The sequence below is a fragment of the Stomoxys calcitrans genome, chromosome 2 (genome assembly GCF_963082655.1).
Source record: "Stomoxys calcitrans chromosome 2, idStoCalc2.1, whole genome shotgun sequence".
NCBI classification, from domain to species: domain Eukaryota; kingdom Metazoa; phylum Arthropoda; class Insecta; order Diptera; family Muscidae; genus Stomoxys; species Stomoxys calcitrans.
This window is the reverse complement of record NC_081553.1, coordinates 13,180,283-13,252,371: the sequence shown is the minus strand read 5'-3', so window position 1 is coordinate 13,252,371 and position 72,089 is coordinate 13,180,283. Positions and strand designations below refer to the sequence as shown.

Below are 72,089 nucleotides of genomic sequence, written 5' to 3'. Positions count from 1 at the left end.
TAAGATTCGGCCCGGCCGAACTTAGCACGCTTTTACTTATAAAGGGTGATTTTTTTGAGGTAGGATTTTCATGCATTAGTATTTGACAGATCACGTGGGATTTCAGACATGGTGTCAAAGAGAAAGATGCTCAGTATGCTTTGACATTTCATCATGAATAGACTTACTAACGAGCAACGCTTGCAAATCATTGAATTTTATTACCAAAATCAGTGTTCGGTTCGAAATGTGTTCATTCACCGTAACGTTGCGTCCAACAGCATCTTTGAAAAAATACGGTCCAATGATTCCACCAGCGTACAAACCACACCAAACAGTGCATTTTTCGGGATGCATGGGCAGTTCTTGAACGGCTTCTGGTTGCTCTTCACTCCAAATGCGGCAATTAAGACTTTTTTACGTAGCCATTCAACCAGAAATGAGCCTCATCGCTGAACAAAATTTGTCAAAATTTGAACACATTTCGAACCGAACACTGATTTTGGTAATAAAATTCAATGATTTGCAAGCGTTGCTCGTTAGTAAGTCTATTCATGATCAAATGTCAAAGCATACTGAGCATCTTTCTCTTTGACACCATGTCTGAAATCCCACGTGATCTGTCAAATACTAATGCATGAAAATCCTAACCTCAAAAAAATCACCCTTTACTTATTTTATTTTATATTAATTTTATTTTTTTTAGCATTCACATATATTCAAGCGATGGCAACACTGTTCAGTTGTTTGCCCCAAGATGAGAGTGAAAAAAATGAGAGCGAAAGCGCTGAATAGAATTTTTAACAACATATTCAGAAGAACTGTTAATAGAGGTAGATAGCATGGTTTTTGTTGCTGTAAAAGAAGTTAAGGACAAATATGTTATGGAGGTCTTGCATTCATTGATAAACTGCTAACCCAATGACACAGACCTACTCACCAAAATCACTCACCCACACTCTCACGGATGCACACCCCCATATTAAAAAAAACAACAACCTAGGACTATGCCAATGAAAGTAGTGAGAATGCCTTAGAAAAAAAAAACAATTTGCGTATACGTTTTCCTTCTGGGAGTGTGTAATGGCCATAAGCATTACCGACGTATGGATGGATGGTCGGTTGTTTTGAATGAATGCTTGAATGGATGGATGGTTAGCTTAGTTATCAGTATTGTTTTGTGTATTTTTGTAGGATGAAACTCTCACTTTGCTTATGATGTGGCAAATAACACTTCATTCGCATACACACACACATTGGAGAATATTTCGAAAATTAAAAAAAAAACATCAGCATCAATGTCAACATCAACTTAGACTTTGCCCTCTCGAAAAAGCAAAATGAACACAAAATGGCATGACAGTCAATAAACGCAGAGACCGGAGACTATCCTTAAGGGATTAATCGTTTCGTAAAATGAATAAAACCATGCATGCCACACTTAGATTATATTTCTATTTTTTTTTGCTCCAGAACCGAATGAGCAGTAATGAAACTCTTGGATGAAGACATTTGAATTATTATTACCGTTCGTTGATGTTTTACCCATAATGTCACCCAGGGGTATAGAATTCTACACACACACCCAAACACACATTGTGTACAAATGTCATATGTAATTCTTGGTATGTGGCTTTAGAGCTGTTAGATTTTCGCTCGACAGCAGGTCGCTAAGGCTGACCCTAATACGTCTTTAGAATTACTTTTAAATTTGTTTTTTTTTTTCTTCGAAAACAATTTGGTAAGGGAATAGAATTAATTGAAGCGATTCTGTAAAACAATCTATTAGTAAGGAGTTGGTGCGGAGCAATATAAAAAGAAATTTCAATATTAAGATTTTAATTTTCAACAGAAGACTACATTACAATTAAATGTACCTTAGTTTCTATGACAGTTCAGAAGCAAACAAAATTTGACCGCCAAAGAAGGAAAATTGCTTGGAGCTGCAAATACATATTTGCCCTCAAGAACATTGCTTTAAAGAACAGGGGGCAAACTTCTCACCATATCAATAAGTCATTTCCGATTCAAGTTGAGGCTCAATGATAAGAGAGCTGCACTGCGAAAAAATGGCTGCAGTACCATTTTATACCCACCACCATAGGATGAGGCCACCGTAGCGCAGAGGTTAGCATGTCCGCCTATGGCGCTGAACGCCTGGGTTCGAATTCTGGCGAAACCATCAGAAAAAATTTTCAGCGGTGCCTTTCCGCTTCTCATATATCAATAACTTCTCATATATCAATAAGTCATTTCCGATTCAAGTTGAGGCTCAATGATAAGAGTCCTGCAGTGCGACTCCCCTTTGGGGTGAAGCTTTTACAAGGCTGCTGTACCATTTTATACTCACCACCATAGGATGAGGCCACTGTAGCGCAGAGGTTAGCATGTCCGCCTATGACGCTGAACCACTGGGTTCGAATCCTGGCGAGACCATCAGAAAAAAATTTCAGCGGTGGCTTTCTCCTCCCAGTGCTGGCAACATTTGTGAGGTAATATGCTATGTAAAACTTCTCTCCAAAGAGGTGTCGCACTGCGGCACGCCGTTCGGACTCGGCTATAAAAATAAGGCCCCCTTATCATTGAGCTCAAACTTGAATCGGACTGCACTCATTGATATGTGAGAAGTTTGCCCCTGTTCCTTAGTGGAATGTTCATGGCCAAAATTTGTAATTTGCCATTGGATGAAGGTATACTAATTTTATCTTTCCGTTTGTAACACCTCAAAATATTTGTCTAAAACCCCATAAAGTATATATTCTTGATCGTCATGACGTTCTGAGTCAATCTACCCATGTCCGTCCGTCTGTCGAAATCACGATAGCCGTCGTACATGTAGAGCTAGCCGCTTGAACTTTTGCACAGATATTCACCATTGATGTCGGTTGCTGGGTATTGAAAATGAGCCATATCGGTTCAGATTAACGATTTAACTTCTTGAGCCGCTGGAAGCCGCAATTTTTGTACGATTTGGCTAAAATTTTGCATGTAGTGTTCTGCTACGACTTTCTGTGTTCTGCTACGACTAACTGTATGAAGTAGGGTCTAAATCGGTCTATAACCTGATATAGCTCCCATACAAACCGATCTCGCGATATGACTTCTTCAGCCCTTGCAAGCTGCAATTTTTGTACGATTTTGCTGAAATGATGCATTTGGTGTTATGTTGTGACTTTTAACAGCTTCCCCAAGAACGGTCTAAATCGCTTTATAACCTGATGTAGCTCCCATATAAACCAATCTCACAATTTGACTTCTTGAGCAATTACAAGCCGCAATTTTTGTCCGATTTGGTTGAAATTTTGCATATAGTGTTCTGTTATGTTATCTATCGATTTGACTTCTTAAGCACATACATGCCGCAATTGTTGTCCGATTTGGCTAAAATTTTGCAAATGGTGTTCTGTTACGACTTCTAACAATTGTGCTAAGAACGGTCCTTACTTTACTTATCTTAATTGGCTTTGCCATAATATTTGTTCCACTAGCCGAAGTAGAATAGCGTTCCATGCGCCTCGATCTTCTGCGCTCATTCTAAAATCTCTGACACCAAGTTTCGCTGTGTCTCCCACCACTTGATCTTTCCATTGGGATTTTGGTCTTGCCGGTTTGCATTTACCACCGTGTTTGCCTTCAAAAGACTTCTCTGCTGGAGCTTCTTCATCCATTCTGACAACATGACCTAGCCAACGCAGCCGTTGTATTTTGATGCGTGTAACTATGCTATAGTCATCATACAGCTCAAACAGCTCGTGGTTCATACGTCGCCTATATTCTCCATTAACGCAATCTGGTCCATATATTTTACGAAGAAGCTTTCTCTCAAATATTCCAAGCACTGACTCATCTGCTTTCACAAGTACCCATGCTTCACTACCATATAACAGCAAGGGAAGTATCAGTGTCCTGTATCGTATAATCTTCATCTGTCGAGAGGTGGCCTTATTTCTAAACTGCTTACTTAGTCCAAAGTACCAGTTTTATTCTTCGCTTAATCTCAAAACTGGTGTCATTCGTTTCGGTTACGGCGATGCCGAGGTAGATAAAGTTACTGACTGTCTCAAAGTTGTGGTTCCCAACTTTCTCCATTTTCTTTATCTGCTCGGTTGTGGAAGGCTTTTTCGGAGTTGAAACCATCCATTTCGTCTTATCTCCATTTACTGCCAGACCCATTTTCACTGACTCTCTTTTGATTCTTTCAAAGGCAGCAGTTACTACTTCCGGTGACCGACCTATGATATCGATGTCGTCGGCATAGGCGAGTAGCAGGTGTTCTCATGTGATTAGTGTGCCATATCTATTCACATCTGCATCTCGTATAATCTTCTTAGCAGGATATTAAAGAGATCACATGATAGGCTGTCGCCTTGTCTGAAACCTCGTTTGGTATTAAATGGGTCGGAGAGATTCTTTCCTATTCTTACTGAGGAACGTATCAGCAAGTATCATCCTGCAGAATCGTATTAATTTGGCAGGGATAACAATCTCAGACATGGCTTGAAATACCTTTGAACATAAAGGTGTATCGAAGGCGGCTTTGTAGTCAACAAAGGGCTGGTAGGTGTTGATTTGTCCTTCTCGGATCTTTTCCAGGATTTGGCGCTGTGTGAAAATCTGATCTGAGGGTGGAATTACTCGATCTAAAGGCGCATTGATAGGGCACAATTATCTCATTGACTATAGGTTTCAATCTTTCACACAGTACGCTTGAGAGTATATTGTATGCGATGGGCAGGAGACTTATTCCTCTGTAGTTGGCACATTCCGTCTTGTCTCCTTTCCTGTGTACGGGACATAGTATGCTGAGGTACCAATCATCGGGTATGTGTTCTTCTAGCCAGATTGCGCAGATAAGCTGATGCCTATGCCTTATCAGCGTGTCGCCTCCGGTCTTAAATATTTCAGTGGGTAACCCGTCGGCTCCTGCTGCCTTGTTGTTCTTTAGTCGGGTCACTGCTACTTGGACCTCATTCTGACTAGGAGGTAAACATTCTATACGATCATCAGGGATTGGTTCTGCAGTATCCTTTTCGCCACCAACGTCGGTCGGGCAGTTGGGTAAAATGTTCTGTCCATATCCTCAGCATGTTATCTGTGTCAGTTACCAGATTTTCATCTTTGTCTCTGCAGGAGGATGTGCCTGCACCAAAGCCATCGGTTTGATGTTTAATTCTTTGGTAGAATTTCCGGACTTCATTCTGACTCCTGTACATCTCAATTCGCTCATACTCACGTCCTTCCAATTTATTTCTATACCCACCACCGAAAGATGGGTATAAATATCCATTTCCGACCCTATAAAGTATATATATTCTTAATCAGTGTAAAAATCTACGACCATCTAGACGTGTCCGTCTGTCTGTCTGTTGAAATCACTCTACAGTCATTTAAAATTGAGATACTGAGCTGATAGTTGCCACAGATTCTTTATTTTGTCCATAAGCAGGTTAAGTTCGAACATGGGCTACATCGGACTATATTTTAATATAGCCCCCATATAGACCGATCCGCCGATTTAGGGTCTTAGGCCCATAAAAGCTACATTTAATATCCAATTTTGCTGAATTTTTGTGTTAGGCCCTTCGACATCCCTCGTCAATTTGGCCCACATCGGTTCAGATTTGGATAAAGCTGCCATATAGACCGATCCGCCTATTTTGGGTCTTAGGGCCATAAAACCCACGTTTATATTCCGATTTTGGGAACAGAGAGTTGTGTAAGGCACTTCAACATTCTTCGTAAATTTGGCCCAGATCGGTTAAAATTTGGATATAGATGCCATATAGACCGATCCACCGATTTAGGGTATTAGGGCCATAAAAGCCACATTTATTGCCCGATTTTGCCAAAATTTGGGACAGTTAGTTGTGTTAGGTCCCTCGACATACTTCTTCAATTTCAGATCAGTTCAAATTTGGATATAGCTATCATATAGACCGATCTCTCGATTTAAGGTTTTTGGCCCATAAAAGGCGCATTTATTTTCCGATTTTGCTGAAATTTGGGACAGTGAGTTTTGTTAGGCCTTTTGACATCCTTGTTAATTTGGCCCAGATCGGTTCAGATTTGGTTACAGCTGCCATATAGACCGATCCTCCGATTTAGGGTCTAGGCCCATAAAAGCCACATTTATTGTCCGATTTTGCCAAAATTTGGTACAGTTAGTTGTGTTAGGTCCCTCGACATACTTCTTCAATTTCAGATCAGTTCAAATTTGGATATAGCTATCATATAGACCGATCTCTCGATTTAAGGTTTTTGGCCCATAAAAGGCGCATTTATTTTCCGATTTTGCTGAAATTTGGGACAGTGAGTTGTGTTAGGCTCTTCAACATCTTACTTTTGTTTTGCCCAGATCGGTCCAGATTTGGATATAGGTGCCATATAGACCGATCTCTCGATTTAGGGTCTACGGCCCATAATATTCACATTTATTGTCCATTTTTACTGAAATTCGGGACAGTGAGTTGTCTTAGGACTTTTGACATATTTCTTCAATTTGGCTCTGATCGGAACAGATTTGGATATAGCTGCGATATAGACCGATTTCTGGATTTAAGGTTTTTGGCCCATAAAATGCGCATTCATTGTCCAATGTCGCCGAAATTTGGGGCAGTGAGTTTAATTAAGCCCCTTGACATACCTCTGCAATATGGGACTGATCGGTCCAGATTTGGATATAGCTGCCACTTAGACCGATATCTCGATTTAAAGTCTTGGCCCCATAAAAAGCGCATTTATAGTCCGATTTAACTGAAATTTGACACAATGACTCATGTTAGGCTCTTCGACATCCCTGTCGCTTATGGTTCAGATCGGTTTATTTTTAGATATAGCTTCCGTACTTATTAATATTTGGTCCAAATCGGAACATATTTCGATATAACTGCTATGGGGCATAAGGTATGCATTTTTTGTCGGATTTTGACGACATGTGGTTTACATATATACCCGAGGTGGTGGGTATCCAAAGTTCGGCCCGGCCGAACTTTTTGGTTTTTTACTTGTTCTTATTGCGAAATAGACGTTTCTCCTCTCTCCTTTTTTCATGATACTGATTTTCGAAAGGAGAGTCTCAGTGAGGGATCTGGTGGTAGTGGCTCTTAATTAAATACTGAGCGCCCTTGTCATCTGAGTTATTGGCGCCTTAAAAAAACCAATGGCCAACATCAGCGTCTGTTCCCTGGTTAGGGGCGGCTGGAGGCGAGCGTCGGATCTTGGATCAAGCGGCTCGCCACAACGAGGGATATATGGGCAATCCCACAAACCCATGCGGTTGGGGCGCTGGGCCAGTAACCCGCCCCCGGAAATCTCTGAGAACTACTATGAGAAACAAAGAAATTTTGCATGTAGATTTCTATTATGACTTCCAACTGCTGCGTCAGGTACGCTCATCGGTCTATAATCTGATATAGTTCCCATATAAAAGTCTCTCCTGCTTTGACTTCTTGAATCCATACAAGCAGCAGTTTTTCTCCGATTTGGCTGAAATTTTGCATGTAGTCTTCGGTTATGACTTCCAACGGATGCGGTGTGCTGCTACGATTTTCAGCAACTCCCATATAAACTGATCCCCCGATTTGACTTCTTGAGCCCTTACAAGTCGCAATTTTTGTCCGTTTTGGCTACAATGTTGCATGTGTTGTTCTGTTGCGACTTCTAACAACTGTGCCAAATCAATCTATAACTTGATGTAGATCCCTTATAAACCGGCCTCTCGATTATCCTTGTTTGGTTCGTAGAAGCTTAAATTTTTGCTAGTTTGGTATGTAGAATAAAATAATGCCCTTTAACTAAATTTATTTTGCATAAATTTTTTGCGGAAACCCTAGCACACTTTTACTTGTTTTCAAATTGAACAGTACCCCATATATGTCGCCATCATTGGGAGGGGTTTAAAACCAAAGAAAAAAAATGGTTTAAGGGTTGACTAATCACACATTCAGCAAATTGTTTGACAAACCCTTTTGGTATTGCCTACAACTAATATGTAGGCCTTTTATTTTGTCGCTTTGTGTAACCATAGTCTTAAGGCTGGTCCTTCATCATAATATTGATACATGTTCATGTTTCATTTGGTTCTGAAATCAAAATTCACAAAATGTTTTGCCTTCATATCGAAAACGAAAAACACCATACATATGATTATTTAAACAATAATTTATTGTGTGTCTTTTGTGAAGACGGTCGAATATTATGTGACCATTTGTATTGTCCCTGTCCGGAATACTTGCAATGAATTTGTAAGAACAACATGTTAACGATAATGATCATCATAATGCTGGGAAAACAAGGAGACTAGTTTTGTCCTTTCTTAGAAAAAAAGAAGATTGTGATACAAAACGATTGAACGATACAACTACTAACGCCATTGAAAGCAGTCTATTGTTACAGATTGTTTTCTAGTCTCTCTTTGTGCTTTTTTGAGTTCTTTGAAAAAGTCCTTTTATGGCAAATTGTGAACTTGATTCCAATGTCAAAGTCTCAGTTACATCAGTCAGCCATAGTGCCTGGGTAATGCCCACGGTGGACGTTGCTACATTTCGTTCTTTTGAGTGTTGAGTCTCTTCCGTACATTTTTGCGTTAGTATTTGTTATCGCTTGTCTGCATGCGCTTGTGGATGAAATTATATCGTTGGCATTTTATTTCAATTACCATCTTTTATTTTGTCTTTTTTCTTCCAACTTTTTGCTCCCTTCTAAAAGACATGCAAAAAGTCTAGAATTTGTTTTTATCTGAGTTGTTTTAAACAAGAAGAAAGTGTTGAGTTTTACTGGATATAGTAATGGACAGATTTGGCACAAAATTTTTGGGTCAAGTTGCATTTTGTTTTTTATGAATCGTTTATCATTGCTCCTTGAAATGACAGAAACATTTGCGTGTGTTAATAACCCTGATTTACAGTTTAACAAATAAATCGGACACTGGCTACACAAAGAAATTCATAATTTCAGAGGAAAAACAAACAACGGTAGAGCATATTGAGACCTAAGCATTAAAGAAGTGCAAAATAAATTAGGAAAGGTAAAAGTCAGTCGTTGGTGCCTATGTTATGAGCCTATGTAATGAGCTTTAGCATAGCTTCACAAAAAATAGTCAAAAGTCGTTAAATCAGGCGGCCAATTGACCGGCTCGAACGAGAAATGAAATGTTCACCGAACTCGCCTCTCAATAAGTTCATACGATCTTGAATCTTGACTTATTTAGCCGCCAGAGGACTCAATTCTTATCCGATTTGGCTGAAATTCAACATGAGATTTTTCGTTATGACTTTCAACAACTGTGCTGGGTTTGGTCCAAATCGGTCCATAACCTGATATAGCTGCCATATAAGCCGATCTTGACTTCTTGAGCCGCTATAGGGCGCAATTATTAACTGATTTGGGTTAAATTTTGTACAACGGCTTCTCCCCTCAACATACGTGTCAAATATGGTCTCAATCAGTCTATAACCTTATACAGCTCCCCTCTAAAACCATCTCCCTATTTTACTTTTTGAGCCCCTAAAGGGCAAAATCCTTATTCGATTTGGCTGAAATTTTACACAACGACTTCTACTGTGGTCTCCAACATTCATTCCATTGGGGTCCGAATGGGACCACAACTTGATATAGCTTTAATAGCATAGCACTTCTTATCTTTTATCCTTTCCTTTGCTTGCCTAAAAAGAGACACCGGGAAAAGAACTCGTCAAATGCGATCCATGGTGGTGGGTTCCTAAGATTCGGTCCGGCCGCTTTTACTTGTTGCTACCTATTATCTTCATTTAAAATCTAATCGAAAGTTTTGCTGGCTAAGTGAAATGGTTTCAGTTAATGAATTTTCTGTTAAAGAGAATAATAAAAGAAGCTTCCTTAATGCAAGTATCGCACTTAGTTAAGTGAAAGAGAGTAACATTAAACATTAAATTCTCTGGAAATGATGGCAAACCTAAGGTTCGCAATATCAAATTAAAGTCTTTTGTTTTTTAGTGAACAAAAAAGGAATGTGGAAATGCTGAGACGTGTTTTAAAAGAATGCGAGCATATACTATGAAGCTAAACGCCTGGGTTGAAATCCTGTTGAGAACATTAGTCGGGCGGAGCCAACTATAAAATAACCTACACCACCGAGTCTACGTAATTCTTTAAATAAATAGCACTTATATTCAAATCTAGTCAGACTTTACTTTTGCATACCTATTGAAATATCGAATAGAACCTTCTACGATGGTACGAAAATTATGGCTTCTACAGCCTTAAAAGTTATCTGGTTCAATTTTGATGATTTTTTTTTCATGTAGTGCGAAGTCAAATAAAGGACCTCCTGAAAAATTTTCTAAGGATGGGACCAAAATTGTGGCTGCTACAGCCACAATATATGGGGCTATATTTAAATCTGGGCCGAGTTTTTTCAAAATCAACAGCGTTCTTCCGTGGACCAAAAAAGAGACTTCTATTTTGTGAAAATGGACAACAAATGCGACCTGTACCTTGAATACAAGAATATATAGACAGACAGACAGACAGACAGACGGACATAGCTGAATCGAATCAGGAAGTAAGACAGACAGACGGATATAGTTGAATCGGCTCAAGAAGTAATTCTTATCCGATCTGTATACTTATCGATGGGTTTAGCTCTTCTCCTTCTTAGCGTTGCAAACAAATGCACAAATCTATAAATCTGGCGACCTTACATGGTCCTAATGCTGGCGACCATGTAAAATCTTCTCCACAAAGAGTTGTTGCACTGCGGCACACCGTTAGGACTCGCCTATAAAAAGGAGGCCCTTATCATGGAGCTTAAACTTGACTCGGGCATCACTCAGTGATATATGAGAAGTTTGCCATTATGCCTTAAACGAATATTCATTGGCTAATTTTCATTGCGTTTTTACAACATTTTGATACCTTATGCATCATACTGATCGAATTGAAAATATAGGTCACCTCTGTGTAATTAATGCACTTCCAATGAAGTATTCTATGTAATTTTAAAATTGTGAAAGACTTTTAGTTTTCTTTACTTCCGGCGAATCAACAAAACAAAGCACAACGGCCAGACACACACACACACATATACAAACGCCTATTTGCTTTTTGACGAGTGTGTTATACGCCTTTAAAGCTATAAAGAAAAGTAGAAGATGAAAAAGAAATTGAGAGGAACTGCAAGAATTGTGTGCAACCGGAAGAACGTTTTACTCCTTGCCATTTGTGTGGTTCATGCAACATTGAGTAGTAGCACTTACATTTCATAAATTTCCACGGAACTTTACCACGAACATTGTTTTCGCTTAGAAGAGGAATGAACGGTGGTGCAAAACACGAAAAGACTAACAATGTTATCGTACATTTAGTTGCTAGCTATTTTCTTTTGTTCTCATTTCCTTGGAAACATTTTAGCAAAACAGAAATTGACATACAATGTTGTAGAACAGGAGATATGAACAGTAGCTGAACTTCGACGTGTAGTGCAAAACGCGCATGAAACCAACATACACCTTGAGTACTAGTATGTAAAGAACTTTAATTGAGTAAAGTAGAATTTTCTTTTCGCTTCGGAACTGATTGAACATGTTTGGTCAACAAGGGTATAACAAAGGATTACCAAGTAAAAGGGCGTTAAGTTTGGACATGTTATAAAGGGTGATTTTTTTGAGGTTAGGATTTTCATGCATTAGTATTTGACAGATCACGTGGGATTTCAGACATGGTGTCAAAGAGAAAGATGCTCAGTATGCTTTGACATTTCATCATGAATAGACTTACTAACGAGAAACGCTTGCAAATCATTGAATTTTATTACCAAAATCAGTGTTCGGTTCGAAATGTGTTCATTCACCGTAACGTTGCGTCCAACAGCATCTTTGAAAAAATACGGTCCAATGATTCCACCAGCGTACAAACCACACCAAACAGTGCATTTTTCGGGATGCATGGGCAGTTCTTGAACGGCTTCTGGTTGCTCTTCACTCCAAATGCGGCAATTTTGCTTATTTACGTAGCCATTCAACCAGAAATGAGCCTCATCGCTGAACAAAATTTGTCAAAATTTGAACACATTTCGAACCGAACACTGATTTTGGTAATAAAATTCAATGATTTGCAAGCGTTGCTCGTTAGTAAGTCTATTCATGATGAAATGTCAAAGCATACTGAGCATCTTTCTCTTTGACACCATGTCTGAAATCCCACGTGATCTGTCAAATACTAATGCATGAAAATCCTAACCTCAAAAAAATCACCCTTTAGTTATGAACCGTACTTGTTATGACTATTGGAAGTCAAAAAAAAACCACATTTAAAATTTTAGCTAAATAACCATGCCTTCAAGAGGATCAGGAAGTCAAATCGGGTGACCGGTTGATATGGCAGCTATATCAGGTTAAAAACGTATATCGATTATACTTGGCATGGTTGGGGGAATACATTAAACTATATGTTCAAAATTTCAGTCAAATCGGGTAGTAATCATGCCCTCTAGAGGCTCAAAAAGTCAAATCCGAAAATCAGTTTACATGGCAGCTATATCAGGTTATGAACAAACTTGGAACATATTAAGCACAGTTTTTGGATATCAAAACAAAACACTTTGTGCAAAATTCCAGCCCAATCGAATAAAAATTGCGCCCTCAACAGGCTTAAGAAGTCAAGATCCAAGAACAATTTGTATGGCAGCTATATCAGGCAATGAATCGATTTGAAGCATTCTCGGCACGGTTGAGTATTGCGCCCTCTAGAGGCTCAAGAAGTCAAGATCCGAGATAGGTTTATATGACAGCTGCACCAGGTTGTGAACCGATCTAGACCATTCTTAACTCAGCTATTAGAAGTTAGAATAGAATAGCTCATGCAAAAATTGTAATTTGTTGTAAATGCTCTAGAGCCTATTGCGCCCTCTAGAGGCTCAAGAATTCAAAATCCGAGTTAGGATTATATGGCAGATATATCAAAACATGAACCGATATGGTCGTTTTACAATCACAACAAGCCTACACTGAAAGGAAGTCCTTGTGCAAAAATTTAAAGCGCGAAGCTTTACCCTTCGATCCTTGGCGTGCTTTCGACAGACGGGCGGACATGGCTCAATCGACTCAGAATATCAAGAGGATCAACAATACATACTTTGTTGGGCCACTGAACATTATTTCGATGAGATACCAACGGAATTACGAAATAAGTATACACGCATCGTATTATGGAGGTTATAATCAAGGAAAAAGGCGTTAAGTGCGGCCGGGCCGAACTTTGGAGACCCACCACCTCGGGTATATATGTAAACCACGTTTCATCAAAACCCGGTGACAAATGCCTAACATAAGTCACTGTGTAAAATTTCAGTGAAATCGGATTATAAATGAGCCTTTTATGGGGCCAAGACTTTTAGTTGAAATATCGGAAAATATGGAAGACCATAACGCAACTCACTTTCTCAAATTTCGCAGAAATCGGACAATAAATGTGCCTTCTATGGGCCCAAAACCATATTGCAGAAGTATATCGAGGGGCTTAACTTAGTTCTTTGTCCCAAATTTCGGCGACATCGGACAATAAATGCGCATTTTATGGACCCAAAACCTTAAATAGAGAGATCGGCCTATATGGAAGCTATATACAAATCTGGACCGATCTGTGCCATATTGCAGAAGTATGGCGAGGGGCTTAACCTAACTCACTGTCCCAAATTTTGGCAAAATCGGACAATAAATGCGCCTTTTATGGGCGCAAGACCTTAAATCGAGAGATCGGTCTATATGACAGCTATATCCAAATCCGGACCGATCTGAGCCAAATTGAAGAAGGATGTCGAAGGGCCTAACACAACTCAATGTCCCAATTTTCAGCAAAATCGGATAATAAATATGGTTGTTATGGGCCTAAGGCCCTAAATCGGAGGATCGGTCTAATGACAGCTATATCCAAATCCGGACCGATCTGAGCCAAATTGAAGAAGGATGTCGAAGGGCCTAACACAACTCATTGTCAAAAATTTCAGCAAAATCGAATAATAAATGTGGCTTTTATGGGCCTAAGACCCTAAATCGGAGGATCGGTCTATGTGGCAGCTATATCCAAATCTAGACCGACCTAGGCCAAATTAAAAAAGAAGATCGAAGGGCTTAACACAACTCACTGTCCCAAGTTTCTGCAAAATCGGATAGTAAATGTGGCTTTTATGTGCCTAAGACCCGAAATCGGCGGATCGGTCTATATGACAGCTATATCCAAATCCGGACCGATCTGGGCCAAATTGAAGAAGGATGTCGTAGGGCCTAACGCAACACACTGTTCCAAATTTCAGCAAAATCGGATAATAAATGTGGCTTTTATGGGCCTAAGACCCTAAATCGGCGGATCGGTCTATATGAGGGCTATATCAAGATATAGTCCGATATAGTCCATCTTCGAACTCAACCTGCTTATGGACAGAAAACGAATCTGTGCAAAGTTTTAGATCAATATCTCTTTTTTTAAAGACTGTAGCGTGATTTCAACAGACAGACGGACGGACAGATGGACGGACAGACAGACGGACAGACAGACGGACAGACGGACGGACAAACGTACAGACGGACGGACGGACAGACAGACAGACAGACGGACGGACAAACGTACAGACGGACGGACAGGCGGATGGACATACAGACGGACAGGCAGATGGACAGGCGGACGGACAGGCGGACGGACAGACTGATGGACGGACGGACGAAAAGACGGACGAAAGGACGGACAGACGGATAGACAGACAGACGGACGGAGGATCGGACAGACAGACAAACGGACGGACATGGATTGATCATCTTAGATTTTTACAACGATCAAGAATATATATACTTTACTAGCTGACCCCGGCCCACTCCGCTGCGCCTTCTTTTACTTTATATGGAACAAAAGTTTCCTTGGAATGTTTTGTTTCGACAATTAAGGAGCATTTAGTGAAATACCATGCTACGAAAATAGTATATCGCTTTACTAAGAGTTTAACAGTATAAGTGCCTTCCTCTGGATCCCATATGATCTTAATTGGTCTACAAATTTAAGTTTGGATGTAAGGTATACTCCATTCTTAAAATACTTTATTTCAGCCCGATATTCTCATGATATCTGATTTAGGGGTGTTTTAGGGGGTGAGGTAGTTCCCCAGACACTTGGCCTTGAAAAAAATAGCCCGTCGTGCTCTTCTTTCAAATACTATTTATTTAAACCCCATATTGCCATTGGTTTAGGGGAGTTTACACGATGAGGCGTCCCCCAAACAAATGGCCCCAAAATTGGTTATCAAATTCGTTTTCTAATCTCGAATACCTTATATTAGAGCCACATATTGGCATGGTCGAAAAATGTTTACCCTTTGGTGGGTGTTTTGGGAAAGGGGTGATGCCCTAGATACATGGTCCTAAATTTGGATATCAAATACGTATTCTACTCGCAAATACCTTTATTTGAGCCCCATATTGCGATGGTCATTGCTGTATGTAAGGTTTTTTGGGAAAGGGGTAGACTCCCAGAAAATTGTTCCCGAAAGTGGGTGGGTATCAATTCTTGCTATACCCCCCCAATACCTTTCATTTAAGTTCCACATTGACATGGTCGGTAAATATGCCCAATTTAGGGGTGTTTTGGGGACTGGGGTGGTCCCCCGAACACTAAACCCGGAAAATATATCAGCAACGTGCTCTAAATTTCACATATCCATATATCATTTATTTGAACTCTATATTGCCCATGGCTTCAAAATTGGATATCAAATTCGTCTTTTTATCTCATTTAAACTCCTTATTGCAAAAGTCAGCATATATGTCCGGTTTGGGGTGTTGGCCCTAAAAACTATGAATATTTAGTTCCACTCTCTTTAAGACCAAAAATGTCTTGGTGAGCAAATACGTATTTGGGGGTTGTTATGGTGGTGGGACGTTCCCTACGCAGTTGGTCCCAAATGTTGATTTCAGATACGTGGTCTACTCCCAAATACCTTTAATTTGAGCACCATATTTCCATAGTCGGCAAACATGACCGGCTGTGTTTCGGGGGATGTGGGCCTCTCAGTGAGTTGGCCTTGAAAATATGTATCGGATTCGTGTTCTACTTTAAAAACTCATATACCTCATATTGCAATAATCGGCAAATACTTCCATAGATACTTTTCCAGAATATTGATATCGGTTCGTGCTTAACTCTCAAAGACCATTCATTTGAGCCCCATATTACTATGGGTTCAAGTTTCCCTTTCAGCTTGAAAGACCTTTACTGCAAGCTTTTTATGCACTGTCATCCATTTATTATCAAAAGAAAAGGAAAAACAATGTTTCAGTTAAAATGAACAAAAAAAGTATTTAGCATTTGTTTTTTATTTAAGCTTCCAAGTTGGCTATGGCTTCATTAATAAACGAAGTGACAGCAAAGGTACCAACATAAAGACCAGGAAAGCCAACGCGTGCACAACCAACGGCTCTTGACACAATGCCACACAATTTGCCATTGGAGACAGCAGGACCACCCCTATCACCAACGCAGTGATCTTGCAGACCGGGCTTAGAGGCACAAAACATTGTTCCGGGTAAAGGATTCAAGACACTCTTGTAATAATTTGCACAGTTGGCACGTGTTAGTATGGGTACAAATATGGTGCGAATCTCTCCTGTAGGTTTGCTAGCAAATTCACTCTTTTGACCATATCCTGAGACCTGCATTATTTGGCCGGCCTTAAGGGGAACATCATTCAACGGAATTGTGGCAATATCATCACCTTCCAATGGTGTTTCCAACAGCATAACAGCCACATCCATTTTGGGGGTCTTCTCAGTATAGGAGGAATGTCGGGAAATCTTCAGGACTTTGCTTCTTACACCCGCATCACTGAGAGTGTCGGCTCCACCAACTACTTCGATGTCTGTGGCTTTGACGCCAGAAACACAACCAGCTGATGTTAACGCTATGTTATCCTTGATCAAAGATGCGCCGCAAATAAATTTATCGCCTTTCCAAATTTGAAGTAAATATGGAGCACTGGCAATGGGAATCGTATCCCCACCAACAATTCGGGCTTGTGCAGAAACTGTTGACGATGGTAAAAATACAAGCAGAAGAGCAGCCAGAACACTACCGAGACTTTTGACGAACATCGTGGTATAGAGTTTGTATCCGCAAGACATGGAGCTAAGGTTTTTGGTCTTTTTATACTAGGGTTAGTGGGATGCGGGCACAGTGGAAGATATTGATAGAACATTGAAGTTTATATATTTCGTTGAACAAAAAACCATGACATGAGTTTGAGATATAAATAAATAGAAGCACAAACACATATTAAATATGTTTTGTAATTATAAAACCACTAACGAAAGGCAAAAGTCGGGCGGTGCCGACTTTATAATACCCTACACCTACCCTATAAGTACAAAGTAAAAGCTATATCTAATTCTGTTGAAACTTTGAAAATCCTCGGCGTATTTTTAGTTCGAGCAAAGCAAGAGTGTTCAAACTGTAATAACCAAGGTTGACAAATGACAACCTTATTATAAATTATCCAAAATCTGACGAACGTATGCTCGTACATGGGAGCTACATCTTAATCTGAGCCGATTTGGATCAAACTTCTTAGTTATTGTGGTAGGCATCGAGGAAAAGCGTTATGCACAATTTTGGCAAGATCGGTCAACAAAAGCGCTTGCAGTGGCTCTAGAAGTGAAAATCGGGCGATATACACATTTGCCAACTATGTCTAAATCTGAACCGATTTCTATGAAATTCAGCAGTAATGGCAAGAGTAATAAGAAAATCCTTCCTGCCAAATTTCGGGAGAATCGGATATTAAATGAGCACTTTATTTCAAGATTTCTCTAAATCGGACGAACATATATATGGGAGCTACATATAATTCTGAATCGATTTCGGCCAAACTCTATAGATATAGTGGCAGTCATCGAGGAATGCGTTGTACAAAATTTTGGCAAGATAAGTCAATAAATGCGATTGCAGAGGCTCTGGGAGTGAAAATCGGGTGATATACACATTTGGCAGCTATATCTAAATCTGAACCGATTTCTATGAAATTCACCAGTAATGTCGGCAGTTATGAGAAAATTCTTACTGCCAAATCAATTAGCAAAAGATAATTGTTTTGCATTATTTCTGCAAATCGAACAAACATATATATATGAGAGCTATATCCAAATCTGAACCAATTTTTTCCAATTTCATCGATGGAGTCGCTCTATCCAGCAGCTTGGTGAGAGTAAGGTCGTGGCTCTGGATTTGATAGGGTCTGGCACGGTGTACTTTTATCAAAGCTTGTCGCTCTTGGAGTCGATAAAAACTTCGTTCGATTTATGTCGAGCTTTCTCAGAGATCGCACTATACGAGTTGTTGAAGATGTGTTCTCATCAGATGAGTACACATTGACTGCAGGTGTGCCACAAGGCTCTGTCCTTTCCCCTTCTCTTTTACTTATTTTCATTGACGATCTATTGGGTCAGACTTCGAATCAATCTACTCGTTTGCCGATGACAGTAGTCTGTCTCATTCATATTCATTCGACCATAGGCCCAGTCCTCAAGAAATTGTGGACAGGAGGCGCATTATGGATGAGACGCTTTCCCAGTAGTTGTTGGCCCTTTCCGAGTGGGATAGAATGAACAGAGTAGACTTTAACGCATAGAAGACGCAGTGCTGTTTCTTGTCTCACTACCGATTCACTGACCCACAACAATCGTTGATATCTATCGACGGTATAGATATTGAATAGTCAGATGCTCTTGATGTTCTGGGCATGAAGATACAATGTGATGTCCGTTGGTCGAAACGCGTATTTGAAGTGTCGAAAGAAACATTCAAGTGTTTGGGCTTTCTTAAGCGCTGCAAGAAATATTTCACCTCTTCTGCTCACCTCTTCTGATCCTACATCAGGCCGTTTGTCCGTCCGTCCGTCTGTCTGTCGAAAGCACGCTTACTTTCGAAGGAATAAGTGCTTGAAATTGTATACAAAAATTTATTATATGAGTAGGTCAGTTGGGATTTTTAAAGGGCCAAATTGGTCCATGTTTTGATATAGCTGACAAATAAATCGATCTTCCAATTTGACTTTTTGAGCCTCAAGAGGAAAAATTTTTGGATGGAGTATTTGTTTATGGCTTCTTCTGGCATAACAAATACGGTACAAAGCGGCCCATAACTGATATGGCTCTAATGTAATTGAAAAATGCATTCAAAGAAATTGTCACTTGCAATCCATTGTAATGCCTTTGTAAATATTGGCTGGGCGAACTTAAAGCGCTTTTAGTTATTTATTCATAATTTTTAAACTTTAAATTTCCATTTCCATTTTCTCAAATATATAATAGAAACTCTGCCACTGTGTGCAAAAAACTAATTTCGCAATTTTTTAATTTTTATTAGAAGTCTTAATATCAATAGCATAATAAGTAAAATAGAAACAAACATCTGTATAAATACTAATTTAAAGATAAATGAATGCAATGTTCCGTATTGATTAGCACAAAAACACTGTCATTCTTAGAATATAGCCTAATGAGCTGATGTTGTTTAACTAAAAGACGCAACATCTTTTATTATTTTTATACCCTCCACCATAGGATAGGGGTATACTAATTCCGTCATTCTGTTTGAAACTTCTAGAAATATTCGACTAAGACCTCAATAATTGTCCGTCGTGACATTTTAAGTCGATTTAGTCATGTCCGTCTGCCCGTCCGTCCTTCTGTCCGTCTGTCTGTCTGTCAAAAGCACGCTAACTTTCATAGGAGTAAAGCCAGCGCCTTGAAATTTTGCACAAATATTTCTTACTTGTGTAAGCCGATTGGGATTGAAAATGGGCTATATCGGTCCATGTTTTGGTATGGCTGCCATGACTTCTTGAGCCACAATTCTTATCCGATTTGGCTGAAATTTTGCACGAAGTGTTTTATTATGACTTCCAACAACTGTGTCAAGTATGGTTGAAAGCAGTTCATAACCTGATGTAGCTGCCATATAAACCGATCTCGGGTCTTGACTTTTTGAGCCACTAGAGGGCACAATTCTCATCCGATTTGAAATTTTGCACGAGGTGGTTTATTACGACTTCCAATAATTGTGCCAAATACGTTTCAAATCGAACCATATCCTGATATAGCTGCCATATAAACCGATCTGTGATCTTGACCTCTTGTGCCTCAAGAATGCGTAATTATAATCCGATTTGGCTGGAATTTTGTACAACGGCTCCTCCCACGACCTCCAACATACTTGTCAAATATGGTCTGAATCGGTCTTTAGCCTGAGATTTTAGCAAAATTTGATAATAAATACGGCATTTATGGGCTTAAGACCCTTAATCGGCAGATCGGTCTATATCGCAGCTATATCCAAATATAGTCTAATCTGAACCATATTGCGGTCGAATATTAATCGGCAGATCGGTCTGTATGGCAGCCATATTTATATATGGTCCGACCCAGACCATATTCCGATCAAATGACGGGAGGCTTAAATCAGCTCACTGTTTCAAAATCGGATAATAAATGCGGCATTTGTGGGCTTAAGACTCTCAATCGGCAGAACGGTCTATATGGCACCTATATCCAAATATGGTCCGATTTGGCCCGTTCAAAACTTACCCGCGTGCAGCAAAAAGATGTATCTGTGCCAAATTTCAGCTTAATATCTCAATTTTTGAAGGCTGTAAAATGATTACAACAGACCGACAGACAGACTCACTGATATCGTTAAATCGCCTTAGAATAAAATTCTAAGACGATTCAAAATATATATACTTTGTACCGTGGGAAATGGATATTGTAAACGGAATAACTGAATGGTGGTGGTAATGAAAACAATTAGAAGAACATTATGTTCGGCCTGAGCGAATTTTATATACTTTCCACCATGGAACGCATATGGCAAACTCTTGGAATGACTTTCCCAAATATATGGAAGTTATATCAAGTCTTCAATTTTAACCAAATCGGATAGTATGCGCCCTCTAGAGACACAAGAATCAAATCTGGCGATCTGTTTATATGAGATTTATAAAGAGTTGTGCACCGTTTTGGAACATACCTCGCAAAGTTGTTGGAAGTCATAGCAAAATGCTACTCGCAAAATTTCAATCAAATCGGGTCGTAATTGTGCCTTCTAGAGCTTAAGAAGTCAAGATCCGGGATCGGTTTCTATGGCAGCCATGTCAAAACATGGACCGAAAAAGCTCATTTATAATCCCAGCCGACCTACACTAATAGGAAGTTTTTGTGCAAAATTTGAAGCGCAAAGCTTGACTCCTTCGGAAGTTAGCGTGCCTACGATAGTAAGATCAACGGACAGACGGATGATATGGCAAAATCGATTTCGATGTTTTTCGATTATAAATGAGGGCATAAAAAGAAAATATTTATCAATACCAATTATACCCACAACCAAAGGATGGGGGTATACTAATCTAGCCATTCCCTTTATAACTCCTCGAAATATTCGTCTAAGACACCACTAAGTATATATTCTTGATCTTCTTGACGTTCTGCGTCGATCGAACCATATCCGTCCGTCCGTCTCCCCGTCCGTTTGCCGAAATCCCGATAATGGTCGGACGCGTAAAGCTAGCGGTTTGAAATTTTGCACAGATACTTAGTATTAATGTAGGTCGTTGGGGATTGTAAATGGGTCATATCCGTTCAGATTTAGATATAGCTCTCATATAAACCGATCTCCCGATTTGACTTTTTGAGCCACTGGAAGCCCCAATTTTTTCCGATTTGGCTGAAATTTTGCACGTGGTGTTCCGTTTTGACTTCCAACAAGCTGTATTAAGTACGGTCTGAATCAGTTTATAGCCTGATATAGCTCTCATATAAACCGATCTCCCGAAATTTTGCATGCGGTGTTCTGTTACGACTCACAGAACTGTGTCAAATACGTCCAAATCAGTCTCATAATATAGCTACAATGTAAACTGGTCTGTCAATCATCTTTGTTCGGTTCCTAGAAGCTTTAATTTTTGCTGGTTTGACAGGAGTGAGGTATGTGGAATAAAATTATGCCATTTAACTCAAAATTGTTTGTATAAATTTTTAGTACAATAGAATCCATGGTGGTGGGTTCCCAAGATTCAACCCGGCCGAACTTGGCACGCTTTTACTTGTTATACCCTCAACCATAGGATGGGGGTGTACTAATTTCATCATTCTGTTTGTAACACCTCGAAATATGCGTCTGAGACCCCATAAAGTATATATATTCTTGATAGTTGTGTCATTTTGAGCCGATCTAGCCATGTCCGACCGTCCGCCCGTCTGTCTGTCTGTCGGAAGCACGCTAACTTTCGCAGGAGTTAAGCTAGCCGATTGAAATTTTGCACAAATACTTGCTATTAGTGTAGGTCAGTTTGGATTGTAAATGGGCCAAATCGGTTCATGTTTTGACATAGCTGCCATATAAACTGACTTCTTGACTTCTTGAGCCTCTAGAGGGCGCAATTCTCATCCGATTTGGCTGAAATTTTGCATTAGGAATTTTGTTATGACTTCCAATAACTGTGCTAAATATGGTGCAAATCGGTACATAATCTGATATAGCTGTCATAAAAGCCGATCTTGGATCTTGATTTCTTGAGCCTCAATTCTCATCCGTTTTGGCAGAAACTTTGTAAAATGGCTTCTCTCATGACCTTCAACATACGTGTATAGTACGGTCTGAATCGATCGATAACTTGATACAGCTCCCATATTAACCTATTTCCCTATTTTGCTTCTTGGCGCAATTCTACAATACGCAATTCTTATCCGAATGAACTGAAATATTACACAATAACTTCTACTATGTTCAGCATTCATTTATGGTCCGAATCGGACTATAACTTGATATAACTCCAAAAGCATAACAGTTCTTATCTAATAATTTTTGTTTGCCTAAAAAGAGATACCGCGCATAGAACTCGACAAATGCGATCCATGGGGGATGGTATATAAGATTCGGCCCGGCTGAACTTATATTCGACGATGGTATAGCAATTTTGTTATTTAATTTGCGATTTATGTATTTGGTCACAATATTATTTCATTTGTTGTTGTAGGTTGACGCATGATTAATTTCGCCAGCAGAGAACTTACCAGTATACCAAAAGAATGTCCATGTACCATGAAAATCTAAATTTCAAGAAAATCAGTTAACAAATGATTATTTGATTGCAATATTACTGCAAATCTGACGAAAACATATATATGGGAGCTATGTCGAAATCTGAACCGATTTCAAGCAAATTTTATCGACATTGTGGAAGTCGTCGAGAAAAGTGTTGTACAAAATTTTGTGAAGATTGGTCAATAAATGCGCTTGCAGTAGCTCTACGATTTCCATGAAATTCACCAGTAATATCGAGAGTCAAAAGAAAATCCTTCCTAACAAATTTCAAGAGAATCGGTTAACAAATGACCATTTTATTGCATTATTACTGCAAATCGGACAAACATATATATGGGAGCTATTGTATATCCAAATCTGAATCAATTTTTTCCAATTTCAATAGGCTTTGTCTCTAGGTCGAAAAACATGCCCATACCAAATTTGAAGACGTTCGGAAGAAAATTGCGACCTGTAGTTTGTACACAAATAAACATGGACAGACGGTCAGACAGACAGACGGACAGACACACAGACGGACATATCATAAATCGAATCAGAAAATGATTCTGTGTCGATCGGTAAACTTATCAATGGGTCTATCTCTCTTCCTTTTGGGTGTAACAAACAAGCTCCCTATGTTATAATACTCTGTACCACAGTAGTGGTGTAGGGTATAAAAATTTTGGTTTGTGGTTGAAGGTTTGTCCTCCTAATGCTGGCAACATTTGTAAGGTACTATGCCATGTCGCACTGCGGCACGCCGTTCGAACTCAGCTATAAAAAGGAGGTCCCTTATCATTGAGCTTAAAACTTGTATCGGACTGCACTCATTGATTTATGAGAAGTTTGCCCCTGTTCCTATATACATTTTGTCATTCCGCTTGTAACACATCAAAAATTCCATTTCCGACCCTACAAAGTATAAATATTCTTAATCGTCTTATAAGACGATCAAGCCATGTCCGTCCGACTGTCAGTTTTTTGTCCCATATAGACCGATTTCCCGTTGAATGATCTAAGGCCAACAAAAGCCGGAGTTATCACCCGATTTTAGGAATAGGAAAGTAAAAAAAAAAAAACAAAATTCAGAAAAATTCATTAAAACCTTTATTTGAATCAAGATTATTTCATGCAAACGTTGACCGTGACTGCGCCTCAAATGGTCCATCCGCTTAGTCCAATTTTGGCATATTTTTCAAACATTTCGACCGGTATCTCATGAATAAATACATTCAATGTTGTCATGCAATGCATTAATTGAAGCAAGCTTGTCTGTATAGACAAAGCGGTACATGGCCTATACGGCCAATGGACCGACCCCGAACGTGAAATATTGGGTTGCCCAAAAAGTAATTGCGTATTTTTCATATAGCCGGCGTTTACAAATTTTTTCACAGCTTGTGACTCTGTAATTGCATTCTTTCTTCTGTCAGTTGTCAGCTGTTACTTTTAACTTGCTTTAAAAAAAAAAGTGTAAAAAAGTATATTTGATTATAGTTCATTCTAAGTTTTATTCAAAATGCATTTACTTTCTTTTAAAAAATCCGCAATTACTTTTTGGGCAACCCATAAAATGTTCACCAAACTCGCCTCCCAATAAGTCCATTGTTACGCGTGCTTTGTGGCATGTGACACCGTCTTGTTGAAACCACATGTCATGCAAGCCAAGCTCTTGTCTTTTGGGCAAAATAAAGTTTGATGTCATCTAATTGCAACGCTCACCATTCACACTTACGTTACGACTCGCATCGTCTTTGAAGAAGTACGGTTCAATGATGCCACTAGCCCATAAACGGTACCAAATTATGACTTTTTCTGGATGCATTAATTGCTCTTGCAAAGTTTCTGGCTGATCGTCACTCCAAAATCGACAATTCTGCTAATTTACGTGACCATTGAGCCAAAAATAAGCCAAAAACAAGTAAAAAGGCGTTAAGTTCGGCCGGGCCGAATTTTGGATACCCACCACCTCGGGTATGCAAATTGCAAATTTTGCCCATGAACATTCCACTAAGGAACAGGGGCAAACTTCTCACATATCAATGAGTGCTGTCCGATTCAAGTTCAAGCTCAATGATAAGGGGCCTCCTTTTTATAGCCGAGTCCGAACGGCGTGCCGCAGTGCGACACCTCTGTGGAGAGAAGTTTTACATGGCATAGTACCTTACAAATGTTGCCAGCATTAGGATTGGAAAACCACCGCTGAAAATTTTTTTCTGATGATCTCGCCTGGTTTCGAACCCAGGCGTTCAGCGTCATAGGCGGACATGCTAACCTCTGCGCCACGGTGGCTTCCCACCACCTCGGGTATATATGTGAAATATCTTTCTTCAAAATCCAGTGAAGAATGCATACCTTATGCCCCATAGCAGCTATATAGACATATCATCCGATTTAGACCAAATGCTTATAAGTACAAGTCATTGTTCAACCGAGAGATCGGTCTATATGGCAGCTATATTCAAATCTGCACCGATCTGAGCCAACTTGAAAACAAATATCGAAGGGCCCAACACAACTCACTGTCCCAAATTTCGGCGACATCGGACAATAAATGCGCTTTTTATGGGCCCAAAACCTTAAATCGAGAGATCGGTCTATATGGCAGCTATAACCAAATCTGAACCGATCAGGGCCAAATAAAAGAAAGATGTCGAAGGGCCTAAGGCAACTTACTGTCCCAAATTTCAGCAAAATCGGATAATAAATGTGGATTTTATGGGCCTAAGACCCTAAATCTGAGGATCGGTCTATATGGCAGCTATATCCAAATCTGGACCAATCTGGGCCAAATTGAGGAAGAATGTCGAAGGGCCTAACACAATTCACTGTCCCAAATTTCAGCAAAATCGGATAATAAATGTGGCTTTTATGGGCCTAAGACCCTAAATCGGAGGATCGGTCTATATGGCAGCTATATCCAAATCTGGACCGATCTGGGCCAAATTGACGAAAGATGTCGAAGGGCCTAACACAATTGACTGTCCAAAATTTCAGCAAAATCGGATAATAAATGTGGCTTTTATGGGCCTGAGACCCTAAATCGGCGGATCGGTCTATATGGGGGCTATATCAAGATATAGTCCGATATAGCCAATCTTCGAACTTAACCTACTTATGGACAAAAAAATCTGTGCAAAATTTCAGCTCAATATCTCTATTTTTAAAGACTGTAGCGTGATTTCAACAGACAGACGGGGCACTTTATCGCCACCCCTATAGGTGATTTGACCCCTATAGGTGGGATTTGAACTCCTCTGCTATGCAGGCGATCTTATAATACTTCTAAGCGGTAAGGATCCGAACGAGCTATGCAGAAGGCCCAAAAGGGTCTTGCATGTGGCTTATAACTGGGCTACACCCAGAGGTCTGAAAGTTAACCCAGAGAAGACTGAAATATGCATGTTCACGAGGAAGACGAAGGTGGGCCAATTTAACGCACCACGTTTCCTCAATAAGACTATTTCGATATCTGACAAGGTCAAATACTTAGGAGTGATCTTGAACAGGAAACTGAATTGGAAGTGTCACATTCAGGAGCGTACTAAGAAGGCTCACAGATGTTGGGCACTATGTAGACGTGCAGTAGGCTCGAAATGGGGCCTGAATTCGAAGATAGTTCACTGGCTCTACAGGATCGTGGTTAGACCAATACTTACTTACGCCTTAGAGACTATTCTAGATATCCGACCCATTGACATACAGATTAAGTGTGATGCAGTTATTGCGGCTATGAGAACGGGTTAAGAATGGGAGCAGCACAAACCATCGCGGTATAATCGAGTCGACGATAGGAATCCTGGAAGAATGGGAAGAGGTTTCCGATCGGATACCTGAGATGAACCTTAAAGTCGAGTGCGAGGCACTGCTGCCATTGGCACAGTCTTGGATTGACGGAACCCTAGTATTGCCATCTGGAAGATCATGTTACATGGATAGATCATAGCTAGAGGAAAGAGTGGGCCTGGAGGTCTACATTGAGAACCCAGGGACTGAGATCTATTTTAGACTGCCTGACGGACCTGCAGGCAGAGATCCGGGCGATCGCAGAATGCCTGAAGTTGTGTGGTGCTAACGCGAGGTCGTCAAGCCCCGGCAGTAAAATTGCCGTAAGGGCAATAACAACCAGGACGGTAAGGTCACGAACAGTCTTGTAGTGTATGAAGGAGCCTTCTCTATGGATGGCAAAATCCGCATCGTTTGGGTGCCGGGCCATAATGGAGTAAGGGGGAATGAAAGGGCGGACGATTTGGCGGTGAAGGCCAGAGGACTTCCGTCAATAAACTTGGAAAACCCGAAGTCTTTCGGGTCGACGCAGTCCGAGTTAAGGGAGTGGGCGACGAATGTGCATGAAACACTGTGGAACAGCGAAACGGTCGGTACGGCTGCGAATATCCTATGGGGGGCTCCAGATCGTGAGAAGACGAGACTATTACTCACTTATGTAAAATCAGTACGGCAAGTGATAGTATGTCGCTAGGCTTTCGCATCTAACAGATACCGGCACTTAGATGGGGACTCAATAGCAGACATGAACCAAATTAGCGGAGTTGCATTGAAAATATTTAAGGATTTTTTAAGTAGCACGGAATTCCTAACTTAGAATTTTCTTTTTAGAGGTAACTTTATAGTTTTCAGAGCGCACAACAAGACGATTACTGGCTTAAATGTATGTTCATAGTGGCATGGGGCGGATTAATATTGCACCTTCTTTTCAACATTACCTAACCCTAAGCGTAACGTACGATCCAGGCGCCTGATTGCAGCCAATTTTAGTCCAGGATCTGCGCTAGGGTGATGATGAAATGCCTGGTCCGGTATATAGGCATTCTTTTGGTAAGTTGATAAGGTCTCTGCTGGCGAGATTAGTCATGTTTCCACCTTCTTAGCTATTGGTGAGAAGTGCAGTAGTAGAAGCATGTCTATCGAATGAAACGTTGGGTCTTATTGGTAAATTTTTCCTTATAGCTCAGTAAGAAAAAATTAACGTTTCAGGATTTTCTCTCGACTCTCGACATTTTAGACGAATTTCCTAAAAATCGTTTCAGATTTAGATATAGCTGCCATATATATATGGCCCTATTTTAACTTCCAGAGTCATATTAAGCGCATTTAGCGGATTTTCTTATGACTCAGATGTTAGTGGTGAATTTCATAGAAATCGGTTAAGATTTGGATATAGCTCCCACATATATGTTCGTCCGACTTGCAGTAATTCAGCAATAAAATGGTCGTTTGTTAACCGATTCTCTCGAAATTTGGCAGGAAGGATTTTCTTATGAATCTAGATATAAGTGGTGAATTTCATAGAAATCGGTTCAGATATAGCTCTCATATATATATATATATATCGCCCGATTTTCACACCTAGACCCACTGCAAGCGCATTTATTGACCAATCTTCCCAAAATTTTGTTCAACGCTTTCCCCGACAACTTCCACAATATCTATAAAGTTTGATCGAAATCGGTTCAGATTTAGATATAGCTCCCATCTATATGTTCGTCACATTTTGGGTAATTTTTTGCCATTTGTCATCAGTAGTTATTACAGTTTGAACATATTTGCTCGAAATGTGATACGGATTGTTTCATAACCCATCTGAAAACATACGGCGAGGTCCATCAAAACTGGTTCAGAATAAGACATAGATCCCGCTTTGTACCTATAGGGTAGGTGTAAGGTTTATTGGGTTGCCCAAAAAGTAATTGCGGATTTTTCATATAATCGGCGTTGACAAATTTTTTCACAGCTTGTGACTCTGTAATTGCATTCTTTCTTTACTTTTAGCTTGCTTTAGAAAAAAAGTATAAAAAAAAATATTTGATTAAAGTTCATTCTAAGTTTTATTAAAAATGCATTTACTTTCTTTTAAAAAATCCGAAAATACTTTTTGGGCAACCCAATAATAAAGTCGGCAGCGCCCGACTTTTACCTTTTCTTACTGGTTTTCTGATGGACTCGCCAGTATTCAAACCCAGGCGCTACGGTGGCCTCAACAAATCTATATTTCCAAAAAAAGACTTTAATTTAAGTACACAATTTTTTCTTTACTATTATTTATTTATTCTTATATATGTCCATTAAATGCTAGTTCTTCATAAGAATCTTAGATCTACTACTTCTACAACTACTGCTATGAAATGATTGTCCTATTGCCTCAATGCATTTTGAATGATTCCTCTGACAGATCTTATCGAGGTATAAATGCCAGGGAAATTTGGTTGTGCACAACCCCTTCCGAAGGACACAATGCCAGACAATTGGCCATTGGAGACAGCTGGTCCACCAGAATCCCCGGAGCAGGAATCCCTGCCTGGAGCTGATGCGCAAAACATTGTTGAAGTTAGTGCCATATATCCTCGATATTGGGCGGTACACCTACTTTTCCCTACAACGGGTACAATAACTGTGCGCAATTGAGTGGAAACACCGCTGGCATTCTCGCTTGTGCGTCCCCATCCAGAAACACGAAGCGACGTGGATGTGGTCAATCCTTGGGTATTTAAGGCTATGGGGGCAATGTTGCTTCCCGTTAGAGGTGAACGTAGTTTCAATACGGCCACATCTCTATTGAAATTATTCATGGAAAATCCTCGTGGCATTATAATTTTGGAAACCGCCCGCCTTACCCCCGTTTGGGCAAGGGTTGTTGCTCCTCCCACAACAATCAGCTGGCTGGGCCTGAGACCGACCGTGCAATGAGCCGCAGTTACCACAAATTGAGGCCTTATTAGGGAGCCTGCACAAATGTAATTGCCATCTTGACGAATTTGTACCACATACGGAATATTTGCTATGCTGGTGGCTGAACCACCGACAATACGTTTGAGGTCATCGCTGCATTTACACACAGAGTACAGTTGAAAAAGCAGCACTGAGCTTAAAAAAAATTTAAAATTTGTATTTAAAATCCACATTGTGATTGATGTGTCTCGCTAGTCTTGGAGCAAATTAATGTTTTTTTGCAATTTCACAGCATTTTATACAAAATATTCGCGCCTAAACATATTTGTTTAAGCTTTATATTTGAAACCTTGATAGAAGAACGTAAAAAAGATGTTTTTTAGCTTCAAACATTTAACTGGAGTTATACCAAGCAACTCTAAAAGATGAACAGATGGGTAAAAATAATATTTGTGGCTTTTTGAAGTTCATTAAACCTGAATTTTTTTTCTCTTATCTAAGCAAGTGTCATCATTTAATGCCTTGAAATTTAAGCTTATTATTGATATAAAATTTGTTGAAGGTTAGCATCAAATTTCTATCACATTGGAAACATTCTTTTATAAAGGTTATGTTAAAGTTTAAGTTGGACAGGGTCTTACCACACACTCAGCCAATTTTTTTTTGGCAGACACAGAAAGTTAGTTTATAGGAAATCTGTTGAAAATGGAAAACCGTAGGTTTTTTATATCCAACACCTAAGGATGGGGGTATATTCATATTGTCATTCCGTTTGCAACACGTCGAAATATCGATTTCCAACCCTATAAAATATGTATATTTATGATCGTCGTAATAATTCAAGTCGATCTAGCTATGTCCGTCCGTCTGCTGAAGTCACGCTACAGTCTTTAACAAGTAAAAGCGTGCTAAGTTCGGCCGGGCCGTATCTTATATACCCCCATCATGGATCGCATTTGTCGAGCTCTTGCCACGGTATCTCTTTTTAGGCAAACAAAGGATACAAGAAAAGAATTGCTATGTTATTGGAACTATATCAAGTTATGGTTCATTTCGGACCATAATTGAACTGAGTATTACAGTCCATAGTACAAGTCATTGTGTAAAATTTCAGCCAAATCTAGTAAGAATTGCGCACTTTAGGGGCTGAAGAAGTAAAATAGTGAGATCGGTTTATAGGGAAGCTGCATTAGGCTATAAACTGATTCATGCCATTTTCGACACGTATGTTAAAGGCCATGAGTGACGCCATTGTACAAAATTTCAGCTAAATCGGATAATAATTGCGCCTTCTAATGGCTCAAGAAGTCAAGACCCCAGATCGGTTCATATGGCAGCTATATCAGGTTATGGACCGATTTAAACCATTCTTAATACAGTTGTTGGAAGTCAGAACAAAACACCTCATGCTAAATTTCAGCCAAATCGGATAATAATTGCGTCCTTTAGTGGCTCAAGAAGTCAAGACCCCAGATCGGTTTATATGGCAGCTATATCAGGTTATGGACCGATTTGATCCATACTCAGCACAATTGTTGGAAGTCAGAACAAAACACATCATGCTAAATTTCAGCCAAATCGGATAAGAATTGTGCCCTCTAGCGGCTCAAGAAGTCGAGATACCAGATCGGTTTATATGGCAGCTGTATCAAAACGTGGACCGATATAGCCCATTTACAATCCCAACCGACCTACGCTAATAAGAAGTATTTGTGCAAAATTTCAAGCGGCTAGCTTTAGTGAAATGCGTGATGTGATGATGTTAAAGGATGTCGAGTGCGAACAACTTTACGTACAGTTAAATAGACATCAGGACAATAACAGCCAGTACGGTTAGTTCACGAACAGTGTTGGAGTGTAAGAAGTAGATGGTAGGATGCGCATTGTTTGATTACCGCGTCATAGCGGAGTAAGGAGTATTGAAAGAGCAGCCTGGTTGGCAGTGAAGGCTAGAGGAATGCCGTCAATAAATTTGGATAGCCCGAAGCCTTTTGGGTAGAAGCAGTCTAAAATAAGTGCTTGGGCCATGAACGAGAGCGAATCACTGTAGAACAGTGAAACGGTGGATAGGACGATGATGATCCATGGTGATCCAGATATTGACAAGACGAGGTAAATACTGAAGGGGAGGGGATCTGTATAGTTTTCGGTAGGGGCACATAGGACAACGAGTACACTTATGTAGAAAAGGTGCGGCAGGTGATAGCGTATGAAGAGCATGTGGGTAAGATAATGAGACCTAGGAGCAATTCCGGCTTTCACAGCTAGTAGGCAACGGCGCGTAGGTGGGGACGAAATACCCGACTTGAACCGACTTAGGGACGTGGAATCGAGAACAATTAGGGAATTTATTAGTAATACGGAATTCATTGCTTATGCTTATGCAACATTATGCTTAAAAGTCCTACATTTTGCAGAGACTTGCCTTTGAACTAATTGGGTTTAACGGAAATCTCACCTGTTTGAAAACATTTCCCTATTTAGGAAGACTCCGAATTTTGTTCGTCAATATTTTAAGAATAAAACTTAAAAAAATTTAAATCTGTCAATGTAATGCACGAATGGGAGATGGTTGATTAATAATAGCAAAACGGAATGAAAATGAAAGTTGACTGGCATTTTTTTTTTTTTTTTTAAGAAAGGTCCTTTCGAAATTAATTTTAAGGCGACCCAGGATCAACGAATTTTTGTCCTTAAAAAAACTCATTGATGTTTGGAAAAAAATTATTGATATTTTGTCTTTAAAATTTTTTGTCTTTAAAAATATAATTTGTAGGTGGGCCTGAAACAATTCTTATCATTAGAGAATTTTTCACTGATACAACTTTTCCATCATGGCCCCCCTGGCTACATCGGTGGCTAAATCGATCTACCGAGTATACTTCTTGATAGGGCGCAATTCTTATCCAATTTGGCTTATATGTTGTTAAAAAACTTCTGCTATGAATTTCAATATTCCTGAATCGGTCCATAGCCTGATATGGCTGTCATATAAACTGGTCTGCCGATTTCACTTCCTGATCCCCTATTGGACGCAATTTTTATCCGATTTGGCTGAAATTTTCCACAATGACTTTTACTTCTACTTCCAACACCCAGATCATTTACGGCCCGGATCGGTCCGTTATTTGATATACAATAGCTCCAGTAGCCTTGAAATTTTTATTCATTATCCTTTGTTTGCCAATACAGAGATACGGTTCAAAGAATTCGAGAAATGCGATCCATAGTGAAGGGTATATAAGATTCGGTCCCGAGCTTAATCAAGTTTCCGTTTCCTTTCCTTTAATCAAGTTTCTAATCATCAAGGCTACTTTGCCCTTAATTTTTTTTCTACGATATATTTCAGTGAAATCGTATTATAAATGCGCCTTTTATGGCGCCAAGACTTTAAATCGAGATATCGTTCTATATGGCAGCTATATCAAAATCTGGATCGATTTGGGCCAAGTTGAAGAAAAATGTCAAGAGCCTAACACAACTCACTGTGCCAAATTTCGGCGAAATCGGACAATAAATGTGCCTTTTATGGGCCCAAAATCTTAAATCGAGAGATCGGTCTATATATGTGAGCTATATCCAAATTAGGATCGATCTGAGCCAAATTGAAGAAGAATGTCGAAGGGCCTATCCTAACTCACTGTCCAAAATTTCGGCAACATCGGATAATAAATGCGATCTGTGCCATATTGCAGAATATAAGAGATAGATATTAGAGAGTTAAAGAAGGCGCAGTGAAGCAGGCCCCGTCCAAATAGTTTTCTATATATGCAACATTTTATTTACAATCATAGCATACATTGGCTAAAACAAGTTCAACAAATTAAAAATTACATACAAAATTTAGTAAAAAATCAGGCGTCCTTAAGCTCCCTATTTTAACCATTCTTTTAAAATAATAACTTATCTAAACAAAAAAATACTTATTTCTTATTGCCTTAAACCTCTCAGAATGATGCTTCTCGTGGATCGAGTGGAAGTGTAGATTCCCGGAAAGCGAGCACGTCCACAGCCATTTCCAAATGAAACAACGCCTACCAAACGGCCGTTTGCAACGGCGGGACCTCCGGAGTCACCAATGCAGGAATCCCTTCCAGCTTGTCCAGCACAGAACATGGATCCTGTAAGGGCAATTGTTCCACTGTATTGACGGGCACATCCCTGCTTACCTACAATTGGCACAACAACGGTACGTAAATTTCTGGCAACTCCTGTCGCGTTTTCGCTCGTTTGGCCCCATCCGGAAACTCGTACATTCAATCGCGTAGTCAATCGTTGGGTATTTAGGGGAATTGTCGCGATGTTAGAGCCAGTCATGTCGGAGGCTAATTTGATCACAGCCACATCCTTATTCAATGTGGTTTCAGTATATCCCCTTGGGCGTATAATTTTGTTAACAGCTCGCCTAACACCAGTTTGCGTGAGACTGGAGGCTCCACCGACTACGGTTAGTTGGGCGGGAGTAACTCCAACTATACAATGGGCAGCTGTCACCACAAAACGTCTTCCCACCAAAGCGCCCGCACATATATATCTGCCATTTTCACGTAGTTGAACCACATAGGGCACATTAGCTATACTCGTCGTAGTGCCACCAACAATTCGAGGTGACACTTTTCTAGCCCCTGTTTTTCTGGCTTTCGCCCTGGTCCTACAAAAGCCCACGGGAGACAATTGCAATACCAGTATTATGGCCAAAAGAAGTTTTAATTTATTGATTGTCAACATTGTGTTTAATGTTGCGTCTTTGCGTTTGAACTGAACATTTGCCATTTTTCGCACCATTATATGCAAAACGCCATATTAGTAGCGAAAGGAATATTTTCACACGTTCTCCAAACAAATATTTGAAAGCTTCGGGGGCAAACAAAAAAAAACAATTGAAGAAGACCTCGTTCTGGTTTGTTATATTGGACGGGAGTGAATTTAGAACCAAAAAATTAAGTAGATCCATTTGGTGCCACATAAGTGTATCAGAAATTTTTTTAGCCAAATCTAGAGGCTCAAAATAAAATATGGAGATCTGGTTATGTTGGAGCTTTATACGGTTATGGACATATTTGGACGTTCGAGCATGACGTTAGAGGTCATAACAAGAGTCATAGTACAATATTTTAGCAATGTAGCAATGTATTTCTGTCTTATATAGGCTCAAAAAGTAAAACTAAAAGATTGGTTTATGTGTGAACTATTTCTTTACATTGACTAAATGGGATTATTGTCGATTATAACTATTCTAAATCATGAAGATGCGTTTTTGCCAGATTTTAAGGTCAATCGGAAGTTAGCGTGCATTCGACAGATGTACCGACAAGGCTAGATCGATGTAAACCCTAAATGGATACCAAGATGAAATCCCACTGACAGACCATAAGGCATCACCTGGCCCAAAGTACTACATACGAGGTTTTTCCAATTATTTAAACGCATCGCCTTTTAATGTGGGTACCCATCACAAAAGATATATATATCGATGACTTAATATGTATAACAACTAAACAAGGCGTTAAGTTCGGCCGGGTCGAACTTTGGATACCCACCACCTCGGGTATAAACGTAAACCACCTTTCGTCATAAGCCGGTGAAAAATGCATAATGTATGCCCTCACAGCCGCTTTATTGAAATATGGTCCGATTTGGACCACATTTGACATGGATATTGAGTGGCCATTATTCAATTTTCATTTTGTAGAAGTCATTATTCAATTTTGTAAAACAAAATATTGGTCATTTTGGTACCCATATTCAAATATAGACCGATCTGAACCATATAGGATACGGATGTCGAAAAGCCTAACATAAGTCACTGTGTCAAATTTCAGCGAAAACGGATTATAAATGTGCCTTTTATGGGGCAAAGACTTTAAATCGTGAGATCGGTCTATATGGCAGCTATATACAAATCTGGACCGATCTCAACCGATCTGGGCCAAATTGAAAAAAGTTGACGAAGAGCCTAACGCAACTCACTTTCTCAAATTTCGGCGAAATCGGACAATAAATGCGCTTTTTATGGCCCCAAGGCCTTAAATCGAGAGATCGGTCTATATGGCAGTTATATCCAAGTCTGGACCGATCTGAGACAAATTAAAAAATAATCTTGAAGGGCCTAACACAACTGACTGTCCCAAATTTCGGCGTCATCGGACAATAAAAGCGCCTTTTATGACCCCAAAACCTTAGATCGAGAGATCGGCTATATGGCAGCTATATATATATATGTCGAGGTGCTTAATTTAACCCACTGTTCCCAATTTCGGCCACATCGGACAATAAATGCGCCTTTTATAGGCCCAAAACCATTAATCGAGAGATCGGTCTATATGGCAGCTGTATCCAAATCTGGACCGATCTAAGCCAAATTGATAAAGGATGTCGAAGGACCCAACGCAACACACTGTCCCAAATTTCAGCAAAATCGGATAATAAATGTGGCTTTTATGGGCCTAAGACCCTAAATCGGAGGATCGGTCTATATGGCAGCTATATCCAAATTTGGACCGATCTGGGCCAAATTGACGGAGGATTTCGAAGGACCCAACGCAACTCACTGTCCCAAATTTCAGCAAAATCGGATAATAAATGTGGCTTTTATGGGCCTAAGACCCTAAATCGGAGGATCGGTCTATATGGCAGCTATATCCAAATTTGGACCGATCTGGGCCAAATTGACGGAGGATGTCGAAGGACCCAACGCAACTCACAGTCCCAAATTTCAGCAAAATCGGATAAAAAAATGTGGCTTTTATGGGCCTAAGACCCTAAATCGGAGGATCGGTCTATAGGCAGCTATATCCAAATTTGGACCGATCTGAGCCAAATTGACGGAGGATGTCGAAGGACCCAACGCAACTTACTGTCCCAAATTTTAGCAAAATCGGATAATAAATGTGGCTTTTATGAGCCTAAGACCCTAAATCAGAGGATCGGTCTATATGGCAGCTATATCCAAATTTGGACCGATCTGTGCCAAATTGACGATGGATGTCGAGGGGCCCAACGTTACTCACTCTCCAAAATTTCAGCAAAATCGGATAATAAATGTGGCTTTTATGGGCCTAAGGGCAGCTATATCCAATTAAAGACTGTAGCGTCTATTTTTAAAGACTGTAGCGTGATTTCAACAGATAGACGGACGGACATGTCTAGATCGTCTTAGATTTTTACGCTGATCAAGCATATATATACTTTATAGGGTCGGAAATGGATATTTCGATGTGATGCAAACGGAATGACAAATTAAATATACCCCCATCCCACGGTGGTGGATATAAAAACACATATCGAATGAAGGCTATATATGAGAACTATATCTAAATCTGAGCTGATTTTGATGATATTCAGCAGACGTATTGAGATAAAAAATAGAGCATCTCTTACGAAATTTGGTAATGAGCAGTCGTAGAAGCGCTTATCGGATGAAAGATATACATGAGGGCTATATCTAAATCTGATTCGATAAGGACAACATTTAACACAGATATTGTGACATTAAATAGAACGTCTCTTGAAAAAATTGTTTGGAGATCAGAGCAAAATTGTAGCTACTATAGATATAATAGTGCATATCAGGCGAAATATTTATATGGAAGCTATATCTAAATCTGAACCGATTTTATCCAACTTTAAAGCTTTTTTGTAAATTTTCATCTAGATTATAACTTTCCCTGAATTGATTTCTATTTTGAATGCCAAATGTCCCACTGTGCATCGTTAAATCGCCTCGGAAATGGACATTTTCAAGTTTTGCAAACGAAATGACTAAATGAATATAAAAACAAAATATCCTATGATGATGGGTATACCTTGCCAGATCCTGGGATCCATTTAAGGGTTAAAATATAAAATACCGACATTATATAATGGCGACAACATTTTAAGTAAGACAGTTATACAAAATTTTCAACGCGATGCCAAAACAAAATTTGTTATTTATATATAGTTGTATTTTATCTAACAATCGAACCGGTCTAATATTTTACCAACGACGACACTTACCATCACATTTGTCCAAATGTTTGGATTAAACTCAAGTTAAACAATAACTCTATTTGGATGATGAAGGTTTAACTTAACTGAACATTTCAAAATAAATATATTCTAGGGAAATTTAATGAACATTATGCACAGCATAGCTAGGCCTTGAAATTGTTAGTGTTGACTTGTTTCACTTTTGACATTGAAATATTTGTATACAATGGAATTATATTAGTCACAGTGAATAATGAATTAAACTTATTAGGTTATTCAAATGAACATCGTGGATTTTTATAAATAAGAGCAAATTCAACGCGGATTTGAAATGGCACGTTTGCGCGTTATTTTGTCAGCATCTGAAACTCCTTTAACCAAATTTGAAGGAATAGCAATCTAAAAATATTGATCTGTCATTCTGTTCAAATGCATGAAAACTTATTTCATAGATCATAAAAAATTATGTTCTTATACGTTCAAAAGGTCCTTTGTGTGTCGCCACAGCAGTTGAATCGCCGTCAATGACAGGGAATGTGTCTGGCTTGTCTTCTGCCTACAAAGTAAGCCCTTTAAAGGCAGCTTGTAAGTGACAGATGCATGTAAACGGCTATCAACACAGGTAGATCAAATGCAAAGTTCGGACAGGTCTAATCATGGGAATCTATAACCAAAGATTTTCACAAATGGACTAAATGACACATGCGTATTTAACAAACCAAATTTCTGCCAAATCAGGAAAAAATTCAAACTTCTAGGGGCCGTCGAAGGGTAAATTGGGAGATGAGTTTATATTGAGGCTGAAACAGGTTATACAACGGCTTGGAGCATTTAAAGTTATAATGAAAACAAATAAAAAAGAATAAAGTTCGGCCGGGCCGAACTTTGAATATCCACTACCTCTGGCAAACTACCTTTACACATAATCCGGTGAAAAATGCTTTGTTTATGCACCCATAGCGGCTATGTCCAAATATGATCCGATTTGAACCAAATTCGATACGGACATTAATAACAAAAAAAATTACTGTAAAATTTTGGTCCAATATTGGTTTTTTTGGCAGCTATATCCAAATATAGACAGATCAGTACCATAAATGACAGGGATGTCGAAAAGTCTGACATAAGTCTCTGTACCAAATTTCAGCGAAATCGGAAAATATATGAGCTTTTTACAAGGCCAAGACCTTAAATTGAGAGATCGGTCTATATGGCAGCTATTTCCAAATCTGCACCTATCTGGGCCATATTGCAGAAGTATGTCGAGGGGCTTAACAAAACGCACTTTCCCAAATTTCGTCGACAATAATTGCGCCTTTTATGGGGCCAAGACTTTAAATGGAGATATCGGTCTATATGGCAGCTATATCCAAATCTGGACCGATTTGGGCCAAATTGAAGAAGGATGGCGCCATCGGACATTAAATGCGCCTTTTCAGCGAAATCGGAAAATATATGAGCTTTTTACAAGGCCAAGACCTTAAATCAAGAGATCGGTCTAATGACAGTTATATCCAAATCTAAACCGATCTGAGCCAGATTGAAGAAGGATATCGATGGGTCTAACACAACTCACTGTCCCAAATTTCGGCAACATCGGAAAATAAATGCACATTTTATGGGCTCAAAACCCTAAATCGAGAGATCGGTCTATATGACAGTTATATTCAAATCTAGACCGATCTGTGCCATATTGTAGATATATGACGAAGAGCATAATTTAACTCACTGCCCCAAATTTCGGCGACATCGCTCAGAAACTTAATTCGGCGGATCGGTCTATATGGCAGCTATATCCAAATCTGGACCGATCAGACAATAGATGCGCTTTTTATGGCGCGAAGGCCTTAAATCGAGAGATCGGTCTATATGGCAGCTATATCCAGATCTGGACCGATCTAGGCCAAATTGAGGAAGACTGTCGAGGGGCATAACGCAACTCACTGTTCGAAATTTTAGCAAAATTGGATAACAAATGTGGCTTGTATGGGTCTAAGACCTTAAATCGGCGGATCGGTCCATATGGGGGCTATATCAAGATATAGTCCGATATAGCCCATCTTCGAACTCAACCTGCTTATGGACAAAGAACGAATTTTTGCAATGTTTCAACTCAATATCTCTATTTTTAAAGACTGTAGCGTGATTTCAATAGACAGACGGACGGACATGGCTAGATCGTCTTAGATTTTTACGCTGATCAAAAATATATAGATTTTATAGGGTCGCAAATGGATATTTCGATGTGTTACAAACGGAATGACAAAATATATATATACCCGTCCTTCGGTGGTGGGTATAAAAACCGAATGTTTTAATTAAGCTTAAACATTGCCGGCCACCTCGCAACAATGAGGTATGTTGCAATTTAAAACTACACTATAACTATAAACAAGTAAAAGCGTGCTAAGTTCGGCCGGGCCGAATCTTATATACCCTCCACCATGGATCGCATTTGTCGAGTTCTTTTCCCGGCATCTCTTCTTAGGCAAAAAAGGATATAAGAGAAGATTTGCTCTACTATTAGAGCGATATGAAGATATGGTCCGGTTTGGACCACAATTAAATTATGTGTTGGAGACCTGTGTAAAATGTCAGCCAATTCGAATAAGAATTGCGCCCTTTGGGGGCTCAAGAAGTAAAATAGAGAGATCGATTTATATGGAAGCTGCAACGGGCTATAGACCGATTCAGACCATAATAAATACGTATGTTGATGAGGCAAATCGGATAATAATTGCGACCTCTAGAGGCTCAAGAAGATCCCAGATCCAGATCCCAGATCGGTTTATATGACAGCTATATCAGGTTATGAACCAATTTGAACCATACTTAGCACAGTTGTTGGATATCATGACAAAACACGTCGTGCAAAAATTCATTCAAATCGGATAAGAATAGCGACCTCTAGAGGCTCAAGAAGTCAAGACCCAAGATCGGTTTATATGACAGCTATATCAGGTTATAGACCGATTTGAACCATAATTGGCACAGTTGTTGGATATCATAACAAAACACGGCGTGCCAAAATTCATTCAAATTGGATAAGAATTGCGTCCTCTAGAGGCTCAAGAAGTCAAGACCCAAGATCAGTTTATATGACAGCTATATAAGGTTATGGACCGATTTGAACCATACTAGACACAGTTTTTGGATATCATAACAAAACACGTCGTGCAAAATTTCATTCCAATCGGATAAGAATTGTGCACTCTAAAGGCTCAAGAAGTCAAGACCCAAGATCGGTTTGTATGGCAGCTATATCAGGTTATAGACCGATTTGAACAATACTTGGCACAGTTGTTGGATATCATAACAAAACACGTCGTGCAAAATTTCATTCCAATCGGATAAGAATTGTGCACTCTAGAGGCTCAAGAAGTCAAGACCCCAGATCGGTTTGTATGGCAGCTATATCAGGTTATAGACCGATTTGAACCATACTTGATACAGTTGTTGGATATCATAAAGTAACACGTCGTGCAAAATTTCATTTCAATCGGATAAGAATTGCGCACTCTAGAGGCTCAAGAAGTCAAGACCCAAGATCGGTTTATATGGCAGCTATATCAAAACATGGACCGCTATGGCCCATTTAGAATACCAACCGACCTACACTAATAAGAAGTATTTGTGCAAAATTTCAAGCGGCTAGCTTTACTCCTTCGGAAGTTAGCGTGCTTTCGACAGACAGACGGACAGACGGACGGACGGACGGACGGACAGACGGACGGACATGGCTAGATCGACATAAAATTTCACGACGATCAAGAATATATATACTTTATGGGGTCTCAGACGAATATTTCGAGTAGTTACAATCAGAATGACGAAATTAGTATACCCCCCATCTTATGGTGGAGGGTATAAAAATAAGGTATAATCGAAAATCTATTGTGGAGTACTACTTGATCAATAAACCAAAAAATATTTTCAATTAAAAATCAATAATTTTTCCAACGAGGATCGTGATTGAAATCTAGGAAATTTTCAATTAAAAAATTAATTGATTTAATCGTTTTTTAAATGGATGAATTAAGAAATTAATTAGAAATTTCAGTAATTTTTAAAATGAATATATAGTTACCTTAAGTAAATACCTTTTTCAAAATCTGTGGTGGATATTATTATTTTCATGATTACAGCAGTTTTAATAAAAACATTTATTTGATCAATTAATTTCGTAATTGAAATCAATTTTCATTTTTTTCTGTGAACAAACTTTTCCGAGCGAATATTTGTTACTCAAAAATTTTGAGGTCTCCGGTTAGCAACGACCAAGTTTTGCACAGCAATATAGCGACTAGCAAATGTACTTTTGTTTCGCAGGTGATGTACATTTTCCACGTTCTTTCTGCCGATTGTTGTTAAGAATGAGAGAATATTTGATTTTTGTTTAGAATCTAGTACAAGCCAACCATAAACTTTATTTGAACTATTAATGATCCTGTTACGTTTGCTAGCAACGCCACGTACTATTTAACAACCGGTTGCTTTATCATATGTATCTACAACCGATCGAGGTCACTATAGAATTCACAGCAACTTCTCGCTCATTACGGATTTGGGCGAGTCAACGATTACTTGTCAATAAACAATACATAAAGATTTAATGCGAAACTTCATACTTGACATTTATCAAACATCTCTTTCGTTTTCACCCACAACTGATTAAGCTGACTTCCGCAAACTTCGAGGCCAAATACATCCTATTCTTCACCATTAAATGAGAGTTGAACTTCACAAGAGCATTGGAGGCTCTGATAAAAATGGAATGGAATGTTGATCAATCGTTCTATTCGAAAAGATAAAATAAATTAAATATCCGTAGGACAATCTTAACTCGCTGGAATATTCTCCACAACAACGTTATCAAGCTCTCTCGACGAATTTCAAAAAGAAGATCCGAAAAGCTCGAAAAAACATCTCAAACGAAATACCCAAAAATTTTCCAGAATAAAACCACAAATTCTCTAATAAAGTTGGACAAAATTAGCCAAAGTGAATTCGATTGACTTTCTAGCGATAACGTTCAAAAAGTTCAATCAAATTTACCATAAACTCGCAAATGTGTAATAGAAATAAAATTAAAGTTTTGTCCGATATATCGTACGATTTGTAATTGAATACCGAACACCGAAAACTGTCAAAAGAAAAAACTTCAACATTTTGCCATTCAATACATCGACGCTTGCACAAATCCGAGCTATCTAGTGTATGGGGTCCTTAAGAACAGTGTGATCGATTATTATCATTCAATGATCGATAGCACGACACGTTTGATGGATGAACAAAGAAACCCACCACTAATCACAAGAAAAACAAAAACAATTGTTTTTAAACATTAGCAACCACATATATGCAAACAAAGTACACATTGAAAAATGTGTAAATAGTAGGAAAATCCAAAAAACTGTGACATTAAATGGTTAGATATATTTAAGTGCTTAAGTTGAAGTGCTGTTATAGTTTTTTCTAAACTAAGCGGATAGACGGAAGAAAAGAAAGCCGCAATCAAATTGTGTTTTACCGACGGAAAATTATAGTAAATTCACATCTATGTGTACGAAAACCCATGATAACCGAAACTTATCACTTAAACACATAAATACATGAACTCCCACCGTGTTTCCACAATTTATAAATTGTGCAACAAATAGAAAACGAATGAGAGGTGGCTCGGCAATAGTTGAAAGACGAACCTCTTTTTCTTAACGATGGACGAACACGGCACTTTGCGCCTTGAAGGCGCTCAAGAAACAAAATCGGGAGATAGGAGCTGTATCAAGCTATTGATCGATTCAGACCATATTAGACACGTACGTTGAAGATCATGAGAGAAGCCGTTATACAAAATTTCTGCCAAATCGGATGAGATGCGCCCTCTAGAAGCTCAAGTAGTCAAGATCCCAGATCGGTTTATATAGCAGCTATATCAGGTTATGTACTGATTTGAGCCATACTTCGCATAGTTATTGGTAGTCATAAAAAACACCTCATGCAAAATTTCAGCCAATTATTATAATTTACACCGATTTGAATCATTGATACCAAAGCATCACGTGCAAAATTTCAGTCAAATCGGACGAGAATTGCGCCCTCTAGAGTCTCAAGAAGTCAAGACCAAAGATCGGTTTATATGGCAGCTACATCTAAACATGAACCGATTTGCGCCATACTTGGCTCAGTTACTGAAAGTCATAACAAAACACCTCATGCAAAATTTCAGCCAAATCGGAGGAGAATTGCGCGATGAATTAGCTCAAGAAGCCAAGATCTAAGATCGTTTTATATGACAGCTATACCAGCTTTTTAAACAGATTTGAATCATACTTACCACAGCAATTGGAAGTCATAACAAAACACCTCATGCAAAATTTCAGCCAAATCGGATGAGAATTGCGCCCTCTTGAGTCAAGACCCAAGATGGGTTTACATGGCAGCTATATCAAAGCATGGACCGATTTGAACCATACTTGGCGAAGTGATACCAAAACACCAGGCGCAAAATTTCAGTTAAGTCGGACGAGAATTGCGCCCTCTAGAGGCTCAAGAAGTCAAGACCCAATATCGGTTTATATGGCAGCTATATCAGGTTATGAACCGATTTGAATCATACTTGGCACACTTGTTGGATATCATAACAAAATACTTCGTGCACAATTTTATTCAAATCGGATGAGACTTACGCCCTCTAGTGGCTCAAGAAGTCGAGATTCAAGATCGGTTTATACGGCAGCTATATCAGGTTATTGACCGATTTAAACCTAATATAGCACAGTTGTTGGAAGTCATAGCGAAGCAAGTCGTGCAAGTTTCATTCCTATCGGGTAAGAATTGCGCCCTCTAGAGGCTCAAGAAGTCAAGACCCAATATCGGTTTATATGGCAGCAATATCAAAACATGGATTAATTTGGCCCATTTACAATCCCAACCGACCTACACCAATAAAAATTATTTGGGCAAAATTTCAAGCGCCTAGCTTTACTCCTTCGAAAGTTAGCGCGCTTTCGACAGTCAGACGGACGGACATGGCTAGATTGACTTAAAATGACATGACGATCAAAAATATATATACTTTATAGGGTCTCAGGCGAATATTTCGAGCTGTTACACACAGAATGACGAAATTACCATTCCCCCATCCTATGGTGGGGGGTATAAAAGTAAATTTATGTGAAGGGCATAATTTTATTATACATACCAAAAAGCAAGAAATTTAAACTTCTAGGAACCAAATAAGGATAATCGAGATACCGTTTTACATTTGAGCTATATCAGGTTATATACTGATTTTATATACGTATTTGGCACAGTTGTTGGAAGTCGTAACAGAACACCGCATGCAAAATTTCTGGAAATCGAACGAAAAAAGGTCCAAATAGTCAAATCGGGAGATCGGTTTATATGAGAGCTATAGCAGGTTATAAACCAATTTGGGCCATACTAGGCAGAGTTTTTGAAAGTCATAACAAAACACTGCATGCTCAATTTCAGTCAAATTGAACAAAAATTGCGTCTTGTAAAGGCTCAAGAAGTCAAGTCGGGAGATCGGTTTACATGGGAGCTATATCAGGTTATAGACCAAGTTATAACGTACTTGGCACAGGTGTTTATAGGCATGACGGTACACCACGTGCAAAATTTCAGCCAAATCGGGCAAAAATTGCAGATTGTAAGGGCTCTAAAGTCAGATCGGAGATCAGTTTATATGGGAATTATATCAGGTTATATACCGATTCGGACCGTACTTTTCACAGTTTTCGGAAGACATATCAGAACACTACATGCAAACTTTCAGCCAAATTGGAGTAAAATTGCTGTTTCCAGGGGCTTAGGTAGTCAAATCGGGGGATGGGTTTATATGGGAGCTATATTTAAGTCTAAAACGATATGGCCCATTTGCAATTCCCGACGACCTCCATCAATACCAGTGCAAAATTTCCAGCTACGCTTTCGACCGCTATCGTGATATCGACAGACGGACTAAGGACGCGGCTAGATCGACTCAGAGCGTCGAGACGACGATCAAGATATATACTTTATGGGGTCTTAGATAAATATTTATATGTGTTACAAACGTAATGACTAGATTAGTATACCCCATTCTATGGTGGTGAGTATAAAAATTTACAGATTTGCCCAAAACATAACATAAATTTGATAAAATTTTTCCTAAAACATTTTTTTTTTTATTTTTTCATAAGATAAACTTTTAATAAAACTTTTTATTTGTATACCCACCGCCGTAGGATGGTATATTCATTTAGTCATTCCGTTTGCAACACATCGAAATATCAATTTCCGACCCAACAAAGTATATATATTTTGGATCGTCGTAAAATTCTAAGACGATTTAACGATGTCCGTGTGTCTGTCCGTCTATCCGTCTGTCCGTCTTTTTGATGCATGCTGGTTAAGTTCTTGAACGGGCCAAATCGGACCATATTTGGATATGGCTGCTATATAGACCGATTTTCCGCCAAAGGGTCTAATGCACATAAAAACTTTATTTTTCATCCGATTTTGCTGAAACAGTGTGTAGTTTTAAGACTCCCGACAACTGACATAAATATGGTTTAGATCGGATTTTATTTAGATATAGCTACCATATAGACCGATCTCCCGATAAAGGGTCTGAAGATCATAAAAGCTTTATTTATTACCCGATTTCGCTGAAATTTGCAACTGTGGGTTATTTTAAGCCTCCCGAAATCTTATGGGAATATGGTTTAGATCGGATACTATACAATTGAAAACTTCTACGATATTGGTTATAAAAACAAAAACCTCATCACACGTTTAATTTTAATTTTAGAATAAATTATTATATTTATATATTTTTTTTTTTTGTTTGGATTTTCTTATCATAAAATCGATTGTTTTATTACTTATTGTGATAATCCTTGGTTGATAAACCTTCTCAAAGGTGTTACACGAGTATAAATACCAGGAAAATTTCTTCTGGCACAACCATTTCCGAAAGAAACAATGCCACAAACACGTCCACGTCTCACTGCGGGACCTCCCGAATCGCCAAAACAAGCATCCCTTCTCGGCTTGGACATGCAGAACATGGTTCCGGTCAGAGTAGCGACGCCACTATATTGAGAACGACATGTGGCCCTGGAAACCACTGGCACCTTAATCACACGCAATCGAGTAGAGGGAGTGATGCTGTTCTCACTAGTGACACCCCAACCAGCGACACGCATGACCATACCCTGTCGAATGTTAGCCCGGCACAAACGAATACGACGAATATTACGACCCGCCAAAGGAGCGCTGGTTCTGAGAACTGCCACATCGTTGTTCATATCGCCCAGTGAAAAGTTTCTTGGTTTGATAATTTTGCTCACCCTTCTGGTAACGCGGGTAGCGCTGTTGGTATCACCAAGTCGGCCCACTCCAGCAACTACAGTGATATCTGAAGGTCTTCGGTCATTCATTATGCAATGGGCGGCAGTTAATATGTGACGCTGCGATATAATCGTTCCGCCACAGAAGAAATTTCCATTTCGCTCCAACTGCACAATATACGGATAGTTTCTGATGACATTGACATTCCCTCCAACTATACGCGCCGCTTTCTTTTTCGATTTGTTGGCTTTACCTTTGGCACCGCTAACCAACGATAAGTGGAAAAGCAATGCAATCACCAGCAACTTTAAGGTAGACTTCGGCAGCATTTCTACAACTCTTTGCAAAAGCCAATTAAAAATACCCCGTATTTATCGAAAAAGAAGAGTGCATAAATTACCTATACCAAGATAGAATCGCATAATTCAAGAACTTTAAAAAAAGTCGACTAGGTATTGTGAAATGATTCAAAACCTACAAAACATTTGTTTAAATATGTGATTATCTGCAGGTAATTTATGTTTTCATAATAAACTGCAAATAGAGGAAATACAAAGAAAAATGTTTAATATATCTGAGTGGAATTTGGATTTTGTGCAATTTTAGATTGATTCTTCTTTCCTTTTGTCAAAATGAAAATTTTGACACAAGCATTTTAAGATTATGCATCGATTAGTGTAATTGTACCCTACACCTGTTCTGTGGTACATGGTATTGTAACTAAGTACATTTGTTTGTAACACCCAGAAGAAAAGAGTTAGATCCATTGATGAATATACGGCTATCAGTCTGTTTCAGTTAAATTTGCATAATTTTTAGTTCTGTCAATAGAATGACCAGGTTTCAAAATTAAATTTATTTTTATACCCACCACCATAGGATGGGGGAATACTAATCAAGTCATTCTGTTTGCAACACCTCAAAATATTGACCCCATAAAGTATATATATTCTGGAGCGTCCCGACATTCTTAGTCGATCTAGCCATGTCCGTACGTTTGTCGAAATCTCGATAGCGGTCGAATGCGTTAAGCTTGCCGCTTTAAATTTTGCACATATACTTTCTACTGATGTAGGTCGTTGGGGATTGCAAATGAGCCAAATCGGTTCAGATTTGGATATAGCCCCCATATAAACCGATCCCACGATTTCACTTCTTGAGCCCCTAGAAGCCTCAATTTTCATTCGATTTGGCTAAAATTTGGAACAACTAGTAAAAGCGGGCTATGTTCGGCCGGGCCGAATCTTATATACCCTCCACCATGGATCGCATTTGTCGAGTACTTGCCACGGTATCACTTTTTAGGCAAACAAAGGATACAAGAAAAGAATTGCTATGTTATTGGAACAATATCCAGTTATGGTTAATTTCGGACCATAATTGAACTGAATATTGTAGACCATAGTAGAAGTCATTGTATAAAATTTCAGAATTGCGCACTTTGGGGGCTGAAGAAGTAAAATAGGGCGATCGGTTAATAGGGGAGCTGCATTAGGCTATAAACCGATTCATGCCATATCCGCCACGTATATTAAAGGTCATGAGAGGAGCCGTTGTACAAAATTTCAGCCAAATCGGATAACACTTGCGCCCTTTAGAGGCTCAAGAAGTCAAGATCCCATACCGGTTTATATGGCAGCTATATCAGGTTATGGACCGATTTGAACCATTCTCAACACAGTTGTTGAAAGTTAAAACAAAACAGCTCATGCAAAATTTTCAGCTAAATCGGATAATAATTGCGCCCTCTAGTGGCTGAAACATACGAGTTGTTGGATATTAAAACAGAAAACGTTGTGCAAAATTTCAATCTAATCGGATAAGAATTGCGCCCTATAGAGGATCAAAAAGTCAAACCCTAGATCGGTTTATATGGCAGCTACATCAGATTATAGACCGATTTGAACTATTCTTAGGAGCTCTATCAGGTTATTGACCAATTTGAATCTAATATAGCTCAGCTGTTGGAAGTCATAGCGAAACACGTCGTGCAAAATTTCATTCCAATCGTATAAGAATTGCGCCCTTTTGGAGGCTCAAGAAGTCACGACCCAAAATCTGTTTATATGGCAGGTATATCAGGTTATGAACCGATTTGAACCATACTTGGCACAGTTGTTGGATATAATATCAGAAAATGTTGTGCAATTATTCATTCCAATCGGATAAGAATTTCGCCCTCTAGAGGCTCAAGAAATCAAGACCCAAGTTCGGTTTATATGGCAGCTTTATCAAAATATGGACACGATATGGAATCCCAACCGACCTACACTAATAAAAAGTATTTGTGCAAAATTTCAAGCGGCTGGCTTTACTCCTTCGAAAGTTAGCATGCTTTCGATAGACAGACGGACGGACGGACAGACGAACGGACGGACGGACAGACGGACGGACGGACAGACGGACGGACGGACAGACGGACGGACGGACAGACGGGCAGACGGACAGACGGACAGACGGACGGACATGGCTAGATCGACATAAAATATCATGACGATCAATAGTATATATACTTTAAGGGGTCTGAGACGAATATTTCGAGTAGTTACAAACAGAATGACGAAATTAGTATACCCCCATCCTATGGTGGAAGGTATAAAAATTAAAAGTCTGACTAGATTTCAACACAGGTTTCATGTATTAAAAGTAGTATGCATTAAGACTCGGTGATGTAGGGTGTTATATAGTCGGCTCCGCCCGACTTTTGCCTTTCCTTACTGTTTTTTTTTTAAGATTGGACCAAACTTGTGCTTCAACAGTCTTAAAGAGCCATATCGGATAAAAGATATATGTATACAGGAGCTATATCAATATCTATACCGATTTTGAAGAAATCTTGTCTACTTGTCGGGTCGTCATAATAAGCATCTCAAGCAAAAGTTAATTTTGGCAATAAAAAGGCCATATGGCATCAAAGGTATATACGAGAGCTATATCTAATTCGATTTTGATGAAATTTTCCACGCGTGTTGAAGCTGCACGCAAAATTTTGTATAGATTGGGCGAAAATTGTAGCTACGTTCGTCCTTGGACCAAAACAACAATGCGACCTATACCTTGACCACAAGAATTCATGGACAGACAGACGGACATAGCTAAATCAAACCTGGAAGTGAGTCCATGCCTGTTGGTATACTTATCAATGGATCTAATTCTTCTCCTTCTTTGCGTTGCAAACAAATGTACAAAGTTATAATACCATCTATCATAGTGGGGGTGTAGGGTATAAATACCATTAAATATTCACTTTAGAAAAACGTAGCCATACAATCATTGCAACCCGTTTCTTTGATTTGGATACCTAATAGTAAACATGTTTGAGAAATTCAAAGTGTAAGATATATGAAACCTCTCGACATTCGTGCCGAAAAAGACCTATTGCCATCCCGATTGAGCCCATAAAATGAGCACTATCCCAATTTTCGATGAACTTTGGAACCGTGAGTTTTTGTTGGCCCGTAGCCATAATAAAAATTGGCTAGAGTGAACCAGACTTGTATATTGTTGTCATTGGACCGATCTTCCATATCAAGGTCTTGAGTGATTTATTTATGAGAACATATTTAGATATAACTGCCACATAACGTCATCCATCGCCGAGTTGAACTAGTTTTTACTTGTTTAAATTTTGATGTATTTAGATATTTTCTGCTCCTTATTCTCTACTTCACATTATGGTATTGTAAATTCTGTCTATCCTACATAAAAAGTATGGTGTTCCTTACTGTGCCAAGCCCTGGTTAATAAAACTTCTCATACGCGTAACATCGGTATAGACACCGGGGTAATTTGTGCGGGCACAGCCATTTCCAAACGAAACAATACCACAGACGCGACCATTACGCACTGCTGGTCCTCCTGAGTCACCAAAACAGGAATCCTTACCTCGTTTCGCTGCACAAAACATGGTATTGGTAAGTGTGGTTACACCGTTATATTGCGAACTGCAAGTGGCCCTGGCAACCACCGGCACCTTAATAACACGCAAACGACGTGAAGGTGCTGGCCTATTTTCACTGCGAGCACCCCAGCCGCTCACTCTCATCACCATACCCTGTCTAAGGTCGGCGTTACACAAGCGGATGCGTCTAATGTTTCGTCCGACCAAGGGACGAGCCGTTCTAAGTACAGCCGCATCGTTTTCCATATTTTGCAGAGAGAAATTTCGCGGTCTTATAATTTTGCTCACTCTGCTACTTGTTCCGGCATCACCCAATCGACCGGCGCCAGCAACAACAGTGAGTGCCGAAGGTACATTGTCATTCATTACACAATGGGCGGCTGTTAATATGTGACGCTGGGATATCACTGTTCCGGCACAAATGAAGTTGCCATTGCGGTATAATTGTACTATATAGGGGAAGTTCCTCACGACGTTGGCATTACCACCAACAATGCGGGCCGCCTTCTTTTTGGCCTTATTACTTGCAGCACCCATAACACCAGGATCCAACGCAGAATGAATAACTAGTGCAACCAGTATAAAATACGCAGATGATTTTGAGAACATTTTTATTACCTCTATGCAGAAAAGTCCGTAGAGCTACTGTATTTATACAAAACACATATGATGGTCCCCCTGTCACTGAAACTTGCATATCGATCCAATACTATTCGAAATTCTTTTGTATTTCAAAAACAATTGTATAAATAGATTTAGTGCACTATAATATTTTTGAAAATAAGAGTAACACTAGCCTACAGTGAGATTTTGGTTTAAGCTAAAACACATGTATGGATGAAAAAAAAAAAACAATTAAGAGCGTGCTAAGTTCGGCCGAGCCACCATGGATCGCATTTGTCGAGTTCTATGCGCAGTATCTCTTTTTAGGCAAACAAAGAAAATTGAATAACAACTGTTATGCTATTGGAGCTATATCAAGTTATAGTCCGATTCGGACCATAAATGAATGCTGAACATTGTAGAAGTCATTGGGTAATATTTCTGTTCATTCGGATAAGAATTGCGCGTTGTAGGGGCTTAAGAAGCAAAATCCGGAAATAGGTTTATATGGGAGCAGTATCAAGCTATTGATCGATTCAGACCATATTTAACACGCATGTTGAAGGTCATGAGAGAAGCCGTTGTACAAGTTTTCTGCCAAATCGGATGAGAATTGGGCCCTCTAGAGGCTCAAGAAGTCGAGATCCCAGATCGGTTTATATGGCAGCTATATCAAGTTATGAACGAATTTGCATCATACTTAGCACATTTTTTGAAAGTCATAATAAAACACCATATGCAAAATTTCAGCCAAATCGGATGAGAATTGTGTCCTCTAGAGGCTCAAGAAGTCAAGACCAAAGATCGGTTTATATAGCTGCTATATCAAAACATGGACCGATTTGAACCACACTAAGCGCTGTTGTTGGAAGTAATACCAAAACACCACGTGCAAAGTTTCAGTCAAATCGGACGAGAATAGCGCCCTCTAGAGGCTCAAGAAGTCAAGACCCAAGATCGGTTTATATGGAAGCTATATCAAAACATTGACCGATTTGGCCCATTTACAATCCCAACCGACCTACACTAACAAAAAGTATTTATGCAAAATTTCAAGCGGCTAGCTTTACTCCTTCGTAAGTTAGCGTGCTTTCGACAGACTGACGTCGGACAGATGGACGGACACGGTATATATATTCTCAATCTTTACGATCAAGAATATATATACTTGAAGAATACATACACTCGATGCAAGAAGTCAAATCGGGAGATATGGGAGCTATATCAGGTTAAAGACCGATTTAGACCATACTTAACACAAATGTTGGAAGTCATAACAGTACACCGCATGCAAAATTTCAGCCAACTCGCACTAAAATTGCGGCTTCCAGGGGTCATATATGGAAATCGGTTTATGTGGGAGCTATATGGAAATCTGTTTATGTGGGAGCTATATCGAAATCTGAACCGATATGGCCAATTTGCAAGTCCCAACGACCTACATCGATACTAATTATCAGTGCAAAATTTCAAGCGGCTAGCTTTAAGCTTTCGACCTCCATCGTGATTTTGACAGACGGACGGACGGGCATGGCTAGATCGAGTCAGAATGAAGAGACGATCGAGAATATATACTTTATGGGGTCTTAGACGAATATTTCGAGGTGTTACAAACGTAATTACTTGATTAGTATATCCCTCATCCTATAGTGGTGGGAATAAAAACGGTGAGATCTCTTCATATGAGAGCAATATGATTGCCCAAAAAGTAATTGCGGGTTTTTCATATAGTCGACGTTGACAAATTTTTTCACAGCTTGTGACTCTGTAATTGCATTCTTTCTTCTGTCAGTTATCAGCTGTAACTTTTAGCTTGCTTTAGGAAAAAAGTTTAAAAAAAGTATATTTGATTAAAGTTTATTCTAAGTTTTATTAAAAATGCATTTACTTTCTTTTAAAAAATCCGCAATTACTTATTGGGCAACCTAATAGATGGTGTACAGAGTTGGGAAGATGAAAATAGTAATTTGTTCAGTTCAATAATTTGTTCAAATCGATTCCGAGCGTACTTAATACAAATTTTAAGAAGTCAACATGACTTGACTTGGCAGTAATACCAAAACATAACCATATTTCACTCAATCAAACATAACCTTACTCCAATCACAAATGAACCACAGTTACAGCAAACAGTTGGTCAATAGGTAGAAAAGTTTGTGGACGGACAGACATATTGCATCTAAAAAGCTTCAAAACTGTTAGAGGGTACTGTAGCCTAGTGTTGAAAATAATCCAATTTAGCAAAAAAAAATAACTTTCAGTGACCTTCTTGATTTTTGAATTGCAGATATTTTTCTTCTGGAAATAGCATTGAACATTTGTTTTCTTGAAAACCATCTGCCTAACCTTGAAAACTATGGCATTGCAGTGGGTGTTTGTAAAGCTGGTCGGTATATGTATTATAATGAAAGGTTAGTGTTTGTTGCTCATAGACTAAAACGTATATTTTGAAGGGGTTTTAGAAGCGGTGCATAGAACATCTTTAAGAAGTCAATAATTCGAATGCGGCACGCCGTTCGGACTCTGCTATAAAATGGAGGTCCGTTGACATTGAGTTTAAATTTGTAAAACCAAAAACTCTTTAACTGCAAAAGTGCTTCGATAGCCGGAACCGATTATTCGTGTACCGAATAATTATTCTCTTGAGTCTCTCCTACTAGGGAGAAAGGGTGAGTAATTTTTAGCGAAATCGGATAATTATGGTTTTTTAATGGGGCTATATCAAGATATAGTCCGATATAGCTCATTTTCGAATTTAACCTGCCAATGGGAAAAAAGAATCTGTGCAAAATTTCAGCTTTAAATCTCCATTTTTAAAAGTTGCAGTGTGATTCCAACAGGCAGACGGACGGACGGACATGGCAAGATTATGTTAGATTTTGCGACTGTCAGAAATATATATACATAACTAGCAGAACCGGGCCCGCTCCGCTGCGCCTTCTTTAACTCTCTAATATCTTTTTAGGTTGGGGACACTTCGCCCTGAATGCGGATATCGAATTCGTGCCATTGTAGCCTATGAGGCTGTACACGTTCGAATCCTGGCGATAACATCGGACAAAGCGGTGTTTATCTTCTCTTAATGTTGCCGACTTTTGCGACGTACAGTACCATGCATGGTCATTTAAAAAAATTTCCCCAAAGGTGTCGCACTGCGGGACGCCTTTCGGACTGGGCTATTAAAAAAGGTCTCTTATCATTGAGTTTAAACTTGAGTCGGAAAGCACTCACTGATGTGTGAGAATTTGCCCTTCTCGATTCCTGGTAGTAATGTTCGTCCTTAGGGTAATGTTCTCATTAGGGGAACTCAAATATGGATATCAAATTCGTGCTGCACTTCCAAATCCCTTTAATTTGAGCTCCATATTGGCATAGCCGATAAATATGAACCGTTTGGAGAGTGTTTTGGGGCTGGGGCGGCCACTGGCACTTTGCACTGAAAATAGATATCAAATTCGTTCTTTATCCTCAACGGAAATGAAGTTCAGTTTAGAGGGTGGACCCAAAACACTTGGCTCCAAAATTGGATATCAAATTAATTTTCTACTCTCAAATATCTTTCATTTAAGTCCCATATTGCCATAATAGGTCAAATAACCCATTTGACGTATCTTTAGGAGGAAAAGCGCCACCTAGACTTGAACGCAAATTTTAATGTCATATTCCAAATCTACTCCCTAATACCTTTCATTTGAGTCCCATATAGCCATGGTCGGCTAATGTTTTGTGCTATATTTGTAATCTACTGCCTAATACTTTTCATTTGAGTCCCATATTTACATGAACTTCGAATATATCTGTCAAGAGGAGTTTTGGGGTTGGTGGGGAGTCCAGCTGGGTACTTGGACCCAAATTTTTATACCATATTAGTTTTTTGGCCTCCAATACCTTTCATTTGATTCCCTTATTGTGCCCATCGGACCACTTTCGGATATGGGGGGCGTTTTTGGGGTATGGGGGAGGGTCCTCCTTCACCCAATATCTAAAAACTATATTGCCTATGTTTCCCTCCAGACAAACGTACACAATCATATAATCATAATGGGTCTTATGGCGTCTTTGAGGGGTAGTGTGATTCCCTATATTTCGACCTGATTTTGTATGCCAGATTCGTTATGTACTCCCGCATACTTTTCATTTGATATCCATATTGTCTTTATCGGTCCTCTTTTGATTTTGGGTGGTGATTTTGGGGTAACAGTTGAGGGCCCGCCCCCTTCCGTTATCAATAAATTGTAGAGCCTATTCCTATTCTTTCCAGACCATATTCGAAATCTACTCTCGAATACCCTTCATTTGAGTCCCATATTGTCATGAACGTCAAATAAACCTATTTGAAGGGGTTTTGGGGCTGGAGCGGCCCCCCATGTACTTGGACCCTACTTTTATTATGAAATTCGTACTCTACTCTAGAATACCTTTCATTTGAATCCCATATTGTTCCGATCGGTCCACTTTTATTTTAAGGTAGTACTTTTGGGGTAAGGGGGAGGGTCCGCCCCCCCTCCCGGTCAATATTGGACCATTATTGCTCATAAAATGGTCCATTGGCTTAGTCCAATTTTGGCATACACTTTCCAACATTTCGGCCGGTATCTCACGAGTAAATGCCTTAATGTTGTCTTCCATTGCGTCAATTGAAGCGGACTTGTCTGTGTAGACATGAACGTTAACATAGCCCCACAAAAAATAGTCTAAAGGCGTTAAATTAAATAAAATGTTCAACGAACTCGCCTCTCGATAAGTCCATTGTTACGCTTGCTGTGTGGTATGTGGCATCGTCTTGTTGAAACCACAAGTCATGTAAGTCAATTTCTTGCATTTCGACAAAAAAATGGATATCATCTCACGGTAGCTCACACCATTCAGAGTCACGTTACGATTCGCATCATCTCTGAAGAAGTACGGTCCAATGATGTCGCCAGCCCATTAACCGCACCAAACTGTGACTTTTTCTGGATGCATTGGTAGCTCTTGCAATGCTTCTGGCTGATCTTTACTCCAAAATCGTACCCATTGAGCCAAAAATAAGCTTCGTCGCTCAATGGGCTTCGTCGCGCGATGAACTTTCTTAACAGAACTCGAATGTGGATAATAAAATTCAGTAATTTGCAAGTGTTGTTTGCTTGTAAGACAATTTATGATAAAATTATAGACAAAACTGAAGATGTTTGACAATGAAACAACACACGAAACGTGCGTGAGCTGTTTAAACCAGTATGGCCAAAAAGATAATAGCTAAAAAATCGCACTTTACATATATGGAAAGGCACTAAAACTGCACCGAGACGGTAAAGATCAATATTGCATTCTGGTGCGGTTCCTACTCAAATCGTTTACCTTTGTCTTCGTATTCTGCCTTCAATTAAAACAAACAAATATATTTTTTAATTTCTTAAATTATTTATTTTATAGCATAGAATATTCAATAAAATTCACTTATTTCTACTGTCTCAAAGCATTCCGTATGAAACTTCTTACTGCTCCAACTTTGGTATAAACACCAGCAAAGTTTCTTCGTGCACAGCCATATCCATATGAGACGATGCCCACCAATTGTCGCCTGTATACGGCCGGACCGCCCGAATCTCCTGAGCAGGAGTCTTTTACACCTGCCTTGGCTGCACAAAACATTGTTCTCGTTATGGGGATAAAGCTTTGATACTGCTGTACACATCTGCTATGAGCAAGCACCGGCACAATCACAGATCGCAGATGTCGTGCAGGAGCATTGGCTAATTCACTTCTGAGACCCCAGCCGGAAACTTTCAAGCGCATACCCCTCCTTAATCTTCCATTGTAAAGAGGTATATAACTTATTTTGGGACCAACCATCGGTCTCCTTAGCTTGAACACAGCCACGTCATTGTTCATATTGGTCATCGAAAATGATCTGGGCCTTATGATTTTCTGTACCCTCCGGCGAACACCTCGCTGGGAGGCTGTGTTAACCCCTCCAACAATGGTCAGTCGGCCTGGGCCAACACTTACAACACAGTGAGCAGCACAAAGTACAAAATTGCGGTTCAGCAATGCCCCTCCACAAATGAAAGAGTTATCACGTAGAACTCTCACCATATATTGATTATTCCCAATAAAACTTACTTTTCCGCCCACAATACGAGTCATATTAGCCGCTGTGCCATTGGTACGAGCAAAATTTATTAGCAATAGAAACAAAGTCAAATTTAAGAAGCCCTTGATGACCATTTTGCAAAATTATTCGCTTCAGACTGAAAATTGGGACTAAATTTATATATTTTTAAAGAATTTCACCCAAGTGCTCGGTTTGTTCTGTGCGAACGCTTTGTTACTATATGAAGCTAAAGCTAAATGGGTAGCTTAAGCCGACTTGAAGTCATCTTATCACGGAATTGAAATTCAACTAAAATTTTGCACAAAGAGTTTAGCTATGACCTTCAACAGATGTGACAGGGGATATTTTGGCACGATTTTTGGCACGATACCTCACAAATGTTGCCAGCATTAGTAAGGGGAAAACCACCGCTAAATGTTTCTTTTCTGATTTTCACGCCGAGACTTGAACCCAGATATTCAGACTCATATGCCGACATGCTAACCTCTGAGACACGGTGGCCTACCCGATATAGCCGGAATTAAAGACGATCTTCAAATTTGACTAATGGGACTCTATAGGGCGCAATTATTATCCGATTTGCCAGAAATATTAAATTTTTGTAGGACTTTTAATGATCATGACATGTCTCCTTTTGTCCGAAAGATCTTATATATAAAATTCAATTTGTGTTTATTTGTTCCGTATATACTCAAAAACGGCTGAACCGATTACCTTGAAATTTTCAGACATTGTGTAGGAAGGAAACATAGGGTATATAATTTTTTGATATCGGGAGGGGGGCGGACCCTACCCCTTACCCCTAAAGTACTACCCAAAAATAAAAGTGAACCTATCGGGACAATATGGGATTCAAATGAAAGGTATTCCAGAGTAGAGTACGAATTTTATATCTAAAGTTGGGTTCAAGTACCTGGGGGGCCGCCCCAGCCCCAAAACCCCATACAAATGGGTTAATTTGATTATCATACGATATGGGACTCAAATTAAAGGTTTTCCGGAGTAGATTACGAATATTGTCAGGAGGTAGGAAAAGGCTTTATAATTTATTGATAACAGAAGGGGGCGGACTCTCCACCGTTACCCCAAAAATACCACCCAAAATCAAAAGTGAACCGATAAAGGCAATATGGGTATCAAATGAAAAGTATGGGGGAGTAGATAACGAATCTGGCCTACAAATTCATGTCGAAGATTAGGGGTCACTCAACCCCCACAAAAACGTCCGAAAAGGGCACATTAGCCAATCACGGATATATGGGACTCGGTTTGTTTGTTCCGTATAGTCTGAAAAACGACAGAATCCGATTAACTCAGCGATATAGTGTTTTGGAAATTTTCGGTAGGCAGATAGGAGGGTTCAATTGTTTTACTTGTCCATAATTGTGGAACGCTTCAAGTTACCGACAATAGAGTAGATATGAAAATTCGATTTTGAATTGTTGTGGAATTTGCGTTGCTCTGTTTTAGTCAGAATTTTAAACCGTGCATACAAATATTTCCAAATGTTTGTTATGACGTTACTCATGTCGAAATGTGATATGTGTTTTCACAGAGACATCAAATATTTGCTAAAACTGGAATATGGTTATTATGGGAATACTGCTAAGCATCCAGCTTTGAACAAATAGAATATTTGCCTATGAACACGTTTTTATAATCCACTCTATGCTATAGGGTTGCTTGTTTAAAGCTCCTAAATATAACTTGATATAGCCACCATATAGAGCGATTTGAGGATTTAAGGTTTAAGGCCCACCAAAGCCGCAATTTTATACCCACCATTATAGGATGCGGCTATACTAATCTAGTCATTCCGTTTGAAGCACATCGAAATATTGATCTAAGACCCCATAAAGTATATACATTCTTGATCGTCTCGAAATTCTGAGTTGATCTAACCATGTCGAAATCACAATAGCTGTCGAACGCGTAAAGCTAACCGCTTGAAATTTTGATCAGATACTTAATGTAGATGCAGGTCGTTGGGGATTAGGCCATATCGGTTCAGATTTAGATATAGTTCCCATATAAACCGATCTCCCGATAAGCCCTTACAAGCTTAAACGTTTGTCCGATTTGGCTAAAAGTTTGCATATAGTTTTCTGTTATGACTTCCGCACCAGGAACAAATCGGTCTATAACCTGATATTGCTTCCATATAAACCGATCTCCCAATTTGACTTCTTGAGCCCTTACAAGCCACAATTTTTGTCCGATTTGCCAGAAATTTTGCATGCAGTGTTCTTTTACGACTTCCAATAACTGCGCCTAGTACGGTCTAAATCAGTCTATAACTTGATATAGCTCCCTTATAAAGCGATCTCTCGATCATCCTTGTTCGGTTTCTAGAAGCTTTAATTATTGCTGGTTCGGCCCGGCCGAACACAGTTCTACTTGTTATACCCACCACCGAAGGGGCATATTCATTTTGTAATTCCATTTGCAACGAATATCCATTTCCGACCCTATAAAGTATATATATTCTTGATCAGCGTAAAAATATAAGACGATATAGCCATATCCGTCCGTCTGTCTGTTTAAATCACGCTACAGTCTTTGAAAATAGAGATATTGAGCTGAAATTTTGCACAGATTCTTTTTATACCCTCCACCATAGGATGGGGTGTATACTAATTTCGTCATTCTGTTTGTAACTACTCGAAATATTCGTCTGAGACCCCATAAAGTATATATATTCTTGATCGTCGTGACATTTTATGTCGATCTAGCCATGTCCGTCCGTCCGTCCGTCTGTCTGTCGAAAGTACGCTAACTTCGGAAGGAGTAAAGCTAGCCTCTTGAAATTTTGCACAAATACTTCTTATTAGTGTAGGCCGGTTGGTATTGTAAATGGGCCATATCGGTCCATGTTTTGATATAGCTGCCATATAAACCGATCTTGGGTCTTGACTTCTTGAGCCTCTAGAGTGCGCAATTCTTATCCGATTTAAATGAAATTTTGCACGACGTGTTTTGTTATGATATCCAACAACTGTGCCAAATATGGTTCAAATCGGTTCACAATCTGATATAGCTGCCATATAAACCGATCTTGGGTATTGACTTCTTAAGCCTCTAGAGTACGCAATTCTTATCCGATTAGAATGAAATTTTGCACGACGTGTTTTGTTATGATATCCAACAACTGTGCCAAGTATGGTTCAAATCGGTTCATAACCTGATATAGCTGCCATATACACCGATCTGGGGTTTTGACTTCTTGAGCCTCTAGAGTGCGCAATTTTTATCCGATTGGAATGAAATTTTGCACGACGTGTTTTGTTACGATATCCAACAACTGTGTCAAGTATGGTTTAAATCGGTTCATAACCTGATATAGCTGCCATATAAACAGATCTGGGGACTTAACTTCTTGAGCTTCTAGAGGGCGCAATTCCTATCTGATTTGGCTGAAATTTTGCATGACGTTTTTTATTTTTTCTTTAAACCACTGTGTCAAATAAGGTTTAAATCGCTTCATAACCTGATATAGCTGCCATATAAACCGATCTTGGATCTTGACTTCTTGAGCCTCTAGAAGTCGCAATTATTATCCGATTTGCCTGAAATTTTGTACGATGGATCCTCTCTTGACTATCAACATACGTGTTTATTATGGTCTGAATCTGTTTATAGCCCGATACAGCTCCCATATAAATCGATCTCTCTATTTTAGTTCTTGAGCCCCCAAAGGGCGCAATTCTTACTCGAATTGGCTGACATTCTACACAGGTCTCCAACATATAATATAATTGTGGTCTAAACCGGATCATATCTTTATATCGCTCTAATAGCAGAGCAAATCTTTTCTTATATCACTTTTTGCCTAAGAAGAGATGTCGGGAAAATAACTCGACAAATGCGCTCCATGGTGGAGGGTATATAAGATTCGGCCCGGCCGAACTTAGCACGCTTTTACTTGTTTTTGTTCATAAGCTTGTTAAGTTTGAAGATGGGCTATATCCGACAATATCTTGAAATAGCCCCCATATAGACCGATCCGTCGATTTACGATCTTAGGCTCATACAAGCCACATTTACTATCCGATTTTACTGAAATTTGGGACAGAGAGTTATGTTAGTCCCTTCGACATTCTTCTTCAACTTGGCGCAGATCGGTTAAGATTTGGATATAGATGTCATATAGACCAATTAGCCGATTAAGGGTCTTAGGCCCATTAAAGCGAAATTTATTACCCGATTTCGCCGAAATTTGGGACAGTGAGTTGTGTTAGGTCCTTTGACATCCTTCCTCAATTTGGAACAGATCGGTTGGGGCCATAAAAAGCGCATTTATGGTCCAATTTTGCCGAAGTTTGGGACAGTGAGTTGCGTTAGGCCCTTCAACATTATTTTTTAATTTGGCTCAGATCGATTCAGATTTGGATATAGCTGCCATATATCTACCGATCTCTCGATTTAAGGTCTTGGTCCCATAAAAAACACATTTATTGTCCTATTTGGCCGAAATTTGGGACAGTGAGTTGTGTGAGGCCCTTTGAAATCCTATCTCTATTTGGTCGGTTCAGATTTGGATATAGCTTCCATATAGACCGATCTCTCGATTTAAGGTTTTGGGCCTATAAAAAGTGCATTTATTGTCCGATGTCTCCGAAATTTGGTACAGTGAGTTAAATTGAGCCTCTCGATATAGTTGTGCAATATGGCTCAGATGGGTCCAGATTTGGATATAGCTGCCATATAGACCGATCTCTCGATTTAAAGCCTTGGGGTCATAAAAAGCGCATTTATTGTCCTATTTCGCTGAAATTTGGGACAGTTAGTTGTGTTAGTCCCTGTGACATACTTCCTCAATTTGGAACAGATCGGTCCAGATTTTAATATAGCTGCCATATAGACCGATCTCTCGATTTAAGGTAGTGGGCCCATTCAAAGCGCATTTATTGTCCCGAATTGTCCTCTTCGACAACTTTTTTCAATTAGACCCAGTTCGGTCCAGGTTTGGATATAGCTGCCATATAGACCGATCTCTCGATTTAAAGTCTTTGCGCCAAAAAAAGCACATTTATAATCCGTTTTCGCTGAAATTTGACACAGTGACTTATGTTAGGCTTTTCGACATCCGTGTCGTATATGGTTCAGATCGTTCTATATTTGGATATGGCTACCAAAATGACCAATATTTTGTTCTACAAAATTTAACAATGACTTGTACTTGTTAGGCCACTCAATATCCGTGTCAAATGTGGTCAAAATCGGACCATACTTCGATAAAGCGCCTATGGGGGCATAAATTATGCACTTTTCACCGGCTTATGGCGAAAGGTAGTTTACATATAAACCCGAGGTGGTGGGTATCCAAAGTTCGGCCCGGCCAAACTTAACGCCTCTTTACTTGTTTTTAATAGCATTTGGTATTAATTCAATCCAGTCAAACATACAAATGAATGTCATAAGAAAGAAAGGTTTCTATTGATTTCAGAAAAGAAACTGTCAGACATACAGGCAGATCGGACATAGACAAACACACAATTAGCAGATGTTTTGGTGCCATGTTAGGGTCCTTCTTCTGCGCTCTTATAGTTTCTGGGCCTCCCATTGTTCATACTCTTTCGACAGACTGGAGGCGTAGCCAGCACGATAGCGTTGAAGAGCAACGACAGTTTATCCTTACCAGGCGGTATTGTTTTGATAGCAAAACAGTTAGGTATCGAAATAGGCACGTTTGGTCTAAATTTTTCTTGCAGTGTAGAGCGGGGATAATAAAAAATCCAGTTAAGAATACTGTTGAAGTTACCGCCAAGATTCGAACAATGGTATTTAGAATCATAGACTAAGATACCAATAATCGCCGGAATAAGTCCCTAATATTCCCTCCAAACATTTCTTAAATCGATTTTAGTTTTGTTTTTTTAATGACCTTAAACCATACATTGAGTTCCCTTTCATTAGCATGAACTTTTGAAAGCAAGCGATTGGAACTAATGTCTGTTTAGATTGATAGATGATTTCTCACAAAAATATTAAACATTTATAGAAGTATGAAGACATTCCTAACATTTGTGCAAACATTCTTTCACGAGCCACAAATCTAACAATAGGGCAATCCTGATGAATAGAGGCTATCAAACTGTGGGATTTAAGGCAACATATGGAAACAGATCGAATACAAGAATTTATTTTGAGTTTTATTATACGTAAGATAGACTGAGACTTATAAATGAGTAAAAATGCGTCCTCATACTTTTTATACCCACCACCGTAGGATAAGGGGGATATTCATTTAGTCATTCCGTTTGCAACACATCGAAATATCAATTTCCGACCCTACAAAAGTATATATATTTCGGATCGTCGTAAAATTCTAAGAAGATTTAACGATGTCCGTTTGTCTGTCCGTCCGTCTGTTGTAATCACTCTGTAGCCTTCAAATACTGACATATTTTTTTGATTTTTTGAGGCGAAGATAATTTAATCTTATTATTCCTTTTGTATTTCTCTTTCGAGGCGAGCATAACACGAATCGCCGAAAACTTTTTGATAAATTTCTATTTTATCGATTTTTATACCCTCCACCATAGGATGGGGGTATACTAATTTCGTCATTCTGTTTGTAACTACTCGAAATATTCGTCTGAGACCCCATAAAGTATATATATTCTTGATCGTCGTGACATTTTATGTCGATCTAGCCATGTCCGTCCGTCAGTCTGTCTGTCGAAAGCACGCTAACTTTTGAAGGTGTAAAGCAAGCCGCTGGAAATTTTGCGCAAATACTTCTTATTAGTGTAGGTCGGTTGGGATTGTAAATGGGTCATATCGGTCCATGTTTTGATATAGCTGCCATATAAATCGATCTTAAGTCTTGACTTCTTGAGCCTCTAGAGGGCGCAATCCTCGTCCGATTTGACTGAAATTGTTTTGGTATCACTTTCAACATCTGTGCTAAGTATGGTTCAAATTGGTCCATGTTTTGATATAGCTGCCATATAAACCGATCTTGAGTCTTGACTTCTTGATCCTCTAGAGGGCGCAATTCTCGTCAGGTTTGACTTCAATTTTGCACGTGGTGTTTTGGTATTACTTCCAACAACTGCGCTAGGTATGGTTCAAATCGGTCCATGTTTAGATATAGCTGCCATACAAACCGATCTTGGGTCTTGACTTCTTGATCCTCTAGAGGGCGCAATCCTCGTCCGATTTGACTGAAATTGTTTTGGTATCACTTTCAACATCTGCGCTAAGTATGTTTTAAATCGGTCCATGTTTTGATATAGCTGCCATATAAACCTATCTTGAGTCTTGACTTCTTGAGCCTCTAGAGGGCGCAATTCTCGTCTGATTTGACTAAATTTTTGCACGTGGTGTTTTGGTATCACTCTCAACAACTGCGCTAAGTATGGTTCAAATCGGTCCATATTTTTATATAGCTGCCATATAAACCAATCTTGGGTGTTGACTTCATGAGCCTCTAGAGGGCGCATTTTTCGTCCGATTTGACTGAAGTTTTGCACGTGATGTTTTGGTATCAATTTCAAAACTGTGTTATGTATGATTCAAATCGGTTCGTAATCTGGTGTAGCTGTCATATAAACCGATCTTATATCATGACTTCTTGCGCCAATAGAGCGTGCAATTCTCATCCGATATGGCTGAAATTTTGCATGAGATGTTTTGTTATGACTTCCAATAACTGTGCTAAGTATGGCGCAAATCGGTACATAACCTGATATAGCTGTTATCTAAACCGATCTGAGATCTTGACTTCTTGAACCTCTAGAGGCCGCAATTCTCATCCGATTTGGCAGAAATTTTGTACAATAGCTTCTCTCATGACCTTTAACATACGTGTCAAATATGGCCTGAATCGATCAATAACTTGATACAGCTCCCATATAAATCTATCTCCCGATTTTGCTTCTTGAGCCCTTACAAAGCGCAATTCTTATGCGAATGAACTGAAATATTCTACAATGCCTTCTACAAAACCATTGCATTTTTGTAGACAAAATACTGCGAAAAACTCATCAAAATGTTTGCGTTGCCATAGGCAATGCCAGGGCGATCGGGGTTAATGATCGTACAATTTTTGCAATGAAAACATAAAGCCAGGAGATATCACAGCACCAACCTTAGTGTGGTGCATTTCGAACTCTTGGTTAAGGAGATCATCATCGAATACTTTTAGATGGCTTCCAGAGCCGTAAGTTGATAGATTGTACTTACGTAGGTCGCCTTAATTGCGAAAACGTAAAGACAATCTCGTCTGTTTGCAGACGGGGTTCCGAGCTTGGTTAGTGTCGTACTTATTTTATCAGCCTTTTTACCTTGTTAAGGAGGCCTATGATGGCCTCCTTAACAAGGTTGGTGTTGTGATATTTTCTGACTCCACTTTTCCGTTGGAAAATATTCTTCGATCATTAAGCTCGTCTCGAAAGGGAAATAAAATGAGGATTATTTGCAATCGGTGGTAGAAAGTTCAAGTCATTCCAAGAATGGTATTAACACAATCCCGGTTTTATACTAAAGCCAGCAACAGGAATTAAAACCAATTCTTGTTTGGTAATAAATGTAATACCAAACGGTACTTATCGTTATTACTACCATACGGAGTTGGTTAACTGTGTGCTGTCGATAAGTTTATTTTTTCTTTCATTCATTTCTATCTCTTTCTGTTTTTGGCGTTCTGGACCACGTTTCGTGAGGGTATAAATATATCTTTCAAAAACTCTTATTTACCACATGAAATAAATCATTTGGTTTCCCTCGGATGCCACACGTTTGTGTTTGCTTTAAGACACGCTATACTTCTAGCGCTATATTACCCACAATTCTTATTTACTGGAAACAATAGAGTATTAAACATTGTCTGGCTTTGCCTTTAATGACGTCAAATAAGTGAATGCTTAGGCAATATTTGCACAACTTGTTCAAAGTGCTTAAAATATTAAAAATAAAATAAAAATCAGCAACAAATGATACATTGTCACATTCTATAGCCACAAAAAACAATGTCTTGAGAGGAAATCCCCAAACACACAAGCAATAGCTTTGTCGTTCTAATTCAAATTCTTAACACTAGGCCTTAGGGCTATTCTCTCAATGCTAACTTAGAATGTCCGAAGATGTTGGAATCCTGTAAAAAATTGCATATGTCTATATACGAGCATTCTTAAGGATTTTAGATTATTTTGTTTAAAACTGCTAGCCTAGAGTTAAGAGATTAGGATTTCGACCTCTAAAGGCTCAAAAAGTCAATATCCCAGATCGGTTCATATGGCAGCTATATTAGGTTATGTACCGATTTGCGCCATACTTGACACAGTTGTTGGAGTCATAACAAAACACCTCATGCAATAAAGCCAAAATCGGATGAGAACTGCGACCTCTAGCGGTTCAAGAACCAAGATCGGTTTATATAGCAGATATAACAGGTTAAGAACCGATTTGAACCATACTTAGCCCAGATGTTGGAAGTGACACTAAAACACTTCATGCAAAATTTGTTGAAAGTGACACCAAAACACCTCATGCAAAAGTTCAGCCAAATCGGATTACAATTGCGCCCTCTAGCGGCTCAAGAACTCAAGATCCAAGATAGTTTTATATTGCAGCTATACCAGGTTATGAACCGATTTACACCATACTTAGCACAGTTGTTGGAAGTGATACCAAAACACCACATGCAAAATTATAACCAAATCGAATAAAAATTTAACCCTCTAACAGCTCAAGAAGTCTAGACCCAAGCTCGGCTTATATGGCAGCTGTATCAAAACATGGACCGATTTGAACCATACTTAGTGCAGTTGTTGGAAGTGATACCAAAACAAAACTTGCAAAATTTCAGTCCAATCGGATAAGAATTGCGCCCTCTAAAGGCTCAAGTAGTCAAGATCTCAGATCGGTTTAGATAGCAGCTATATCAGGTTATGTACCGATTTACGCCATACTTAGCACAGTTATCGGAAGTCATAACAAAACACCTTATGCATAATTTCAGCCGAATCGGATGAGAATTACGCGCTCTATTGGTTCAAGAGGTCATTATCCAAGATCGGTTTATATGGTAGCTATATCAAAACATAGACCTATTTGAACCATACTTAGAACAGATGTTGAAAGTGGTACCAAAACAATTTCAGTCAAATCGGACAAGGATTGCGCCCTCTAGAGGCTCAAGAAGTGAAGACCCAAGATCGGTTTATATGGCAGCTATATCAAAGCATGGACCGATTTCGCCCATTTACAATCCCTACCGGCCTACACTAATGAAAGTTATTAGTGCAAAATTTCAAGCGGCTAGCTTTACTTCTTCGAAAGTTAGCCTGCTTTCGACAGATAGGACGGACAGACGGGCGGACGGACATGACTAGATCGACTTAAAATATCACGACGATCAAGAATATATATACTTTATGGGGTCTCAGACGCATATTTCGAGGTGTTACAAACAGAATGACGAAATTAGTATGCCCCCATCCTATGGTGGAGGGTATTAAAATAATGAATAAATAAATTGGCTGAGTTTATCAAAACTGCACAAATGATATAAAATGAATTGTTTTGAATATTTCTTTAAAATTGCTTGAGCATTTTTGGTTATATTTTTTTATCAGTCATCTGTTGCTGTCGATTTGAAGCAATATTTTCTCAGCTTGCAAACTAAAAAGTTTTTCAATATGAATTCAATTTTTATTTCATTAGTTCCTACACAACAAGACGGAAATCTTATAAATTGAAGTACAGAATTATGTATACTAAAGTCATATCCAAATTAAAGGAAAGATTGTAAAATGTAAACAATCAAGCAAAAAATATTTGAAATCAAAACTTTGAGGTTTACAATATTCTAATGAATTAACAATGATTTAAAAGGTTTGAACATGTGTATAAAGTATTCCAATGTATTGCGATTATGCTTAGTAAGTACAGCCAAGCGTCTATGCCAAGATCTACAATATTATTTTAATGTATGACAAATATTTTATTTTATTTTCAATTCCGGATGGAGTCTAGTGGTTACTCATGAGGGAGTGCGATGGCACTCAACTTCTAAAGAGTCTGGCCATCATCACCAGCTTTCTACAGACGACTGCTCCATAATCGTCATACAACAGCAGGAGTTTGGTTCTCTATGGTGTAGTAGCAGGTGAATAGTTGATATATAAACACTCCTTTGGATTTATGGAATTATGGTCAAAGTGAATAATTTACGCCCAGTGGATCCAGATGGTGATGAGAATGGAATGGGGAATAATAATTCTATTGTATTTATGGAGTCCATGGTGAAGATTCTATAACCGTAGATTTCGGATGATGACTAGGCGCCAAAAAGCTGATGAACGACAAATAGCTCGATAAACTTCTTACATACTCCTAAACAAAACAATGATGCTAGGGATCATGTAGATTAGCCTGAACCACATAAGGCTTTTGAAAATCTACAAATTCATCTATTCGAGTAAGATCTAAACTTGGACATGGACAAAACCCTACATTCATGGAACCATTCAGAACCATGTCCGTCGAGGATAACGGTAGGTAACATCGTGCCTTATCGCTAAAAATAGCATTAACGTTTTCTTATTCCCACAATTTAACACATAAGACTTCACATAAGCAAGAGTGGAGCGCAATGAAGGCCATACGTTTTTATTGGAGCGCAATGATAGCCACACGTTTACAGTACACCAAAATCAGTGGCTGTGACGGAAATCAATGGGATCATAGTGTGGCTTATTGTGATTCCTCTCAATAACCTATTACTCTTCAATTCTGGTAATTTAACTGGTGTCGCCAATAATTGCAGCACATTTCATCAATTGCCCACTTTACCTCTTCGATTTAAATTTGCTTGGATCCAGTCCTCTTAACTCCTCCAGTTCCTGAATATACTACATCCAAATCATAACCGGCTTTGATTGAGTTCAGCAGAGGCTTTCAGAGTGGTAAGACAACATTCCTTACCTAGTTTCGTGCAAATCGATTGAAAATTGTGGTAACTACATCGATGAAAGTTTAAATCGGGCGGTGTATATACATACACTCATAGAAAAAACTTAGCAAACACTGTCTGCTGTATATTAATAGTTAATTTTGCTGCTATTGTAGCAGTAGTTCTTCTATTATAGCAGTAGTTCTGCAATTTCAGACCAGCAGGCTTACTGCTGAAAAGTCAGTTGTTTGCTGAAAATGACTGCTGTTTAGTTATGAGGGGGGAGTTAGACGATATATAAAACACAAATTTAAATTTGTGCCCCTGTGAATGTTTATAATAACCACAAAATGTAAATTTTCCTTAATTTTTATACTGGTGTTTGTAACACCTAGAAATATGCGCCTAAGACCCCGTAAAAATATATTCTTAATCGTCATGTCATTTCAAGTCGATCTAGCCATGTCCGTCCGTCTGTCTGTCCGTCCATCCGTCTGTCTTTTGAAAGCACGCTAACTTTCGAAGGCCTAAAGCTAGTCGCTTGAAATTTTACGCAAATATTGTACATGGGCCATATCAGTCCATGTTTTGATATAGCTGCCATGTATACCGATTTTGGGTCTTGACTTCTTGAGCCTCTAGAGGGCGCAGTTCTAATACGATTGGAATGAAATTTTGCACATCGTGTTTTGCTATGATATCCAACATCTGTGCCAAGTACGGTTTACATCGGTTCATAACCTGATATAGCTGCCATATAAACCAATCTTAGGTCTTGACTTCTTGAGCCTCTAGAGGGCGCAATTCTTATCCGATTGAAATGATATTTTGCACGAAGTATTTCGATATGATATCCAACAACTGTGCCAAGTATGGTTCAAATCTGTCTATAACCTGATGTAGCTGTCATATAAACCGATCTAGGGACTTGACTTCTTGAGCTTCTAGAGGGCGCAATTCCTATCCGATTTGGCTGAAAATTTGCATGACGTATTTTATTATGACTTTCAACAAATGTACCAAATAAGGTTCAAATCGGTTCATAACCTGATATAGCTGCCGTCTGGGATCATGACTTCTTGACCCTCTAGGAGCCATTTATACCGATCTTGGGTCTTGACTTCTTGAGCCTCTAGAGATCGCAATTCTTATCCGAATGAAATTAAATTTTGCACGTCGTGTTTCGCTATGACTTCCAACAACAGTACTAAGTTAGGTTCTAATCGGTCCATAACCTGATATAGCTGTCATACAAACCGATCTTCAATCTTGACTTCTTGAGCCTCCAGAGGGTGCAGTTCTTATCCAATTGGAATGAAATTTAGCACGACGTGTTTTGTTATGATACCCAACCACTGTGCCAAGTGCGGTTCAAATCGGTCCATAACCTTATACAACTGTCATATAAACCGATCTAGGGACTTGACTTCTTGGGCCTCTACAGGGAGCAATTCCTATCCGATTTGCATGACGAATTTTATTATGACTTTCAACAAATGTACCAAATAAGGCTCAAATCGGTTCATAACCTGATATAGCTGCCGTATAAACCGATCTGGGATCTTGACTTCTTGACCCTATAGAGGTCGCAATTATTATTTGATTTGCCTGAAATTACGTACGACGGATCCTCTCATGACCATCAACATACATTTTTATTATGGTCTGAATCGGTCTATAGCCTGATACAGCTCCCATATAAATAGATCTCTCTATTTTACTTCTTGAGCCCCCAAAGGGCGTAATTCTTATTCGAATTTGCTGACATTTAACACAGGTCCCCAACATATAATTTTGTGTTCCGGCTCGGACCATATCTTGATATCGCTCTAATAGCAGAGCAAATCTTTTCTTTTATCCTTTTTTTGCCTAATAAGAGATGCCGGGAAAAGAACCCGACAAATGCGATCCATGGTGGAGGGTGTATAGGATTCGGCCCGGGCGAACTTAGCACGCTTTTACTTGTTTGATTCAATTCAAAGAGGTAGATTAAATAAACTGGATGCTTATGGGAAGTATTTGACGAATGAAATCTTGAAAAATTTAATGATGACATATAAACCTGTTAACCAATTAAATAGGCAAACCCTTTCGGTTTTGTTCAATTTTTCGTTGAACCTGAATTGCATAGTGCATAAAAAATACGATCTCCACCTTGGTTATAAAAAAATGACAGATGAACACATGTAACAGAAAGCATGTGCGGTCATCTCTAAGCCGAAGGAGGAATTTCTGGGTCTTACCATACATTTTATCACAGCCACAGTAGTAGTGCAGGATGAAATTTGTGCTGAATTTATTATTTCCATGTAAATGATTCCTTTGTATACCAATTTCATGCTAGGTCCTATAATACTCTACTGTAACCCTTAGAAAGTACTACATCCTACTTTGGACGTGGTGTCGGGATGATCGTTATACGATCGCTCAAAAGGAAAAATTCGAGGGTGTGTTTCTGTATCTGCAAAAAGAAATTGTCTCTTTTATAGCAAGGG

At 39.1% G+C, this 72,089-nt stretch overlaps 5 protein-coding genes and 1 long non-coding RNA gene across 6 annotated transcripts; 1 reads left to right on the top strand and 5 right to left on the bottom strand.

Moving 5' to 3' along the window:
* Positions 1-16,316: 16,316 nt before the first annotated feature.
* LOC106080591 (seminase) lies at positions 16,317-17,087 on the bottom strand. The gene has a single exon (XM_013242008.2). It carries the CDS (start codon positions 17,085-17,087, stop codon positions 16,317-16,319), a length of 771 nt encoding a protein of 256 aa, XP_013097462.2.
* Positions 17,088-29,196: 12,109 nt separating this feature from the next.
* LOC106080578 (trypsin alpha-3) lies at positions 29,197-29,993 on the bottom strand. The gene has a single exon (XM_013241996.2). It carries the CDS (start codon positions 29,991-29,993, stop codon positions 29,226-29,228), a length of 768 nt encoding a protein of 255 aa, XP_013097450.2. The 3' UTR covers positions 29,197-29,225.
* Positions 29,994-33,658: 3,665 nt separating this feature from the next.
* LOC106080577 (trypsin alpha-3-like) lies at positions 33,659-34,533 on the bottom strand. The gene has a single exon (XM_013241995.2). It carries the CDS (start codon positions 34,531-34,533, stop codon positions 33,691-33,693), a length of 843 nt encoding a protein of 280 aa, XP_013097449.1. The 3' UTR covers positions 33,659-33,690.
* Positions 34,534-46,622: 12,089 nt separating this feature from the next.
* On the bottom strand, positions 46,623-47,420 carry LOC106080576 (seminase-like). The gene has a single exon (XM_059363902.1). It carries the CDS (start codon positions 47,418-47,420, stop codon positions 46,623-46,625), a length of 798 nt encoding a protein of 265 aa, XP_059219885.1.
* A 3,359-nt stretch (positions 47,421-50,779) lies between these two features.
* Positions 50,780-57,805, bottom strand: LOC106080575 (transmembrane protease serine 2-like). The gene is made up of 3 exons (XM_013241993.2): positions 57,077-57,805; positions 56,936-56,954; positions 50,780-51,558 (listed from the first exon to the last, which is right to left on the bottom strand). Exons 1-3 carry the CDS (start codon positions 57,803-57,805, stop codon positions 50,813-50,815), a joined length of 1,494 nt encoding a protein of 497 aa, XP_013097447.2. The 3' UTR covers positions 50,780-50,812.
* A 10,700-nt stretch (positions 57,806-68,505) lies between these two features.
* LOC106080584 (uncharacterized) lies at positions 68,506-69,601 on the top strand. Its single transcript, XR_001220235.2, has 4 exons — positions 68,506-68,581; positions 68,676-68,808; positions 68,880-69,196; positions 69,268-69,601. It is a non-coding gene; the product is annotated as an uncharacterized LOC106080584 (long non-coding RNA).
* Positions 69,602-72,089: the final 2,488 nt, after the last annotated feature.

Excerpts from the sequence above, each read along its gene's own strand:
- LOC106080578 (XM_013241996.2), bottom strand. The coding sequence starts at position 29,993 with ATGTGGATTTTAAATACAAATTTTAAATTTTTTTTAAGCTCAGTGCTG.
- LOC106080591 (XM_013242008.2), bottom strand. The coding sequence starts at position 17,087 with ATGTTCGTCAAAAGTCTCGGTAGTGTTCTGGCTGCTCTTCTGCTTGTA.
- LOC106080575 (XM_013241993.2), bottom strand. The coding sequence starts at position 57,805 with ATGGTCATCAAGGGCTTCTTAAATTTGACTTTGTTTCTATTGCTAATA.
- LOC106080576 (XM_059363902.1), bottom strand. The coding sequence starts at position 47,420 with ATGCTGCCGAAGTCTACCTTAAAGTTGCTGGTGATTGCATTGCTTTTC.
- LOC106080577 (XM_013241995.2), bottom strand. The coding sequence starts at position 34,533 with ATGGCAAATGTTCAGTTCAAACGCAAAGACGCAACATTAAACACAATG.